Source organism: Rutidosis leptorrhynchoides, chromosome 11 (genome assembly GCF_046630445.1).
Source record: "Rutidosis leptorrhynchoides isolate AG116_Rl617_1_P2 chromosome 11, CSIRO_AGI_Rlap_v1, whole genome shotgun sequence".
Lineage (NCBI taxonomy): Eukaryota > Viridiplantae > Streptophyta > Magnoliopsida > Asterales > Asteraceae > Rutidosis > Rutidosis leptorrhynchoides.
The window spans coordinates 266,891,545-266,963,633 of NC_092343.1; the positions used below are offsets into that span (position 1 = coordinate 266,891,545).

Genomic DNA, 72,089 nt, shown 5'->3' on the forward strand with positions numbered 1-72,089 from the left:
CCGGATTACAGAAAAAAAAAAATAAGAGCTGCAACAGCTCAGTTTCACACTCCACACCCAAAAATACTGCGAACATAACCCCGAAAAACCACCCAAAAACACCCCAAAAATCCCAATTTTTAACCGTTAATCACCAAATTTTTTGCTAAAATCATGTTGAAAAGGATGCTATCTAAGAATTACTCAAGAAAAACGGTAAATTTCTACACCTAAACACCATTTAATCCGAAATTTGGTGTTCTTGAGCAAATTTTTCCCCAATTTGATTTTGATGCTTTTTAGTGTAATTAGGCTTAAATTGTTTATGTATTATGCTTGTATAACCTAGATTGATGCTGTTTAACATGATTAGAAGCCTTAAACTTCAAATTTTGAGTAATCTAGGGTTTGTGTTCTTGAGCAAATTTGGGGCTTTTTGATATAAACAGGTTATGGCCGATTTTTGCCATGAATTGTTGCTAAATTGAGTAGTGTAACATGTCTAGGTAGTTAAATGATCCAAACTTTGAGCCTAAACATGATTTTGAGAATTAAAGTGGACTTTTTCAAGTCTAAAATTCATGAACTTGATTTTTGAAAGATAATGCCATTTGAGACTTGTTTAATTGCTAGTAATGATTATTTTGACATGTTATTTGAGTTGAATGTTTATGAACTTGGCGAACATTTTCGTATATGCTTATTTGAAAAAGTGTAGATTTGATAAAAATGTGAAAATGAGCTTAAGTTTGATATAAATTGATAATGTCATTGTAATTATTTTGATTGATGATTTTGCTGACACTAATGCATATTTGGATGCACAAAAATTGTGTTTGATGTGTTTTGCAGAATGAAAGGGGTGAATCTTCATCCCAAGCCCGCAATGCTCCTGCTGAGAATTTGGAACAACAGGAGGTGGATAACTACTACAAGCAGGATATACCTCATCCAGTCATGACCTTTTCCGATATGCACTTGGAAGAGTTGCACCCGAACCTGAGATTTGACAGACTTTGGATAGATTATCCAAAATATCAAAGGGGTTTGCATACTCTTCATTCTAAGGTTGTTGAGGTACCGAGGGTCATAGAATGGGGACCCTTAGAAGCTGTAGAATTGGCCGGGCCAATTAGGGAATTACTTGTACAGAGGTATGGTAATTCTTCTTTTAATGACTGGATATGTTTATTCACCATACGTAGACCTGTATATAAAGTATGGTGTGAAGAATTGTTATGTAGTATAGAGTTGAATGATCGGGTAGCTAGTTTAACCGATCGTTCTTTTATTAGATTTTTGTTAGGCGGTTCGATGCGCCACATGTCTTTACTGGACATGGCTCAGGCTTTACGTATATATACGCCTGAGGAGTTAGCGTCTGCCGATTGTAGAGGATTGATACTAAACGGTAGAAAGATAGATGAAAATTTTGATACACACGGTGTGTGGAGTCAAATGACAAGCCATCACCGTTTCAAAGGGGGAAATTACTCTTATTTGGATATAGATAGAGCCGAATTAAGAGTGATACATAGGTTTTTAGCTAATTCGATTACACAAAGGGGTAAAAACAAAGAAAAGGTAAATGAACAAGATTTGTTTTACCATATGTGTATTCGAGACCCACAAAGCGCTGTAAGTATACCATATTGTGTGGGTTATTATTTATCAGCTATGGTTCGGGGGATGCGACCACATAGCATAATAGGAGGTGGTATTTTTATTACTTTGATTGGTGAATATCTCGGTGTGGATATAAGTCGGGGGGGGGATTATTACTAGAAGAGCCGGAACACCGCGATACTATAGGTTTAAATGTATACCATGGTGCGAAAGTTTTGAAGAGGCGAAATAACGCCGCAGTACGATACCATGGTAGACATCCACAGGTGGAGAGAAACCAACAGCAAGGTAATGTAGGAGGGGGGAATGAGATGCAAGAAATGCATAGGTTTATAGCTTCTCAGGAATACGAAAATGCTAGACAGAGAGCATTTGAAGATTGGCAAGTTCATCAGAACCAAATCATAGCTCATTGCCAACATATAGGTAGAAACTATATACCTACACCGAAACCCATCTTCCCTCCCTGGTCTATAGAGATGCAGCCACCATATCCTACGTATGACCCTGCCGAAGCATTCTATAGCACCTATGGTTATGCCTGGAACCCCTATTGGTACCAATATCATCCTTAGTTTACTTATTATTTTTTTTTATTTTTTATTTTGTAATTTGTAATTATTGATACGTTTAATACTTTTGTTAATATTGTAATCATTTTTATAATTATCTAACTTTTATTCTTAGATTTTAATAATTTTTGAACGTGGGGTAATATACCAAACTTCAAAAATATGTATATATGTTTGCAAGTTTATCTTATGTACACAACAGGGTAAAACAACGCATTTTCAAAGACTGGCATTAAGTTCAGCAAAAGCAACTAATTTTGACGACAAGATGCAAAATATATGTGAAATAACAACAAGACGGAATGAACAAATGATGTGCACCATTTATCATTCAGCAAACAAACGCCAATATATTTGGAAACTTTGGTAAAATTTAATCATTTTCACACTAATCACCCTCAATAATTTAAATTGTTACTGATTTCTTGCAAATGAGGGCATTGCAAGATCTTAAGTGTGGGAAGGGGTTAAATTCTTTCGGATTTTAAAATTTTTATCTTAAACACTTGGTTACCATTAAAAATACTAGTAAAGCAGTAGTTGTATTAGAATCTAGTGCTCTCTGATAAAAAAGAACAGCCCTAGTCTTATATACTGACTACCCAATTCTAGTAAAATTTTTCAAAATTTTCAATTAAATGAATTCAAAATCATGTTTATACATATTTATGAACGATAAAACTAGGTTTTAACACCGAAATTATTGTTACCTCGGAAAGGACATAAATTAAGAAACAAACTAAAATGTCAAAATTCATTTAAAATGGAATAGAGGACGATAAAAAGAAAAATAAAAAGCCAAGTGTGGGAAAATTTACCAAGTTATTTTAAACATATGTCACATATATCTGTAACAAATAACTGAAAATACTTTTGCTTTGGACTAAACTAAACTGTTTTACCCGATGAAAGAAAAGAAGAGATGGATCTACACGATGAATCAATTCCATCATTAAAAGGAAGTAAAGTCTTCCGAAAAAAAACACGCGCTTCTTGATTTAGGTCATGAAGTTGTCGTCCAGACCAGCTGTAGGTTGACGAAAAATCTAGAAAAGTCATCACTAAAATCAGCAGGAAATCCACGGACCTCAGCATTAAACAGGGTCGCCAAGTGGTCAGATTTATCCTAACCATGAGAAGGATTTATCTCGTACAATGGGGGGGGCACCATGCAAATTAGCTGGATAAGACTAATGAATCAGATCCCCAGAAAGGATAATCTCCTTAAAGATTAAAAATCAGCTTTTAAGACTGATATTACTCAATCCTAGAGATTGACCTTAAAGATTGAGAATTCAAACTCATGGAATTCAATGATATCTAAACTCGAGCTTGAACGAGAAAATATTTTGATCAAAATTATAAACCGATTTGTTTTCTGAAAACCCTATTTTCAATGCGTTCATTACCATTGAACGTAAAATCCTAGGAATTCACCTGGAATTCATTAGGTCACCTGAACTAAATCGGGTGTCAACCGTAAGAACGGTGGTTGCATAGTGGTCAAAGACAGGACCTTGTGCCAGACCGAAAAATTATAAGGGTGAGCTTTACTATTGCTCCTACCAAGGATAGTAATTGCGTCCGACACGTTATAGACCATAATCAAAAGCATGTCACGGGACATTGCCTTAACAGTTGCTTGTTCAACGCTTTCCTTTACAACCGGACGGTAGTTTGCCGAAAGGTAATATACGGAACAAGTAAACTGGACGTGTTGCTTTCCAAATACAAGGTTAGCAAGTGGGTGACACAAAACAGCAAGTTTTGAGCTAAAATTTTCAATTCTGAACCCCACCAAACCCACAAAAATATTTTGCAAACACCGGTAAAGGGTTATCCCGGAAAACTTATCTAGGGTAAAAACTAGATTTAATTTTCAAAAGATCAAATGTTTTCATAAAGATCCAATTTCCTTAATGGATCTAAATTTTTATAGTCATGTGGGACTGTAAACCATATCGTTACTACCATTGTTTATACCGCCGTATAGAAATCACTGATGTACAAAGTGTGAAGAATAAAGAAGTGATTCTTGTATTTCAAGACGATATTGCTTGAGGACAAGCAACGCTCAAGTGTGGGAATATTTGATAATGCTAAAAACGAATATATATTTCATAGCATTATTCCTCAAGAAAGACAAGCTTTTAGTTGCAATTGTTCTATTTACAAGTGATATTCGTTTAAATAATAAAAGGTGAAGACAAAAGACAGATTCGACGAATTGAAGACGCAAACGATCAAAAAGCTCAAAAGTACAAAAGACAATCAAAAAGGTTCCAATTATTGATAAGAAACGTCTCGAAATTACAAGAGTACAAGATTCAAAACGCAAAGTACAAGATATTAAATTGTACGCAAGGACGTTCGAAAATCCGGAACCGGGACCTGAGTCAACTCTTAACGCTCGACGCAACGGACTAAAAATTACAAGTTAACTAGGCATATAAATATAATATAATATATAATTAATTATATTAATTATATATATATTATATATATATTATAAAACCGTCGGCAGAGAAAGACTCCAAGGGTGTGAGCTGTAAATACATTCTCCGCGACTCGCGGAGTTTGAAGAGGATTTTGCCGCGAGTCGCGGAGCCCCAAATTTCGAAAATCCCTATAAAGCCAACCGAATTCTGATCAAAATTCATATTCTATTTCTCTCTTCTCTCATATATACGTAAAATATATATATATAATTTATATTTTAATTTTAATTTTAATTATAATTCTAATAATAAGGGTATGTTAGCGAATGTTGTAAGGGTGTAAGTCGAAATTCTGTCCGTGTAACGCTACGCTATTTTTAATCATTGTAAGTTATGTTCAACCTTTTTATATTAATGTCTCGTAGCTAAGTTATTATTATGCTTATTTAAAACGAAGTAATCATGATGTTGGGCTAATTACTAAAATTGGATAATTGGGCTTTGTACCATAATTGGGGTTTGGACAAAAGAACGACACTTGTGGAAATTAGACTATGGGCTATTAATGGGCTTTATATTTGTTTAACTAAATGATAGTTTGTTAATGTTAATATAAAGATTTACAATTGGGCGTCCCTATAAATTACCATATACACTCGATCGGACACGATGGGCGGGGTATTTATATGTACGAATAATCGTTCATTTAACCGGACACGGGAATGGATTAATAGCCACTAGAATAATTAAAACAGGGGTGAAATTACATTCAAGGGTAATTGGTGTAATTGCTAACAAAGTAGTAAAACCTTGGTTTACACGCAGTCAATAACCTGGTGTATTCATTAAACAAAGTATTAAAACCTTGTTACATTTCGAATCCCCAATTAGTTGGAATATTTAACTTCGGGTATAAGAATAATTTGATGAGGACACTCGCACTTTATATTTATGACTGATGGACTGTTATGGACAAAAACCAGACGGACATATTAAATAATCCAGGACAAAGGACAATTAACCCATGGGCATAAAACTAAAATCAACACGTCAAACATCATGATTACGGAAGTTTAAATAAGCATAATTCTTTTATTTCATATTTAATTTCCTTTATTTTATATTTAATTGCACTTCTAATTATCGCACTTTTATTTATTGTTATTTAATCGCACTTTTAATTATCGTACTTTTTAATTATTGCAATTTTATTTTATCGCACTTTTATTGCAATTTCATTATCGTTATTTACTTTACGCTTTAATTTAAAGTCTTTTATTTATTTTATATTTTACATTAGGTTTTAACTGCGACTAAAGTCTTAAAATCGACAAACCGGTCATTAAACGGTAAAACCCCCCTTTATAATAATAATATTACTTATATATATATTTGTATTTTTATAAAAGTAAACTAATATAGCGTTGAGCTTTGTTTAAAGATTTCCCTGTGGAACGAACCGGACTTACTAAAAACTACACTACTGTACGATTAGGTACACTGCCTATAAGTGTTGTAGCAAGGTTTAAGTATATCCATTCTATAAATAAATAAATATCTTGTGTAAAATTGTATCGTATTTAATAGTTTTTCCTAGTAAAATATAAACTATTTTATATACACCTCGCATGACATCAGTAGGTCTCTTAAAATATTGGGTTGTCTATCCATTTTGTGTTTTTATACTGTAAAATAGACAAGAGTTAGATTCATAAAAAAAATACTTATTAATACAAGCAATTTTTACATATATCATAAAGCATAAGCACACTATATTACATATATTACACCACACGAATACAACTATCTTATTCTGACTCGCTTGTTTCTTCTTCTTCGGTTTTGGTTCGTTTTGCCAAGTTTCTAGGGATATATGATGTTCCCCTAATACGAGCCGTAATTTTCCACATTGGTTTAGAAAAACCTGGTGGTTTAGAGGTTCCCGGGTCATTATTACAACTTAAGGACTTCGGGGGTTGACGATACATATAAAGTTCATCGGGGTTGGAATTAGATTTCTTTATTTTTATGCCCTTTTCCCTTATTATTTTCTTTTGCCTTTTTAAATTCAGTTGGGGTAATTTCTATAACATCATCGGAATTCTCGTCGGAATCCGATTCATCGGAGAATTGGTAATCCTCTCAATATTTTGCTTCCTTGGCGGAAACACCATTGACCATAATTAACCTTGGTCGGTTGGTTGAGGATTTTCTTTTACTTAACCGTTTTATTATTTCCCCCACCGGTTCTATTTCTTCATCTGATTCCGATTCTTCTTCCGGTTCCGATTCTTCTTCCGGTTCCGACTCTTCTTCCGATTCCTCTTCGGGAACTTGTGAATCAGTCCACGAATCATTCCAATTTACATTTGACTCTTCATTATTATTAGGTGAGTCAATGGGACTTGTTCTAGAGGTAGACATCTATCACATAATATCAAACGCGTTAAGAGATTAATATATCACATAATATTCACATGTTAAAAATATATAGTTTCCAACAAAATTTGTTAAGCAATCATTTTTCAAGTAAACACGGTCGAAGTCCAGACTCACTAATGCATCCTAACAAACTCGATAAGACACACTAATGCAAAATTCTGGTTCTCTAAGACCAACGCTCTGATACCAACTGAAATGTCCCGTTCTTATTGATTAAAAACGTTCCATATTAATTGATTTCGTTGCGAGGTTTTGACCTCTATATGAGACGTTTTTCAAAGACTGCATTCATTTTTAAAATAAACCATAACCTTTATTTCATAAATAAAGGTTTAAAAAGCTTTACGTAGATTATCAAATAATGATAATCTAAAATATCCTGTTTACACACGACCATTACATAATGGTTTACAATACAAATATGTTACATCGAAATCAGTTTCTTGAATGCAGTTTTTACACAATATCATACAAACATGGACTCCAAATCTTGTCCTTATTTTAGTATGCAACAGCGGAAGCTCTTAATATTCACCTGAGAATAAACATGCTTTAAACGTCAACAAAAATGTTGGTGAGTTATAGGTTTAACCTATATATATCAAATCGTAACAATAGACCACAAGATTTCATATTTCAATACACATCCCATACATAGAGATAAAAATCATTCATATGGTGAACACCTGGTAACCGACATTAACAAGATGCATATATAAGAATATCCCCATCATTCCGGGACACCCTTCGGATATGATATAAATTTCGAAGTACTAAAGCATCCGGTACTTTGGATGGGGTTTGTTAGGCCCAATAGATCTATCTTTAGGATTCGCGTCAATTAGGGTGTCTGTTCCCTAATTTTTAGATTACCAGACTTAATAAAAAGGGGCATATTCGATTTCGATAATTCAACCATAGAATGTAGTTTCACGTACTTGTGTCTATTTTGTAAATCATTTATAAAACCTGCATGTATTCTCATCCCAAAAATATTAGATTTTAAAAGTGGGACTATAACTCACTTTCACAGATTTTTACTTCGTCGGGAAGTAAGACTTGGCCACTGGTTGATTCACGAACCTATAACAATATATACATATATATCAAAGTATGTTCAAAATATATTTACAACACTTTTAATATATTTTGATGTTTTAAGTTTATTAAGTCAGATGTCCTCGTTAGTAACCTACAACTAGTTGTCCACAGTTAGATGTACAGAAATAAATCGATAAATATTATCTTGAATCAATCCACGACCCAGTGTATACGTATCTCAGTATTGATCACAACTCAAACTATATATATTTTGGAATCAACCTCAACCCTGTATAGCTAACTCCAACATTCACATATAGAGTGTCTATGGTTGTTCCGAAATATATATAGATGTGTCGACATGATAGGTCGAAACATTGTATACGTGTCTATGGTATCTCAAGCTTACATAATATACAATACAAGTTGATTAAGTTATGGTTGGAATAGATTTGTTACCAATTTTCACGTAGCTAAAATGAGAAAAATTATCCAATCTTGTTTTACCCATAACTTCTTCATTTTAAATCCGTTTTGAGTGAATCAAATTGCTATGGTTTCATATTGAACTCTATTTTATGAATCTAAACAGAAAAAGTATAGGTTTATAGTCGGAAAAATAAGTTACAAGTCGTTTTTGTAAAGGTAGTCATTTCAGTCGAAAGAACGACGTCTAGATGACCATTTTAGAAAACATACTTCCACTTTGAGTTTAACCATAATTTTTGGATATAGTTTCATGTTCATAATAAAAATCATTTTCTCAGAATAAAAACTTTTAAATCAAAGTTTATCATAGTTTTTAATTAACTAACCCAAAACAGCCCGCGGTGTTACTACGACGGCGTAAATCCGGTTTTACGGTGTTTTTCGTGTTTCCAGGTTTTAAATCATTAAGTTAGCATATCATATAGATATAGAACATGTGTTTAGTTGATTTTAAAAGTCAAGTTAGAAGGATCAACTTTTGTTTGCGAACAAGTTTAGAATTAACTAAACTATGTTCTAGTGATTACAAGTTTAAACCTTCGAATAAGATAGCTTTATATGTATGAATTGAATGATGTTATGAACATCATTACTACCTTAAGTTCCTTGGATAAACCTACTGGAAAAGAGAAAAATGGATCTAGCTTCAACGGATCCTTGGATGGCTCGAAGTTCTTGAAGCAGAATCATGACACAAAAACAAGTTCAAGTAAGATCATCACTTGAAATAAGATTGTTATAGTTATAGAAATTGAACCAAAGTTTGAATATGATTATTACCTTGTATTAGAATGATAACCTACTGTAAGAAACAAAGATTTCTTGAGGTTGGATGATCACCTTACAAGATTGGAAGTGAGCTAGCAAACTTGAAAGTATTCTTGATTTTATGAAACTAGAACTTTTGGAATTTATGAAGAACACTTAGAACTTGAAGATAGAACTTGAGAGAGATCAATTAGATGAAGAAAATTGAAGAATGAAAGTGTTTGTAGGTGTTTTTGGTCGTTGATGTATGGATTAGATATAAAGAATATGTAATTTTGTTTTCATGTAAATAAGTCATGAATGATTACTCATATTTTTGTAATTTTATGAGATATTTCATGCTAGTTGCCAAATGATGGTTCCCACATGTGTTAGGTGACTCACATGGGCTACTAAGAGCTGATTATTGGAGTGTATATACCAATAGTACATACATCTAAAAGCTGTGTATTGTACGAGTACGAATACGGGTGCATACGAGTAGAATTGTTGATGAAACTGAACGAGGATGTAATTGTAAGTATTTTTGTTAAGTAGAAGTATTTTGATAAGTGTATTTAAGTCTTTCAAAAGTGTATAAATACATATTAAAACACTACATGTATATACATTTTAACTGAGTCGTTAAGTCATCGTTAGTCGTTACATGTAAGTGTTGTTTTGAAACCTTTAGGTTAACGATCTTGTTAAATGTTGTTAACCCAATGTTTATAATATCAAATGAGATTTTAAATTATTATATTATCATGATATTATCATGTATGAATATCTCTTAATATGATATATATACATTAAATGTCTTTACAACGATAATCGTTACATATATATCTCGTTTAAAAATCATTAAGTTAGTAGTCTTGTTTTTACATATGTAGTTCATAGTTAATATACTTAATGATATGTTTACTTATCATAGTATCATGTTAACTATATATATATCCATATATATGTCATCATATAGTTTTTACAAGTTTTAACGTTCGTGAATCACCGGTCAACTTGGGTGGTCAATTGTCTATATGAAACATATTTCAATTAATCAAGTCTTAACAAGTTTGATTGCTTAACATGTTGGAAACACTTAATCATGTAAATAACAATTTCATTTAATATATATATAAACATGGAAAAGTTCGGGTCACTACAAAATTCACATTTGGAGAACTTAGCATACAACTTCTCCTTTCGTAACGTCTTCAATACTTCACGCAAATGACGTTCATGCTCGTTCATACTTTTCGAGTAGACTAGTATGCCGTCAATGAACACAATCACCGACTTGTCCAACATAGGTTGGCACACTCGGTTCATAAGATCCATGAATACCGCCAGTGCATTCGTAAGACCAAAAGGCATAACTACAAACCCAAAATGCCCATAACGCGTTCGAAAAGCCATTTTGTCAATATCTTCCTCACGGACCCGCATTTGGTGATAGCCGGACCGTAGGTCAGTCTTTGAGAAATATGTCGCACCTTGGAGTTGGTCAAACAAATCATCAATCCGAGGCAATGGATAACGATTTTTGATTGTCACCTTATTTAACTCCCGATAATCGATGCACATCCGCATACTACCATCCTTCTTTTTCACGAATAAAACCGGAGCGCCCCATGGCGAAGCACTCGGTCGAATAAAACCCTTCTCAAGCAACTCTTGGGTTTGATTTAATAACTCTTGCATTTCCGTTGGTGCTAAACGATAAGGAGTTTTAGCAATGGGAGTAGCTCCAGGAACCAACTCAATACAAAATTCAACTTGTCTTTCCGCCGGAACACCCGGTAACTCATCCGGAAAAATGTCTTCGAATTCACTAAGCACCGGAATTTCACGGATGGGTGGTGACTCATCGCGAGTATCAAAAACATGGGCAAGAAAAGCCATGCCACCACTAACAAGAAAACGGCGTGCCCGTGCAAAAGAACATATCGGCACAAGTCTCCTCCGTTTATCACCGTGAATAATTATCTCTCCCCCACTAGGGGTCTTCACACGAATAGATTTTTCATGGCACGCGATATCGGCTCTATTACGATCGAGCCAATCCATACCAACAACGATATCAAAATCGCCCAAAGTCATAGGGATGAGATCAATTTTAAAGTTTTCGGCACCAAAAACAACGTCACAATTCTTACACACATCAACCACTAGCACCGTCTTGCCGTCTGCTATTTCGACTTCTACCGGACGACTTAACTTAGCCAGCGGTCTATCATGTTTAGGCATAAATTTTGGAGACACAAACGATAAATTTGCATCGCTATCAAAAAGAATCCTTGCCGGATTGGAATTAACCAAGAAAGTACCTGAGACAACTTCGTTGGATTGCTTGGCTTCGTTGTTAGTCATAAAATAGTTTCACCCTCGAGCTGTACCCGCCACCTTATCTAGCCTTTTAACATTATCGTTGTTCAAATCGGGACACTCTGACTTTCGGTGTCCTTCTTTGTTGCAATTAAAACAAGTGAGCTTGTTTATTGAATTTGGCTTCGGACAATCTCGAGCTATATGTCCACGTACCCCACAATTGTAGCAAGTAGGGACAAAGTTCCCAAAACCACCGGTAGCGCCCTTCTTCACACTATTGACACTTTCGGAACCCTTTTTGTTCTTGTTCTTTTTATTTGAAAAATTCGAATGACTCGAACCTTCAAACTTTCTTTTTGAAAAAGTGAAATCGCTTTTTCTTGGAACCTCCGGCTCAAAACCCCGAGCCAACTCGAATAGCTCTTAAAAGTCTTAGCCATTCCCCGACTAATCTTACCCTTGAACTCGTCATTCAAGGTACGGTAGAAATCTTTCAATAGCTTGTGATCGTCACCAACATATTCCGAGCAAAAGCGAGTCTTTGCCAAAAAGGTAGACTTGAGAGTAACCAAGTCCATTGAACCTTGTTGCAAATGATGCAACTCGTCCCGGATTCTATCAAGGTCGGAAGAAGTTCGGTATTCTTGGAAGAATTCCTTCTTAAACTCCTCCCATGTCAAGCTCATGCATTGCTCTTCACCATATAAATTGATTTTATCGTCCCACCACAACTTGCCTTCTTCACGTAACATGCTAGACCCATACCTCGTCTTCTTCTCGGGAGGACACTCCGCGGTACGGAACGCCCCCTCGATATTGGAAATCCAACAAGTGCTTTTCAATGGATCCCTCACCCCATTAAACATCGGAGGTTGAGTATCCTTGAAGTTTTTGTAGTGGAAGTCTCGCCTTCCTTCACCTCCTTCACCACGAGGATAAATGTTTCTAGCTTCAAGAGCCTCATCGACAGTGGCCTTCATTCGTTCATTAATTAAATTGGTTATTTGCTTGTCAACTGATTCCTTGAAGACCTTTCTCACGCTAACAAGGAAGTCCTCCTTGTAGTTCTTCAAGATGGCCTCAACCTTGGCCGTGAATTCGGGGTCCTCGCTTGTACCACCGATATCATTATCGTGTCCGTTTCTCGTCTTCATTCTATAAAACGGAAAAGGTTAAACCTTGAACGAAAAGGCATAACACGTAAGTATATACATACGTACCACACTACCCCATCTTGCTCAACAATCCTCGTACATTACTCGTTTGACACGATTCGCACCTGTAACAACAGTAGCTAATCGTTGTTACGCGAGCACGTCGCATTAACTCGCTAGTACAACGTACGTCTTGCTTGATGATTGCTAAACCCAACACAAAACAATTAGCACAAGGTTAGATCACATAAACCAAAGCACTAACAATTCCCGATTAGACCCAAAGTCCTACAAGTCTCGCATAAAGCGCTCACACAATAAAGCCCAAGTCTAGGCACCTTTCTCAAGTCACCTAAATCCCTTAGACCATGCTCTGATACCACTTGAAACAACCCAACCCGTATTCCATATGATAAATTTTTTTTATATATAATACACATTTACGCACCAATTAAATATGTAAACCATTCCACAAGTTCCATTTAAACGTACATCAATTTAAATGATTACAAAAGGCACGAAGGCCATTAATTAAGTTTAATACAAGTTTGACCCACTACAATGATAGTTTATAATCCAAACGACACTCGAGCATGGTTTGGGGCTAAACTACCCAAAACGTTAGGCCAACTTCAAAAAGCTAACACCAAAAGCACCTCCCGACAACATAAGCGGGAGACCACTAGTCCAAACGTATGCCCTTACCCTTGTCCAAGCCGGAACCTATAAAATGGTAAACATCGAGAGGGTAAGCAAGGCTTAGTGAGTGCAACAATTATACATACATATATATAACCTACTTACTTGCAAACACTTACCAAATCCGCATACATACTAGTTACATAATTAGCATACCTTTCACATGTATAACTGTAACAACCCAACCCGTTAACCAACCAAATACGCGTTAAAAAAAAAATTGTATACTCAGTGTAGTGCGCGGCGCGCACCACCCTCTGTTCGCGGCGCGCACAGAGGCCTGGACAGTTCTGATCAACTTGTTCGTTTCACGCGAAAAGATCTTCGACTTCCCGACACAATTAGACCAAACGGTTTTCACAACACATTATAATAAGTAAAACTAACACGTTTTGATAATAAACAAGTTTTACGACACCGGGCCCACATCGGCCCGTTTTACGAGTTAAGTACGAAGTACAATTTTCGACCCCAGTTTCTAACTCAAAATAAAAGCCGAGCATGGCGATTGGGGATACGCTACCCAATCCTAATCCAAATCCAAAGCAAGTCCACTAATCCCCGCGCTCACCCGAGCCACCGTCTCCAAAGCAAATCTATAAAAAAGGTAAACAACGAGAGGGTAAGCTAACGCTTAGTGAATGCAATAATTATACATATACATATATAATATACCTACTTGCATACACTTACACAAATACCTCATACACGCTAGCAAGTTACATAGCATACCTTCGCAAGTATAACTCTAAATTCTTCAAGACCACAAGCTAGCACCACAACAACATATATATAACTCGAATAATATAAAATGTTACACTACAACACGTCACCATGGTTAACCGATTACACAAGGGAATGGTACTTCGAATTTCCCACCGGTATTCATAACAACCGTTAGTGTACAACGAAATATATCACTAATCCCTAGGCCATTCGGACAACGAAATATCCGTTCAAAGCAATCGTTAGTGTACAACGAAATATATCACTAACTCTTGGTCGGGTTGGACAACGAAATATCCGTTCAAAGCAATCGTTAGTGTACAACGAAATATATCACTAACTCTTGGTCGGATTGGACAACGAAATATCCATTCAAAGCAATCTTTAGTGTACAACGAAGTATATCACTAACTATTGGCGGTTTGGACAACGAAATGTCCATCGTTAGTGTACAACGAAATATATCACTAACTCTTGGGCAATTTGGACAACGAAATATCCATCGTTAGTGTACAACGAAATATATCACTAACTTTGATGGTATAGACAACGCATACCCGGCCCCTCCCCCGCCCTACAAATAGATACATTATATACGCACATGTATAATCATTCCACTCACCTTGTCGCCTTGATGAAATGCTACCGAATAATCCGCAACTCGCTGATGAAATGTACCTATTCCATCATCACAATTACAACAACACACTTAGAGTGGATTTACAAACCAACTCAATTTGACCCTTAGTGCAAATTCGACCAATTGCACTTACAAACCCAAAACGCGCCCAAACTAACCAATAATCACTAACACAAGTGAAAATGGTCTTATTATGCCAATTGAACCCAATCTTAAGTGTTAAACACTTATCATTCACAAAATCAACCAAAACCACAATTTTGACTCATTTCCAAAATTAGTCTTTCAAATACACAAAATAGGTTCTAACACTTCCATAATCACTAATCCTAGTGATTAAACCCAAATACAAGTCCTAATCATGGCCAATTTGTTCACCAACCCAAAATCCACCAACAACAACCAATAACCCGATTACTAGCATCAATAAACTCACTTCATGAGTTTAAATGGGTTTCCTAACAATTTTAAGTTCAAACTCTAACTCGAGTACCAAAATCAACCAATGAAATTCGGAGTTTGAACTTACCGAAACTACCACAACGTAGCCGTGAACGAGATGAATAACTTTAAAACCCGAGCTTTGGTGAGAATTCAACTCCTTCTTCCCCAAATGAAGCTTTCTCTCTCTAAACTCTTCTCTCACTAGGGTTTGGAGATAAGAGTGATGAATGGATGTGAAATTGATCCACAATTGGATCCAAACCAGTTGATATGGCCACAGATCCGACCCCAAGTGAAATGACCAAAATGCCCATCATTAAACTCAAAAAGCAGAAAAACAGAATCCTGTCGCTGGTAGTGTGCGCGGCGCGCCCAGTGGTCTGAGCAGTTTCCTGAGCTTTTTAATTTACGCCATGCACTATACATTTATGTACGCCATTTGCACTCTATGTACCATGAATATTTGGGTGTTACAACTCTCCCCCACTTAGAATCGATCACGTCCTCGTGATCCTCGTCACTTAACCGTCCGGATCTACACTCCACGGTCCTCAACATAAGTTCCAAATTCGATCTCCACCACATTACGCATTAATCCTAAGATTATTCCAATAACTAAAAACACACTTGTACGCGTTCCGAAATGTGCAATACATACAACATCCGAAATCCATAACGATCACTTGGAATACGCGAGACCGCCACGTACTCTTCCAACTTCTATAGGCAATCCTTCTCTAAGAGTCACCATTAATAACCAAATCGTCACCCACGATCTATTAAAATTCACAAATTCAAGCACAAGAATTTGTTAAATCCCTCCAATCGGGAAAACTCAACCGATCTCGTACCGAGATATCAATCCCTGGACGTACTCTCACTAAGTACAATGCTAAGAACAACCAAGTCTCAACCTAAGGTCAACGACCCAAACGATGAACACCAAGCAAAAACGAATCCTTACGGATAACACTTACCCCTAGCATCCCCCGTAGTGCGCAAACACGGCTAGTACGCAACTATCGTACATCGTAAGCAAGCCACCAAAACCGCTAACGTCCAAATCGACTAAGGCATCACATGTTCAAATCGTGTGAGTAAAACACGGCTATTACTCACAATCATACGCATAAACACGGCTATGTGTATAAATATGGAATGTGGACAATACATGAATGGTACTCCCATTCCGATATGGTTATACCACGATTAACCAATAATACAAGGGAATGGTACTTCGGATTTCCCATCGGTGTTCCTAACAACCGTTAGTGTACAACGAAATATAACACTAACCCCCGAGGTGTTCCAAAACGGATATGCAACACTATTACCAACGTGTGAGTAAAAATCGGCTATTATTCACCACCATGTGCACAAAATGGCTATGTGCACAATTCATACGGTCAATTAACATCATAAACCTAAAAGTAACGGTTCTTTTCGAAAACCGTTCACCATCAATCACAACCAAGAGTGGTTAACTAAGAGCTAATCCTTCCGGATATCACCCATCACCTATCGCTAGTCAAACGCGGTCAACCTAGAGATAACCCCAAATAAACACATACACGTAAGCACCTTGTAGTACACAATAATGGCTATCGTGTAACTACCACCCAAAGTATACGATAATGAGGTATCGTACCCTTTCTCAAAGTCCCATTATGCTATTTCCAAAGGTAACCAAACGGCTAACACAATCGAGCCAAGAACCACCCATATTGCACATAGGCACAACAATAATTCCCTAGAAGAGAATCCGGCACGCACATCCCTTAACCGAGGGATCTTACCTTGCTCGTCGAACGCGTAAATTATCTCCCAATGAGATTTACCACATCACCACCTCGGTGATAATTTAAATCCAAAAACCATAAGTATAATTTATTCCAAATCGTACTTTTACCACAATCGACCAATGTAGGTCTCAACACTAGCTTTGAATCCCTACGAAATATCACTACAATAGAACACCTTCGTGCGAGAGTACAAACTCCCCCACTTAGAACTCCGCTCCATAACCACATCACCGAACAATAGCATCCCGTGGAACGACCACTTATCAACATACACAACCAATATCCTCATTGGTCATAGTCCTCGAATTCTCATGGATTCGTTTTCAACAATAAATCCCGATGATAAACACATGCTCACTCTCACGGAAGGAGTGACCACTAATCCAACAACTAATGCGCCATTTGCATTATCATAACCCCTAAAAGAGAGACGAGGTACACCCGTCTTGCATAGTTCCTAATACGCACGTCATCAAACCTTGCTCCAACTTTGAGCATACGAAGGTTTTTAACCTATTCTTAAACACTTCAAACGAAGAGTTTACCACAAATTTCGCAACTTAAACCTTGCAATGCTCCGGTTGCTCTAGCTTGTCAAATTTCCACCTAGTCACTCATGTACTTAAGGGTTTCTCCCCGGTACCCTAAGTACAATGTAACCGCAACACCATCGGAGTCGATCACCACGCTAGTAGGTATGAAAGAGGCACCTAACGTTGCATCCCGTAAACTCCATTACTAACATTCATCTAGGCCAAACACTTGATCTCAATGGTTCCGTCCACCCGACGAACATCATGGTTCATCAACTTCAACACGAAAGCGAGCACGCTCTAACATTCGAACACCAAAGCCCATTTCCATGGCTTGGTAGAAATGCTTTCCGAAACATTAAGGAATGCGTGGTTGCACCAAGTCTTACGCCCTTCGCCCGATAACCAAACGTCACTATAGAGTACTTCCATTAGGAACTTCACCCATAACAATAAAACGCGCAACACAACGCACTCAACAAAACCGTACGCATCGGCACACAATAAATATTCAAAGGACATATTTATTAAAAACGAAAAGTGCCTTAACGTCCCCTTACGGCATTTGCCGCCGCCAACTCGAGACAATCCGGCTTGCGATGTCCCTCTTTATGACAATAGTAGCACATTCCGTCATCACTTCTCGGTATCGTGCACTCCCATAGCTTGTGGCCCCTAACACCACAATTGAAACATCTAGGCGCACGAGAACTCATAATTCCTTTCTCTACATTTCCTATGCTCACACTTTCACCCTTAGCCTTCTTACTTGGAGCACCATACGAATCAACCCTTCTCTTACTCGAAGGTTCACCAATTATCGATCGCGAATGCGATTCAAAGCCCCTAGCCACGGTGAATAACTCCGCGAACGAGTTCACTTGACCAATGCTAATTTTGTTCCGTAAGTCATCATTCAAAGCTCGACAGAAATCTTCCATCAACATACGATCATTCCCAATATACTCCGGGCAAACACGAGCCTTTGCCATAAAGGTCGTCTTGAGAGTATTCAAATCCATAGAACCTTGTTGCATATTTCGTAACTCATTACGCAAGTCCAACAAATTCGCTCGAGTCCGAAACTCCTCGAAGAATTCCTTCTTAAAATCGTCCCACGATAACCCCTTAAATGCTTCACCACCAACAATATCAATCTTATCATCCAACCACTCCCTTGCCCTACCCCGCAACAAGCTAGTAGCGAGTCTCGTCCTCTTCTTGGGAGGGCAATCAATAGAACGAAAACACCCTTCGGCATCCGAGATCCATGTTGTGCTTATCAAAGGATCCGGCTTCCCGTCATATATCGGAGGTTTAGTCTTCATGAAGCTCTTACGACAACGCTCCATTTCACCATTAGTTCGAAAATCAGAATACATCCTACCCATTTGCTCCACAACGGCGACGCAACTCTAGCATTAAACTCAACGTCGTTCGTCTCGATCCCATTTCCCGTCACCATTTTAAGAAATGCAAAGATTAGATCATGAACGTATAGAACCATACATGCAACGTCGCCCCATCTTGCTCAATAATCGTCTTACATAACTTGTTAGACACGATTTGCACCCGTATTAATGATAGCTAGTCACTAATATGCGAACACGTCGCATCCACTCGTTAGTACCACGACCATCTTGCTCGATGATTTTCTCAAACACAAACATAAACACAAAACAACGCATTAGTATATTAATAACATCCGCATATTAATATAAACGTTAGTCCACCTATAAACTAGGTCACTAACCAATTTCCCTTTCTGACCCGTAATCCTACAAGTCCCGCAACAATTTCGCACACATAAAAGTCTAAGTCTAGGCACCTATCTCAAGTCACCTAAATCCCTTAGACCATGCTCTGATACCACTTGTAACAGCCCAACACGTTAACCAACCAAATACGCGTTAAAAAAAATTGTATACTCAGTGTAATGCGCGGCGCGCACCACCCTCTGTGCGCGGCGCGCACAGAGGCCTGGACAGTTCTGATCAACTTGTTCGTTTCACGCGAAAAGATCTTCGACTTCCCGACACAATTAGACCAAACGGTTTTCACAACACATTATAATAAGTAAAACTAACACGTTTTGATAATAAACAAGTTTTACGACACCGGGCCCACATCGGCCCGTTTTACGAGTTAAGTACGAAGTACAATTTACGACCCCAGTTTCTAACACAAAATAAAAGCCGAGCATGGCGATTGGGGATACGCTACCCAATCCTAATCCAAATCCAAAGCAAGTCCACTAATCCCCGCGCTCACCCGAGCCACCGTCTCCAAAGCAAATCTATAAAAAAGGTAAACAACGAGAGGGTAAGCTAACGCTTAGTGAATGTAATAATTATACATATACATATATAATATACCTACTTGCATACACTTACACAAATACCTCATACACGCTAGCAAGTTACATAGCATACCTTCGCAAGTATAACTCTAAATTCTTCAAGACCACAAGCTAGCACCACAACAACATATATATAACTCGAATAATATAAAATGTTACACTACAACACGTCACCATGGTTAACCGATTACACAAGGGAATGGTACTTCGAATTTCCCACCGGTATTCATAACAACCGTTAGTGTACAACAAAATATATCACTAATCCCTAGGCCATTCGGACAACAAAATATCCGTTCAAAGCAATCGTTAGTGTACAACGAAATATATCACTAACTCTTGGTCGGGTTGGACAACGAAATATCCGTTCAAAGCAATCGTTAGTGTACAACGAAATATATCACTAACTCTTGGTCGGATTGGACAACGAAATATCCATTCAAAGCAATCGTTAGTGTACAACGAAGTATATCACTAACTCTTGGCGGTTTGGACAACGAAATGTCCATCGTTAGTGTACAACGAAATATATCACTAACTCTTGGGCAATTTGGACAACGAAATATCCATCGTTAGTGTACAACGAAATATATCACTAACTTTGATGGTATAGACAACGCATACCCGGCCCCTCCCCCGCCCTACAAATAGATACATTATATACGTACATGTATAATCATTCCACTCACCTTGTCGCCTTGATGAAATGCTACCGAATAATCCGCAACTCACTGATGAAATGTACCTATTCCATCATCACAATTACAACAACACACTTAGAGTGGATTTACAAACCAACTCAATTCGACCCTTAGTGCAAATTCGACCAATTGCACTTACAAACCCAAAACGCGCCCAAACTAACCAATAATCACTAACACAAGTGAAAATGGTCTTATTATGCCAATTGAACCCAATCTTAAGTGTTAAACACTTATCATTCTCAAAATCAACCAAAACCCCAATTTTGACTCATTTTCAAAATTAGTCTTTCAAATACACAAAATGGGTTCTAACACTTCCATAATCACTAATCCTAGTGATTAAACCCAAATACAAGTCCTAATCATGGCCAATTTGTTCACCAACCCAAAATCCACCAACAACAACCAATAACCCGATTACTAGCATCAATAAACTCACTTCATGAGTTTAAATGGGTTTCCTAACAATTTTAAGTTCAAACTCTAACTCGAGTACCAAAATCAACCAATGAAATTCGGAGTTTGAACTTACCGAAACTACCACAACGTAGCCGTGAACGAGATGAATAACTTTAAAACCCGAGCTTTGGTGAGAATCCAACTCCTTCTTCCCCAAATGAAGCTTTCTCTCTCTAAACTCTTCTCTCACTAGGGTTTGGAGATAAGAGTAATGAATGGATGTGAAATTGATCCACAATTGGATCCAAACCAGTTGATATGGCCACAGATCTGACCCCAAGTGAAATGACCAAAATGCCCATCATTAAACTCAAAAAGCAGAAAAACAGAATCCTGTCGCTGGCAGTGTGCGCGGCGCGCTCACTTAGTGGTGCGCGGCCCGCACAGTGGTCTGAGCAGTTTCCTGAGCTTTTTAATTTACGCCATGCACTATACATTTATGTACGCCATTTGCACTCTATGTACCATGAATATTTGGGTGTTACAATAACGCTAAGTACCACGATAACAAGGCTAGTATAACAATAGCATATAACACAACAATACAATATGCTAAAACACAAGTATAACGATGATGTTCACAACATCCATAGTACTCAAGATCTCAAGGCTAGCCCAACGAATGGTATCGTCAACATCGAACTTAAATCCCATTCGCCTATATTAATGTGGTATCGTCAACACCGAACTTTAAACCCACATATGAGGTATCGTCAACAACGAACTTTAAACCCTCATCAACGTCACTATAATAATCGTATGGCATCGTCAACATCGAACTTTAAGTCCATACGTATGAGGTATCATCAACAATGAACTTTAAACCCTCATCCACAACATAATATACTCTAGGGTATGGTATCGTCAACATCGAACTTTAACCCATACCCCACAAGCAAATAAATCATATACATGCATATATAATTATTCCACCCACCTTAACACTTCGGTGGTGATTTAAATGCTTCCGTATACCTAGAGCAAAGTACCTAATACATAGGTACACATTCAATACACAACTAATGGCATTTACCACATTACTTACACTTTGAGCATTTAATGACCCAATTCGCATTAAATGACTCAACCACACCCAAAACCGCCCTTAAATGGCCAAGACTCGACTTTAATCACTAAGGCTAGTGAATTAAAGTCTACTAACTTCAATTAACACAAACTTTGGGTAATCCATACCCATTTCATCTAATTAGGTCAACTAGTACAGTTTGACCCATTTTATATTACCTAGACTCACAATCAAGTCAAACTTACCCATTAACACTTCTTTCATTAATCTAAAAGTGCATTAGTGACTAACAACACCATTTGACACTTATAAACTCAAATCACAAGGTCAAAACCCTAGATTGTGGCTATTAGGGTTTCATTACAACATCATAACCCAAATTCACCCATTTTACCCTCAAATGGGTCATACAAATCTCTAATAACCAAAACCCTAGCCATTAACCAATTAAAACTTAAAACATAAAGTTAGAACTTACCAAGACTATCCTCTTGTAGCTAACAACAAGGGGAACAACTTTAATTCTTGCTCCTAGGTTTGATTCACAAATCTTCACCTTCAAATCCCAAGATTAATCTAAGTGGGTTTTATGTTTTGGGAGAGAAATTGGAAAGAAAAGAGAAAAGGAAATGAAATAAATGGATAAGTGGATGTGATTTAATGCTCCAATCTGATCTACACGCAAAAAGACCAAATTACCCCTAAAACCCTTTTAAATTGAGTAGAAATCGGAGTCAGAATAGCAAAGATGCCGCGGCGCGGCCCGTTTGTCGCGACGCGACGTATCGAAGGAAAAACGACCCCTTTTAACCCACTTTCTGATCTAGAATTGCTTTATATGCCGTGGCGCGGACCCCTTTGTCGCGGCCCGGCTTAAGGCTGCATCTGAACAGCTCGATCACCTTAAACAATTTTCGATGTTATTTAATTTGTACATTCCAAACTCGCTTTCTATATTCACCTAGCCTTCAACAATAGTCTCACAAGACTTAATGCTAACAAAACCCATGTATAACTTGTATAAGCACACATTATCAAGTATATATCTATATATAACTACACATATATCTATACATTTACGCAAAAGCTAACGAGTTACAAACGTACCAATGATTAAGTGTGTACCTTTAGACGTGTACGGGAAAACGGGATGTTACAAGTAGGATGTACTTCGTCTTCGGGCCCCTGTACCGGTGAGAAAGGTTTTTTTTTTCAAGACTTGGAGGATCGTGACATTATTGCTCCATCTTCGGCGGTTTTGGTTGGTGATGGATCCGCTAACGTATTGACTTACAAGATCACCAATCGGGTTAATAATATTTAGTTTTGTTTCTTTGGTCGTTACAATGTAGTTTGATTTGAGATATTGTTTTTTCGATTGAGTGTTTTTCATTGTTTAGATGTTATTTCTAAGGCTAGAAATGCCCGATTTTAGATAGTTTAATTTATGTCTCGCTTTATAGTTTCGAGCCTTTTGATCATCATGTTTGTACCTTTTGTTGAGTTCGTTTTCTTTTGGAAAACGTTCTCGTTTTTATATGAGTATGCGTTATTTTTGTCAAAAAAAAATAAATAAATAAAAATAAAAATTCATGATTTCATTTATATGTCTGCATAAGATTTTTTTTTTTTTTTTTTTTTTTTGGCAAAGAAATAAAAACTTTTATAACAAACTTGAACTCGAAAAGAGCCAAGCAAACAAAGGCACAAAACCAAAATCCACGACCGAGGCTCAACAACATTAAACATCAACTAAACAAGACAAAAAAGAAACTCTAACTAGACCCAAGCCTCTCCGAGAAGAAACAAAACGAAAAAACAAACAAAGATCTCCACAAACTAAAAGGGAACCAAGACACTACAACTTAAACATTATGGTTTTTGTTGTTCGCTTCATCATCAGCCCTAGCTTTAAACGCAAACGTTGATTCAATACCGACACCATCCGCATTCAAGCCACCATTCCTAAATTGATCAAAAAAACCCACACCATCTAACACCTTTCCCGAACCCGATCCGATGCGCTTCCACTTACAATTCTCAATGTTTTGAGAATCAAAAGTTTTCCCACGAGAAGCATCCCCATTAACATCGTCATCGCTAGAATCGTGCAAACATAACCCTCCACCCTTTGAACTTTTTTTATTAACCTTACCTTTCATCTTTAAATTACCCTTCGATTCAAGCTTCTTTCCCCCATTAACTCGAAACTTGCGAGAGTGAACGTGCCAACCCCTACAAAAACCTTTACATTGTTTATTCGCACAAATACAAAACTTACGGCCCTCAATATTCCCGGTAGCAACTTTAGCCAAATTATCTAGTAGTTCACAATTAGTTTTATCACCCGCAACCGGATTCAAAACCTCCGCAAGTCGTCTTTTTTTTGATAAAAGACCTGCACTTAAACCGCTAAGCTTTTGTTCAACAAACTCAAGAGAATACGAATTACTGTTAATCCCACCATCATCACAAGTCATGTTACCCTTAACAACACCCGATTCCTTACCCTTAACGCCTTCCGACTCCTTACCCTCCATCGCCTTCTCATCCCCAATAGCCATGTCGTTACCCTTATTCAAATGAGCCATCTCCTCCATACCATCGAAACAACCCGAAGCCAACATAACTGCATCTACAACCCTCGTGCCATCATCCACGATAGAGTCCTCATTTTGAGCATTACAAACAGGAGTTGCATCCAACACCGAGTCACTGTTCGGAGCAGCAAAGTTATCAACATTCGAACTCAACCCACCTGTGATACTAAGATTTACATTCACCAACACTTCACTTGAGAAACCGTCATTGATAATCGAACGAACATCAACCGACATCCCCAATTCGTTAACCCAAAGTTGAATCGAAGAATCCCCATCGTCATCCAACTTAGCCACGACTAACTCATGTATGTGTTTTATGTATTTAGACCTAACAAACGCAAAAAGAGACCCTATATTTCCGATGTGTTAGGACGAGTTAGCAACGTATAACACATCCCCAAACAAAGCCGCCACCTGCTGAATGTTGTGTTCCGATATACACTTAAATGGTACACCCCTGATTTCAACCCAAACAAATCGACTATATTCATATTCATGAGCAACAAAAGGCGAGATCAACACGAAACCAACCAAAGCTAAATCACTCCCCAAAATCCTATTAAAGCTGTTACCATCCTTGCATAACACCACACAACCAAAGACACCAATCTTGTGAATTGAAAATGTTAAAATACAATGCAAATTTAGAATAATATGGAATTAGTAAATGTATATGGGTAAAATATCTAGATATTAATATGTATAAGAAAATATCTAGATATTAGAATATGAGAGAAAAATCTAGAAATTGAAATGTAAAAGAAAAATCTAGATATTTGTAGGTTGTAGAAATATCTAGATATTTATATATCCATGGAAATATCTAGGTTCTAGAATGTTCCATGGAGTAGTATAAATATGGGAGGAGATTTCATTTGTGTTGTGTGAAGTTGTGAGAGTGAAATAAGAAGTGAGTTGTGAAGAAGAGAAGAAGAGTGTGAGTTAGCGAAAGTAGAGAAGATAAAGCTTGTAAGTAATATTGTAATTGTAATTTAATATAAGTGTTTTTGTTAAGTTTCCCGATCAAGCCTTAGTTTGTGTTTAAGTTCTTAGTGCACTTTTGTTGTTCTTATTATATGGTCGGCTCTGCCGCCTAAGTAATACATGGTCGGTTATACCGCCTAAAGATATATGGTCGACACTGTCGCCTAAGTACATTGTGCACTAAGGATTTATAAAATTAAAGGCTAACCAACGTCAAAGTGTTGGTGTAGTGAATCTAGTATAGTCTAGATCCTCTATAGTGGGTGTGTTGGGCTCGTCGAAGCTTCCAACAATTGGTATCAGAGCGGGTCGTTCGGGACCATTTCTAGTGGAGGAAATCGGTAAACGTTGGACGTTTACATCGGCTTGTTTTCACCAAGGCTCTAAGGAAGATTCTGTCGGAGCACAGTTAGGAACTGTGAAAGCTCATCGGTCAGGGACCAAGCTTATTAGACGTTGGATGTCATGATGGCAGATCTTGCAAGTACGAGCAGTGGAATCAAGAGTCTCAATAACCACAACTATGGTTATTGGCGGACTTGCATAGAATCCTACCTACAAGGACAGGATTTATGGGAAATAGTTGCTGGCAGTGACACAACGCCTCCACCGAAAGAAAATGCTGAAGCCTTGAGAAAATGGAACATCAAGGCCGGGAAGGCTTTATTTATACTGAAGACTACAATCGAGGAGGATCTATTGGAGCACATCCGTGACGAGAAAACACCGACGGCAGCTTGGGAAACTTTTGACAAGTTATTTTCAAAGAAGAATGAAGCACGCCTCCAGCTCTTGGAAAATGAGCTCACGGGTATCTCACAAGGAAGTCTGTCTATTTCTCAGTATTTTACCAAGGTGAAATCAATTTGCCGTGAGATATCTCAACTTGCTCCTGAAGAGAAAGTGAGTGATGCAAGGATGAAGAGAATTATCATCCATGGCTTAAGGTCCGAGTATAATGGATTTATAGCCGCTGTGAGAGGATGGCCTACTCAACCATCATTAATAGAGCTGGAGAATCTATTGGCTAATCAAGAGGCATTAGCCAAGCAGATGAATGAAGTAACCATAAAAGACGGAGAAGATGCACTTTTCACCAATAAGAAGAAAGCAACATCTCGAAGACAAGAGGCGATGAAAGAAAGTAAGACATATGGGTGGAAGGGTCACCCAAAATCAAAAGGCAACGCTTCAGGGGGAGCTCAACAAGGAAGAAGAGATCATCGCCAACAATACGGGGAAAATGATAAGAGAAAGAATGGTGAATGCTTCAATTGTGGCAAGAAGGGTCATTTTGCTCGAGAATGTAGATTCCCCAGAAGTCGAACTTTCGAAGGAAATGTGGCCGCCGCAAGAGTTGAGAAGAAAGAGGTCACATTCGAAGCAACCATTAATGAGGAAACATGGAATGCAGAAGCAGGACTCTCCGTTGAAGCTGACATGGATGATCAAGCTCTTGCAGCAACCTTAAAGTCAAAAATAAACTACAAAGATGATTGGATCATTGATTCTGGGTGCTCAAATCATATGACCAATGATGAGACGAAGCTGCAAGAAATGGAGGATTACAAAGGAAAGAGAGTCGTGTTGACAACCGACAATTCAAGGTTGTCTATTTCTCACATTGGAAAGACAATAATTCCAAATGAAGGCGACTCTCATAAGCTCCAACTCGAGAAGGTGTATCTTGTCCCTGGCCTAAAGAAGAATTTACTGTCAGCACCACAATTGACAGCAGAAGGGAACTATGTGCTCTTTGGACCAGAAGATGTGTCCGTATTCAAGAGAGTGAAGGTGGTTGGCAATCCAATTATGCAAGGAAGAAGAATAGAGTCGGTCTATGTACTATCTGCTGAAACAGCATATGTGGATAAGACTCGAAAGAATGAGACGGCTGATCTTTGGCATGAACGTCTTGGACATGTGGGCTACAACAAGTTAAAGGAGATGATAGTGAAACACATAGTAAATGGACTTCCTCAAATTGATATCCGAACAAATACAATATGTGCTGGATGTCAATTTGGAAAAGCTCACCAATTGCCATTCAAGGAGTCACAACATCAGTCCAAGACACCACTAGAGCTCATACACTCAGACGTCTTTGGCCCAGTGAAACAAACATCACTTGGAGGAATGAAGTATATGGTGACATTCATTGATGACTTCTCAAGGTATGTGTGGGTTTACTTCATGAAGGAAAAGTCGGAGACTTTTCAAAAGTTTAAAAAGTTCAAGAAGAAGATAGAAAGTGAGCTCAATAATAAGATTAGGTGCTTACGCACAGATAATGGAGGAGAATATTTATCGACTGAGTTCAATATGTATTTTGAGAAGCACAAGATCAGAAGGCAATTAACTTACCCTAATACTCCACAACAGAATGGAGTGGCAGAACGTAAGAATCGTCATCTTGCTGAAACTTGTCGAAGTATGCTTCATGGTAAGAATGTACCAGGAAGATTTTGGGCCGAATGTATGAGGACGGCTTCATACGTGATTAACAGACTCCCGCAAACAAAGTTGAGATATATTTCACCATATGAAAGATTATGGAAGATCAAGCCAACCGTCAATCATCTCAAGGTTTTTGGATGTGTATGCTACGTCTTAGTGCCAGATCATCTCCGAAGCAAATTTGATAAGAAGGCAATTCGATGCATTTTTGTAGGTTATGATGAATCAAGAAAAGGATGGAGATGTTGTGATCCAAATACTGGAAAGTGTTATACTTCAAGAAATGTGGTATTTGATGAAGCTTCTTCATGGTGGTCACCTCAAAAGATAGAGCTTCCAGAATCTCACGGATTAGAAGAAGTTCCAAAAGAGAAAGAAGAACATAAAGAGCACATATCGGATCCAATTAAAGAAGGAGATGGATCGTACTCTAAGGAAACGAGTCCATGGAAAACTGGGGTACATCAATCTACATCCGAAGAGGTTCGTCCAAGCCAAATGGATGCCGAGGAGCATGTGAAAGAATTACGGAGATCAACAAGGCCGAGGCAACCTAATCCGAGGTATGCCAATGCTGCTCATGTGGATGAATCAATACCTATTGAACCTTCCACTTATGAAGAAGCAGCACAAAGTCAAGAATGGCAGAAATCGATGGAAGAAGAAATTAATGCACTAAAAGAAAACCAGACATGGAGTTTAGTTCCAAAGCCAAAAGATGTAAAACCAATATCTTGTAAATGAGTTTACAAGGTGAAGACTCGATCAGATGGCTCCATTGAAAGGTATAAAGCTCGACTTGCTGCTAGAGGTTTATTTCAACAATATGGGCTGGATTATGGAGAAACGTTTAGTCCAGTGGCGAAGATAACAACAATTCGAGCTCTACTAGCTTTAGCCGCTAGCAAATCTTGGAAGCTGTGGCAGATGGATGTCAAGAACGCTTTCTTACATGGAGAACTTGACAAAGAAATTTATATGGAGCAACCAAGAGGCTTTGAGAACAAGTCTCATCCTGACCATGTCTGCAAATTAAAGAAAGCACTATACGGCTTGAAGCAGGCTCCAAGAGCTTGGTACGGGAAGATTGGCGAGTTCTTAGTACAAAGTGGTTTCACAGTTGCTCCTTCAGATTCTAGTTTATTTGTGAAACAAGATCAAGGAAAACTAGCCATAGTGCTAGTATATGTGGATGACTTAATCATCACGGGAGATCACTATGAGGAGATCCAAAGAACAAGAGAGAATCTGTCTATCAGATTTCATATGAAGGAGCTTGGAGAACTCAAACATTTTCTTGGACTCGAAATAGAGCAGAAAAGAGAAGGATTATTTCTGGGACAACAGAAATATGCGCGAGATCTTTTACAAAAGTACGGAATGCTTAATTGCAAACCTATCTCAACTCCGATGGATCCGAATACAAAACTACGAGCAGATGAAGGAAAAAGTCTTCAAGATGTTACCATGTATCGAAAGATGGTCGAAAGTCTTATTTATCTCACACTAAGCCGGCCAGACATATCTTATGCAGTTGGAGTGGTTAGTCGATACATGAGCAATCCGAAGAAGCCTCACCTTGATGTTGTACGACGCATCTTAAGGTATGTTAAAGGCACTATTAACTTTGGCATTTTGTACAAGAAAACAAAAGAATGTCACGTGATTGGATATTGTAACGCCGATTACGCTGGAGACTATGATACACGACGGTCAACAACTGGATACATGTTTAGTCTTGGATCGGGAGTAATATCATGGTGCAGCAAGAGACAACCAACAGTATCCTTGTCAAGCACTGAAGCAGAATATCGATCGGCAGCATCAGCAACACAAGAAATTATGTGGTTGAAGCAACTAATGGAAGATCTTCATCAATCAACAGATTATCAAGTAAAGCTTTTCTGCGATAACCTATCAGCTATACGACTAGCAGAAAATCCAGTCTTTCATGCAAGAACAAAACATATAGAAGTGCACTATCACTATGTTCGTGAGAAGGTCCTTGAAGGAAAAATCAAGATGGTGCCAACAAAGACAGATGAACAGGTTGCAGATATATTCACCAAGAGCCTAAGTAAATCAAAGTTTGAAAAATTCAGAGAAGCACTTGGAATGGTCTGCAAGACATCGTTGGAAGAAAATTTGCATTGAGGGGGAGTGTTAAAATACAATGCAAATTTAGAATAATATGAAATTAGTAAATGTATATGGGTAAAATATCTAGATATTAATATGTATAAGAAAATATCTAGATATTAGAATATGAGAGAAAAATCTAGAAATTGAAATGTAAAAGAAAAATCTAGATATTTGTAGGTTGTAGAAATATCTAGATATTTATATATCCATGAAAATATCTAGGTTCTAAAATGTTCCATGGAGTAGTATAAATATGGGAGGAGATTTCATTTGTGTTGTGTGAAGTTGTGAGAGTGAAATAAGAAGTGAGTTGTGAAGAAGAGAAGAAGAGTGTGAGTTAGCGAAAGTAGAGAAGATAAAGCTTGTAAGTAATATTGTAATTGTAATTTAATATAAGTGTTTTTTTTAAGTTTCCCGATCAAGCCTTAGTTTGTGTTTAAGTTCTTAGTGCACTTTTGTTGTTCTTATTATATGGTCGGCTCTGCCGCCTAAGTAATACATGGTCGGTTATACCGCCTAAAGATATATGGTCGACACTGTCGCCTAAGTACATTGTGCACTAAGGATTTATAAAATTAAAGGCTAACCAACGTCAAAGTGTTGGTGTAGTGAGTCTAGTATAGTCTAGATCCTCTATAGTGGGTGTGTTGGCTCGTCGAAGCTTCCAACAGAAAACCCCTCAGCCTTTGATTTAATCAAAAAATCTTGAACTTTTTTTTCATCCAACGGAACATGATCGACTAACAAAATGCTCAAACTCGTATTCATATATGAAGCTGATAATCTGATATTGATATTTACATCCATTCACACGTAAGCGATCGAGTGCACACCGTTCCACACAAGTATATAAATAGGGACTTAGTTAACCTACAAGGAGCACTAGAAGATTTCAAAGGCGTGTAGATTTTTTAATTATTATTTTATATTATTTTATATAATTTTTATATTATTTAATATACTTCTAATGTTTTTTATCTTATTTTTTCCAACCAACTTTCATTCATATTTTGACACATCACCCTAACACACCACCCAACACGTCATCCCATTATTTTCAAGTTTACCAACACGCCTGTCATGTCAGTGACAAACACCCCATCCCAACACGCCTAATTTGTCCATCACCACTAAAAAGGGTCTTATAATTTGTAGTCTCTGGTGCTGAAATAGGTGATTCTGTGACATGAAATTGATCACTTTTGAATCGAAATGAAAACAAAAAAACAAAAAACAAGTTGAGCAGTTTAAGAAAACATAACTAAGATGTTTCTTTAAAGATCGAACAAGTTGTCAACTTGATATTTATAGAATCTGTCAGTGCTAAAGTTCACATTCAGATCTCCAAAAGGAAAAGAAAAAAAAAACACGCCTATTAGTTAACCTATGCCACCAAATCACAGAAAGTGATATTTATATCCATTCACGTTCACGTAAGCAATCGAGTGCACCGTGCAACACAAGTATATAAATACGGACTTAGTTAACCTGCTCAACTTAACTGACCAACCAAACTTTAGCTAATAAGGCAAAAGTAGTTAAGCAAAATGAATCATTAATCAATTACAAATCTAGATTTACCAGTAAAAAAATAATCTTGTTCAACAGAAAACATAGAATTACTTGATATTAGACTTGGTCAAGTAATCTTGGTAGCTACTACAACCTTGTTTAAAATTGGTACATTGTGCCTTTAGCAGCTTATACGCATTCAATTCATTTGACCCGAAACTTTTCAGTGGTTTGTTGAATCTTAATTGTACCGGGCAATTCGAGTCAAAAATCTCATTTACAACATCCTTTTCACCAACTTTGAATAGCATCTTAGTATGATTAGAATCATCATCAATCACTGAATCGTTCTTAATCTTATATGAAGCAAACGGTTGTTTTGAACCATCAAACACGTCTTCTTTATCATCCATAGGATCACCCTCACAACTTTGAGAAGTAACTTGATTCGCTACCCTCATTACTCGACTACACTCGACATTTATTTCAGAGTCTGCAGCAGCAGGTACATTATCCTCTTCTTTTTGCATGTGGTCTTCATGAAACGTTATCAAAAGCGGAAGGGGAATAACGGGACCCACTAGAGAATCAGTCGGCTTTTGTTTATCCGACCACTTACTACTACGAGATGACGGATCCCGAAACAAAAAAGGAGGTAAGTGAGGCTGCATGCATGGAACTTCCAAGAACTCAAACGGCACGTTTTTAAGTTCTCGAGCGAGATCTGAATAATTAGCGAACGCAAATCTTAACAAGTTCTTCGGTAGATTTGCCCAGATTCTCCTTAAAGCGACTTCATGAATACTAGTTGGCGAGCTAACGTCATTATAAACATCATGAACGCTTAAAGCCCTGCTCGATCCAAACATGTTCACTTTTTGACATATCTTTTCATGAAACTCTCTCGTGTAAATAACTTTCTCTTGGATTTCATGCTCACTATTTTTAACTAATTCGTTGCTCACAATTTGGGCGAGATCGGATTTCAAATAACCCCAAAGAAAATCAAGTTTCAAGTATTGAAAAGTCTTTTTGAACTTATAGTTATATCCCTCCTCACCTTTTTCACACAAATTGGAATCTATTAAACATAAAGGTTGCTGATAGTGACCTTTTCTTAAGGTTTTTGAATAATCCCATGAGGCACAATATCTATGTATTTCAAGATATCCGGATGACGTTAACGTAATAAGTGTGAACCCACCGTACATATCAGGATCATACAATTGAGAAGAGATATTACTATCAAGAATACCAAAACCCAAAATGGATTCTTTCTTTTGTTGCCAATTAACCCAATTTGGGAGTCGGTCCTTAACGAACTCTTCTTTTAAAAGACAAGTACCACAAGTACATTCATCGGTAAGTAACGACAGATCAGAAGGGAGTCCCCATGCATAAAAAGATGAGGAAACCGACTCTCTAACATGTGGGCCATAGCAAAAAAGACTAAACTCGCCATTCAAAAATGAACCCAATAAAATACCAAAACCTGCTTCAGAAGCCGAATTATAAGTAACATCCTCGGAGTGTGATCTTAACGTGGACAGACTAGAAACAAGAATACAGCTCGGTTGAGCAACATTATGCTTCCAACGTAAAACAGGAGTCATCGGTTTTCTTATATCACAAAGGAAAACATTGTGATTTGTAGCCACAGTGAAAAAGAAATGATCAGGAGCAGCAGCAATCGAGAATGCGAGAAAGGTATCTTTACCTTCGGGTTTTAACAACGGGGTAATAACATGCTTTAACAATGGAGAATTCACAGGTGATGAGTCAACAAGAAAAACCATCATTGAATGAACAACAATCAGGATTTGTGGATGATAACTGAAATCACAACTCAACCAACCTCCTTTATTAGAAATAACGGAATCATCCCATACAACTTTTAATTTCTTACGGCTTAAAGTTGGAGATGATATTGACGGTTCAAAGCTAAAACCCAAATCGAACAAATATAAATCACCGCTTTCCAGCAAGACCAAACTATGCTCGGGCACGTGTGGGCTCCAAGAAGCATGGATTACTGCAGAACTTTTGAAATTCATCTTACCAACTAATTCCAACTGCGGTGTAATTTTATCAGTGTACTCCATCGTGATCTTGTAGTAATGAACAGAATAAGTAGTGCAGACCAACAAGTACCCCAATGTAGAAACACCTGAAACAAGTGGTCAACATTAAAAAGTTAAACCAATCAGTTGATGCACAAAAATTTGTCTGGAAACATAAACATAATCGTGAAGTTGTGTAATCCAAAACACTTTAATTCATATTATAATTATAATGTTAACCAACTATGACTTTGACCAAGTTTGACCGAGTAAATCTGTCTTTGACCGACTAAATCCGACTTTTAACCGATTTTGACCCGTTGACCAACGTTTACAGGCATTGACCGACCTTGGAATAGTAGAGTTGGACCACTGCCCAAACCCGACTAGACGAGGGTTAATTGGCTTAGTCGGCTGAAATTTACAAAAATAAAAAAGCTTTTGTTAGGAAGAAAAACATATATATATATATATATATATATATATCCACTGTAAAGAATTATAATGTGATGATATATACGTATACCACAGCAGATACACACAGTAATCAGCTATTGGATACCTAATAAAGTTTGGACAAAATGTTTCAACTCAACCCGCCCAACCCATATTGATATAGTGCCAATAAAGATAATTTACTAATTTTATCATAATGTTGCAATGGATAAAGTGTTTACAAAGTGTGAAGATGATAAATCAACAACAGTTATGTCTATTCAAATTAACAAACTGATTACCTGAGATAAATTCATAATCATCAATTGGGCACACTAACATCTTTACAATCCGATGACTCGCCACATTATTCACTGTAAAAACTTCATTTTCGCCAGAATCACCTCTCACATTCAACCGTGAGTTCTCAACGTACAGTATCAGAAACCCAATTTCATCAGAGTTTGAACCGGTAGGAAAGAACACGAGAGTCGAATTCAAACCAGGGCATCGAAGCAACTGAAGGGAGTTGTGTGTTACAAGTCTATCGGGTATTGACAAGTTCGATGTGAGTTGTGAGGCAATAGAAGTTGCGGTTGAAGGGAGTATAGCAGATGATGTACTTAGAAAATTAGAGAGAGAAGCGTTCGAAAAAGAAGGAGGGATTTGAGGAGAAATGGAAGGTAATGTGAAGAGAAGATGGTGGGCCCGTGGTTTTAAAGATGGATTGAAAATCAACGGTCCGATTTCATTGGTGGTGGTAGGGGAGAGGAGCAATGGAGGAGAGTGAACGGCTGAGATTGTCCACAACGATTTATATTCATCTGAGGTGTCCATCTTCTTGTATGATATAGAAGAAGAAAAAATTAATTCACCAACGAGCTGCAAGATACAAAGACAAAATATATCATCAATACTTTTCTGTTATAAATATATGGATGCATGAATTTTCTACACCCCTTGTAGTTAACAAAACGTCAAAAAGTTGCAAGCAGAAAGTGTCATTGTATAATTAAGCTAGCTATGAAAGTGTCATTGTATAATTAAGTTAGCTATTATTGATATATCAGTCTAGTTACCATATCTACTCTAAACAAAATCATAATTTGTACCAAGAAGTTTACAAGTTAGTTTCCACGAAAAATCTATCGGCACCTATTGGTGGCTAAAGTTTTATTTTTCAATCATTAAAGCTCTGAACCGGTCACGAGTCATCACAGTGAAATAATCAAAAGCCCAACAATAAAACACACACACACATCAATAAATTGGAACGATTTGCTGTTAAAGCCGTTCTAATATAATTTTAGCTGTTAAAAAAAAAAAAAAAAAAAAACTTAAAAGAAAATGCTCAAAAACTAAAAAGTACGTAAAGTAGTGCAGGGACCAAATGGGCGAAGGATAGCGGCCAAAAGATGAACAGTGCCTCTAAAGTGGTGTTGAAAACGTAGCTAATGGAGACTGAAGGTGTGAAGTCTTGAAGTCTTGAAGTGCTGTTTAGTAACCATGAAAGCTAATTAGTAATATTTTAGAATCACAAACAGATTAAACATGAAAGCTAATTAGTAATCGGTGCTAAAATGGTTTATACATATGCATCGATATAATTAGAATTTAGCAACAAAAGATTGCCAATTTTTTAAAACAGTGTCCTATATTGGACAGTCTTACTCAAGGCATGACATCAGTATATCTAACATAAAAAACAAAATGTGGACGACCACGGAACAATGAGATAACACATATAGTAAGTTCCACAAAACATAACATGATCATACAACGATGCATATACAGAGTTTGGTGCTATGTATTATGAAAAAGTGGGTCCAATCTCAACAGAATATTCAAAAAATCACATTTGATGTAATAGGCTAACATAGGTTCAACAAAAAAAAATGAGCCTTTTCCAAAAAAAAAAAAAAAAAGTTCAACAAAAAAGACTTGGGCAGCTGTTATATTTCTAACAAATTCTTGCAGGTTAACAAACTAAAGGTGCACAAATATAGTAACCTCTGTTATCTAAAGTGATGGTAACATGATTTACGAAGCATGTATAACATTACTCCAATATTAATTAGCAGATTATTGAAGCATATATAACATTATGCTATCACATGCTTGCGTAAAATAAATAATCGCAGTTACCTTCACGACAAATTTAAATAAAGAAAACAACTTATTGATTGAACTTCTGAAATAAAATTGATCAAGGTATACGCTTCGCCCTGATCAGTAAAAAAATTGAGTGACATAAACCACTTGATTAATGGTGCTTGGAAGTAAAAAGTTTCAGACATTTCACCCAACACATTTCGTGCACTTTAGAATACGATTATACAAAAGTAACGACACATCGGAATTCATCCACATTGATTAAATTTAAAATGAAAAATACACTAACAGCAGAAATAGTAGGATAATAAAATAAAATGAGGAATATAAAGTGAAAGCGAGTACCTGATGAAGCAAAAGAAATGAAAGAAATTTCACAAGGAAGATGAACATAAGTTAAATCCAAATAACAGAAACAAATATATAGAGTGAGAAAGGTGTCCATAATATATAAATAATAAATCAAGGAGCTTGAAAAGGAAATGATATTTTAATAATGATGGTAATAAATTAGCGGCAATTTGGTTACTTATACATGGTAAGTTAACAATACCGGAATATCAAAGGTAGCTAATATAGTAATATACCACGTACAAACAAGACTATATATGGAATAGAATGAATGTAAACGTATTGTCAACTAAAAATGTACACGTACGTATCAATTGTAAGTTGACAACAGTAATTAGGCGGATTAAAACAGCATATATATACTTCACATTAGTTTAACTAAAGATGTAAACGTATCAATTGAGGAACACAATGAGTGATTGAAACTATTTCAATCTCTATACATATCAGCCCCAAGAAAAAGTGACTTTTTATTTGATTTTAGATACTCCCTCCGTCCCATATTAATAGTCCGCACACAAAAAACACACAGTTTAAGAAAATATCTGTACTTTGTACTTTCTGTTTACTTTCCAGTTTTACCCTTACATTTTCTTTTTCCTTTAATCCTATCCACATATATTAAGGGCATAATAGAACTTAAGCTTCTTATTCTTTTCTATTTATGAAAATGGACTATTAATTTGGGACATCCCAAAATGGAATACTGGACTATTAATATGGGACGGAGAGAGTATCATTTAATATTGTTATTAAAAGTATTATTAGTTGATATATTTACTGTCAAATTTTCAATAATAATAAAAAGGTCATAATTGAAATTTGAATTAAATTTTATTATTATTTATAGTAAGGGATAATAATTTTGAAATAAATAAAAATAGTAAGGTGGACTGAGGGACTATATATCTATCTATCTATATCTATATTCCATATTAAAAGAAAATGTGTTTATCTGCAACGTATAGTACTTCACTATATATGCTTTTGTTATACATTCAACAGTTGCCCCCACACTAAGCGAAAGACGATCTGGGTAGATACTTTGGGTCAGATGTCTCAAATTAATTGTTTACTTCCATAAATATAAAAGAATGAGAAGATCAAGTTATATTATGCCCTTAATGTATATGTATAGGATTAAAAGAGAAAAAAGTAAACAAAAAAATACTATACTTTTATAACATTTTCTTAAACTGTGTGTTTTTTGTATGGTGACAATAAATATATGACGGAGGGAGTATGCTGTAATATGCATATGATCAATGAGTTTCCACTTACACGATGAAACGGAAAAATTTGAAGCCCATATCCTTTGTTATCGGGCGTTAATTTATATCATGACGGGTAAATTATTATTTGAAGCTCAATCAAATTGTGGCATCTCATTTTCACTTTATTTGTTTCACATAATTTTCAAACATATTTTACAAATCACTTAAACCTTTCAACTCAAATTCGAGACCCAAATTTGACATCCACCATAATACAACTATAAAATTTGGCACTCCCAAATCACAGTCAAAATCTTCTCTCTCCGTCACAAAAACATCAAGTTTGACTTCACGTCATGGTCACTCTAACCCATGGTCATACGAGTATTGGTTAAACATGTAACTTTTGCATTTATTTACACATATGGAGCAATGAGTTACTGACCAGAGAACGGGATAATTCCCACTACCGTCGATCTCATCCTCGTCAAGAAGCACGTGGTAAGTGTCTTTCTTGGTTGGACCTACCGGCGAAATTAGTCTATGTCCAAATATCACATGTGAGCAGATGTGGTCACAATCTCAAATAGACCAAGATCATATTTCGGGTCATTTCTTATACTCCGTACAAAGTTAGTTACAAACATGATAAGATCGTAATGAATATATCCATAACATTCTAATATATATATATATATATATATATATATATATATATATATATATATATATATATATATATATATATATATATATATATATATATATATATATATATTAGAATGTTATGGATATATTCATTACGATATATATATATATATATATATATATATATATATATATATATATATATATATATATATATATATATATATATATATATATATATATATATATATATATATATATATATATATATATATTAGAATGTTATGGATATATATATTAGAATGTTATGGATATATATATACACACACACATACATACATACATATATATATGTGTGTGTGTTTGTTTTTTAATGGTTAATATGTATCTTTAGACAAAATTAGGCGGGTGGTAATTTCACCAAATTACTCATATGTTTCCTATATTGTTTACTCGAATGGTCCTTGCTGTGTTCACTTGTAACGCCGATAATTCCCGTTGATAAGTACCGTTAAAATTATCCATAAATTTCTTCACCTACCAAGCACGTGAGGGTATTTTTATCAATTGATTATTTCTCTTCTATAAATTAATCATGCGCATATATGTGCGTTCGAGATTCACGCATATGATTTCGCTTACACACGATGCATAAGGTAATGTGGCGCACAAAATGTCACTTATTTTGCAACGGTTAGCCAAATTAACATGCACGCATAACGTTCGTGCGGTTGTGGGCACGCGTACATCCCTTAATAGTCGATTAAGCAATCATATAAAAATGTGGACATGATACTTTTCATAATTAATAATTAAAGCCGATCATATAAGGAGTTAGTTATAGAAGGGGTATAGTGGTTTGGTTGGTTCTAGAATCTGAGTTTGACTATAAATATGAATCCAAGGCATACGTAAACCACACAACATATAAAGTCGTTTTTATTCTGTCAGGTAAAACACATAGCACCGAATTTACACTCAACCGAATTCAAACTTGAATTTCGGAACGGTTTGAGTTTTGGTTTAAATCTGAACTAGGTTTCAGGTTCGGTTTTGCTTTTAAAAATATTTCAAAGTCAAACAAATGAAAAATAACCTGAATAAGAAAACAAAAATAAAAACGCTTTGACACCCTTAATTGCAATATTTTCGAATATACAAATCTAGCGAAACCAATAAACAAGTAAAGGTAATAATAAAAATAAACTAAAATATGGCCTCATAGTTTTAAATAAATAAATACCATCCACATTCGAATCCAATCAATTACACTATTTAACAATCCTACAAGACTTCTAACTTGGTGTAAAGCATATACACGTATGAACTCAAAACCAGTGACTTCACCTTTGTTAAATCTACAAACAAATTTTTGACATAAGCCAACAACATAACAACCTCTACTCTTGACTAAACGATATAAAATAAAATAAAATAAAATAACGAACATTTGCTTGTTCAAAAAATTAACACAATCACCTTCATTAGTAGTTCAATAATGAGTATTTTACGCGTAGAACGATCCTCCCTTTATCCACCCCAAGTTTAGCCCCAGTGACTAACCAATGTCCAGGAACATCTTGTGGGCCCGTCGACATTTCGGTCATGTCCACAATTTTTGCTAATTTCCCAGATTGGCTCGAACTATCTCCTTTATCATCTCGTGGTGGTTTTTGAAGATTAGTCGGACTATGATCCCATACAGATCGACGTATTGTACACCCTGGTACTTTGGAGAAGAGAAGTTTAAGGTGTAACACACTTCGTGCTCCAAAATCCCAGACGCCAAACTGGGCCCCAGTGACAATGTGGACCCCAGAAAGGTCTCCTATGTATGTCTCAGTGTGTTCTATCGGTGCTGTACTTACATGAGAGAAGTTTTTCCATTTAATGGGTTCGAACCAACGGCTATCTTGTTCTTCAGGACCTTGCCATTTGGGTGCACCGATGGCCATGTGTGTATCCCAATGCGGTTGGAGAATTTTGGGAAGTGAAACCAAGTGTTGTAAATGGATCGCTAGTCGGTTTTGCTTGCTACCTTCCAAGTTCAGTTTAAGTCCCGTGACGGGCTTACGTCCAACTGTCACCTGTAAGTTTCAAGGGATTCTATGAATAATGAACATAAATAATCAAAATATGTAAAATGAATTTACCACATAAACTGTATTTTTAAAGGGTGAATGGTTTGGTCTATTTAAGATTTAGGGAACCCAAATTAATAATCAAAGGGTATGTGGTACAAGTCAAGTTTGTTTACACAACAAGTGTCATCTTTCCTCACAAAAAAAGTTCTACTATCAACAATATTCATTCAGTGTCCATTATATAATAAGTGTGATCAAAACATGGTTGCAAATAGGGATGGCAATGGATGTCTGAACCATCGGATATCCACCCGATCCGATTCATTAAAATGGATATGGATGATCAAAAATGGATGAATAGAGGATATGGATATGGATGATGTGAAAAATTAATAGATCGGATATGAATGACAAGTTATCATCCATAATAATATCCACTTCACCCAAAATACACAAGGGTAAAAGGGGTAAAGGTATAAGGTTTTCCCTATTCGGGTTACCCTGGAGGGCGAGTAACACGACCACAATACTCTGATGTACGCAGCCCAACAGGATTACTCCCTGGCTGTTTCCAACCCATCCCTGGCCACCACAAAATATTCATCCTCGAGGGGAATCGAACTTGAGACCTCTTGCAAGGAACTCAGCCCCAACCACTGGACTATCTTGTGATGGTTAACCAAAATACATAAATACATGGATATTATTATAAATATGTATATGTATATACATTTACATATCTTTATACATACACTATAAATTACTGTATTAAATTGTTATCGATAATATAGATTGTGAGGATGCAAGTATGTGTGATACTAACGAATAATCTTAGAAATTACACATAACGTTAGTTAAAACGTATATTTACATGCAATTGTGTTTTTTGTATGTATTTTATTATATAACGTTATATTTATATTTGTTAAAAATACTTTGATAATTTCAGTTTAATTTATGAATATCCAACGAAACCCATTAACCCACTTAATCTGACATATGGGTATGCATGGATGCATTATATTTGAATGCATATGGGTATGGATATGGATATGAATATGAATATAGATTTGAAAATATAAATATATAAGGATATGGATATGGGCTCTCGATCCATATCCGATCCATTTGCATCTTTAGTTGCAAACGGCGTCCGATGCAGTGCATCCTCATTGGCTCAAAAAGGTCTAATCAGTCGGTAAATGTTAAAAATTCAGGTCAAAGTCCGTCAAAAGTCAACTTTTGTGTGGCCTTGTTCTAGTGTAAACAAAAATCCAAGCCTTTTAAAATTTAGCTAGAAAATAGCGACTTACATAGTATCCTTAAAAATAAATTAATAAATACACTATAAAGACAACTTAATGAGAAGAATATCCCTCAACGACGCAAAATGGGCAGGTCATGGTGGTTGTTTATCAGGTTAAAAATGATAATAATCTAAGGGATGGCTAGACCCGCAAACAGATATTCATATTCTTGGACTACCATAAAAACTTGATTGCTACAATGATAACATGTACCACGAAATAGTTTAAATTTTTTACCTAGTTAAGCAAACTTCAGTTCCTAGGTTTACTCATTTGACTAAAGGGTAAGGTACAAACCAAATTGACCCGCTTATCCATGATGTGTCGAAACTGTCACCTTTATAGATGGGGGGAGTACTTGCAAAATATAGTAAACATGAAAAAGTACCTGCTCGAGACTGATGTAAAGCTTGGGGCCCATCAAACTAAACTGAAGTGATGGACAAACCGGTTCCTTTCTTTGAATGGTACTTTGTTCTGGTGCCCAAACTCGAGAAATTTGGAATTCCAAAAAATATTGTAAATCCTCAATCGGTGGCTTGTCTGCAAAATAGAGAGAGGAAGAAATTATTAACCATACATGCCCACCCTATATATAAGCTAGAGTATATATTTTTTCATGTTATTTTGGTTTTATTTATAATAATTATTATTTTTTTAAACCACATTTGCTGATTTAAAGAGTGAAAATAAAAAATATTTATAAAAAAAGGTCTTACATTCCAAGTATAAGTCAATGGCTTTAGTCAAGTGCTTTAAACCAGGTACACCATCATCAAGCAATGAAACAATGGGAGTAAACGTCATATTGATCACATCCGGTGCCGTTTCTACCGTCTCTGCCCATTTTGCATGACTTTGCTCAAGATCATCCCCTCCTCTTCTTCTAAATATAACCGTTACATCCTACACACAAAACAAATCAACAATTTAAGCTCATCGTACTATGAGTGAATTTTTTTTTTTTTGTTTTTTTAAAGATAATATTAATAATGTATAATGTAAAATAAGGAACTAAACTAACCTTGTCCTTGTACTTTAAGGGGCCCGAACTTGATTGATTTTTGAGATCAGCAAATCTGTGTTCACCAATGTCTTTTACGTAATTATCGATGTCAGCTACAGACAAAGGAGACGAGTGATGTTGCTTTATATAAACAACGTCCCTCCCTCCAACTGTTGCAGACGTCACAATATGGGTCCCATAATTTTCAATAAAGCTGCATAACAAACAGATGATTCCAAGTTAAAAAAAAAAATGTATATCTAATGGACTAATGCAAAAATCAATCTGTTATCATAATGACATCACCTGTTTATGACTAATGACATCAGCTATTTATGGCCTGCTACGCAACTATAGATTAATAAAGTTATCACGAAATGAAAATATGGTGTAAAAATACTACCTTGCTAAAGAAGCAGGATCCCATGAGTACGGAACAGCACGTTTGACTTGTTGAAGCAAAACCAAATCTGAAATATCTAACCGAACTTCAAATAACGGAACAACGTGTCCAATCATTGCAAGGGATTTTGTTGATGCTGCATCTATTTGTCTTGATCCAGTAAAATTAAACATTGAATTAAAGCTTCCAAGAGGAACATCCCAACTCAGATTCGATTTCTTATTGAAGTATATTGCCATCTGATATTAAATAATTAAAACACTAATTATTACTCGTATCATTTAATACGAATTGACGAATTTTTCTTATTAAAGGACTTGTAATAATTAATAATAATACTAATAATAATATGATATCACATGGATATTGAATCAGGATATTTAAACACTTCAGAGTTCAGAAAGATACTACAAGCAGTTATAAGTTTTTTCGGTAATATTAATCGGTCAACGCCTGTCTACGAGTCAAAGCCGGTTGTTGGTACTATTTTTCATATAGCGGGTGTAAGGTACCATTACAGAACAATAACAGCCTAGCGTTGAGCGATTGGATGCCGATTGATGTTTTCCTAGGGGATACACGCATAAAGGCATCGTTTTTATACAGTAGAATGGATCAAAAAGCATGAAAGATGGCAATCTTTGGTATTTGCCGTCCAACGCTCAACAGGCCGCCCAGCGTCATGCGTGAACCCTGCCGGCAGCTTCTATGCTTAAGCCCTTTTACTAGGCGCGTGGGCGGCAAACAGCCATGTCAGCCACGCCAAAGTCGGTTCCGGATATTTCGCATAACATAATTAATCAGCGTTTGACACGTGTTTCCCGACAATTCGGACATTCTATGCCTATAAATAGACCCCCTGGATCACCACATTTCACATCTAATCTAAACTTCAGTCAGAGAGAAGTACACTTTATCTCTCACACAGTTCTTTCTCACTCTAAAACATTAACCACTTAGCAACATAACGCTAGACAGATCAATTACAGATTGATCCAAAGAAGAGTCCGATTTACTTGGTCCAAGTCAAAGTTGGTCAGCATTTCAGATTGAACATTTATGATTATGTTTCTAGACAATTATGTTCAACGTTGCAAAAAATACCAATCATGGAGTAATCAGTCAGGAACCTTAGACAAATCAGGGGGTTAATCGGATGTTGACTAAGTTTGGCTTTGACCAATTATGCAAGACCCGTGTATTTTATTGTAAATGTGTGTAAATAATCGTACGTGTTGCGGGGTTTTGTTCTAGGTAATTAAATTACAAAAATAGCTAGAAATGGAAGGTGGCGCGCCGCGCAGCCTGGGGGCGCGCCGCGCAAAAACGGGCAGTCAGCTCCCTTTGTTTTATTTAATTAAAAACGAGGGCATTTTGGTAAAAACACTTGGAGGCCGAATTTAATGACTAGATCAGTTGTTGGGGAGCTCATTTACTCCCTTTACACCAACCTTATCACTCCCAATTTATTTTAGAGAGAGAGTTTGAATCTAGAGTGAGAAAGCTCAATTTAAAGGAGAAGGAGCTTGATTTGGAGCTAGGTGCAAGCACTAAAGTTGTTCATCTCATCATTTGCTACGTTTTGATAGTTGTGGTATGTCCTAACTTTAATTTCTTACTTTGATTTTGTGTATGGGTTAGGGTTTGTGTAGAAGATGAACCCTAAGACACATTTGTTGGTAAATTGGGTGTTCTTGAGTAAATTGGGTCATGTAGACTCAATGTTTGGTTAGCTAGGGTTTTAAAAGTGATAATTGTTGTTAATGAACCCTAATTGGCTAATAAATTGCTAGAACACTTTAATGATGTGTAAATGGGTGTTATTTGGGTGTGGATGACCCAAATGGGTGTATTGACTTTTAAGTGTCCAAATGGGTCAAGATGACCTAGTAATGGTGAGTATTGTGAGTTTGGGCCAAGTGATTGATTTATTGTATGCTTGTGGAATAGGTACGTTACCTTGAAGTTCAAGCTTGGTCTATTAATCACCGAAGGCGTAAGGTGAGTGGAATAATTATGCGTTCATGTATATGGCGTGTTTATTTGCAAATGTTATGGTATGAACCACGTGCCGGTAGTGCCATAACATGTATGTGATGTGTATTATGAGTGTGAACCACGTGCCGGTAGCACTATAAAATGAGGCGTGAACCACGTGCCGGTAGCGTCAAAGTGTGAACCATGTGCCGGTAGCACTATAAAAGAGTGAGACTCAAATGCGTATGGTGTGAACCACGTGCCGGTAGCACCATAGCGTTATGGTTAACCATATTGTGTTGTGATTGTTTAGCATATTATATATATTGTGATAAGTTTATGCTAATGCGGTTTTGGGATGATGTACGACTTGTTAGTAATTACGAGTATGATGATATACTAATTGTGTTACAAGTTCGCATGAGGTATTTGGTGTTGGTGTTTGCAAATAGATGTGTTATATATATGTATGCATAATAATTGCATTCACTAAGCTTTGCTTACCCTCTCGTTGTTTACCCTTTTTATAGGTTCGATGGTGGATAAGGGTAAGGGCATTACCTTGGACTAGAGATCCCGCTTTATTGTAGGGGAAGCTTTTGGATGTGTTGACTTTTGGGAGTTTGACCGAGACGTGGGTAGTTTAATCCCAAACGCCATGCTCCTAGTGTAGTTTGGTACTTAAACTTTTGGTGGTCGAAACTCAGAAATTGTATTAAACTTGTATTTTGGGTCGTGTGGGCCCCGCTTGTAAAACATCACTTTTATGTTTGAATCGTGTTAGTTTTACATATTTGAATGTGTGGTTAAAAGCGTTTCGTCTAAAAATGTCGGGAACTAGTCGATCTTTTTGGCATTTAAAGACTTTTGGGACAGACCACTTCGGCGCGCCGCGCGGCCTTCCTGGCGCGCCGCGCCAGTTGCTGGACAGTTAAAAAAAAATTTATTTTGTATTTTCACGTGGTTTGTTCGCGGGTTGGTTTGGGATGTTACAAGTGGTATCAGAGCATGGTCTAAGGGATTTAGGTGACTTGAGATAGGTGCCTAGACTTAGACTTTATTGTGTGTGCGCTTTATGCGGGACTTGTAGGACTTTGGGTCTAATCGGGATGTGTTAGTGCTTGGGTTTATGTGAACTAACCTCGTGCTAATGGTTTTGTATTGTGTTTAGCAATCATCAAGCAAGACGGACGTTGTACTAGCGAGTTAATGCGACGTGCTCGCGTAACAATGATTAGCTACCGTTGTTACGGGTGCAAATCGTGTCGAACGAGTAATGTACGACGATTGTCAAGTAGGATGGAGTAGTGTGGTGTACATGTATATACTTACGTGTTATGTCTTTTCGTTACATGGTTTAACCTATTCCGTTTTATAGAATGAAGACGAGAAACGGTCCCGAACATGATAACGGAAGTACGAGCGAGGACGCCGGGTTTTCGGCTAAGGTTGAGGCCGTTTTCAAAAGGTTAAAAGCGGATTTTCTTACGGACGTCCGAAAGGTCTTCCAAGATTCGGTCGATGGGCAAGTGACCGATTTGATAAATGAACGAATGAAGGCCACTATCGAAGAGGCCCTTGATGCTAGAAACATTCATCCTCGCGGTGAAGGAGGTGAAGGAAGGCGGGACTTCCACTACAAAAACTTCAAGGATACTCAACCTCCGATGTTTAATGGGGTGATGGATCCATTGAAAAGCACTTGTTGGATTTCCGATATCGAGGGAGCTTTCCGTACCGCGGAATGTCCTCCCGAGAAGAAGACGAGGTATGGGTCTAGCATGTTACGTGAAGAAGGCAAGTTGTGGTGGGACGATAAAATCAATTTATATGGTGAGGAACAATGCATGAGCTTGACATGAGAGGAGTTTAAGAAGGAATTCTTCCAAGAATACCGAACTTCTTCCGACCTTGATAGAATTCGGGACGAGTTGCATCATTTGCAACAAGGTTCAATGGACTTGGTTACTCTCAAGTCTACCTTTTTGGCAAAGACTCGTTATTGCCCGGAATATGTTGGTGACGATCACAAGCTAATGAAAGATTTTTACCGTACCTTGAACGACGAGTTAAAGGGTAAGATTAGCCGGGGAATGGCTAAGACTTTTGAAGAGCTATTCGAGTTGGCTCGGGGTTTTGAACCGGAGGTTCCGAGGAAGAGTGATTTCACTTTTTCGAAGAGAAAGTTTGAAGGTTCGAGCTATTCGAACTTTTCAAATAAAAAGAACAAGAAAGGCTCCGAAAGCGTTAATAGTGTGAAGAAGGGTGCTCCCGGGGGTTTCGGGCCCACGTGTTTTAATTGTAAACAAAGGGGACACATGGCCCGTGATTGTACCAATGGCCCGAACAAATTTACTTGCTATAATTGTGGTAAGGAAGGGCACAAGAAGACGGAGTGTCCCGATTTGAATAATGATAATGTTAAGCGGTTAGAGAAAGCGGCGGGTACGGCTAGGGGTCGCAACTACTTGATGACGAATGATGAAGCTAAGCAATCCAACGAAGTTGTCTCAGGTACTTTTATGGTTAACTCTAATCCGGCAAGAATTCTTTTTGATAGCGGTGCAAATTTGTCGGTTGTGTCTCCTAGATTTGTGCCTAAACTTGATAGACCGTTAGCTAAGTTAAGTCGTCCGGTAGAAGTCGAAATAGCGGACGGCAAGACGGTGCTAGTGGTTGATGTGTGTGAAAATTGTGATGTTGTTTTCGGTGCCGAAACCTTTAAAATTAATCTCATCCCAATGACCTTGGGCGATTTTGATATTGTCGTTGGAATGGATTGGCTCGATCGTTATAGAGCCGATATCGCATGCCATGATAAGTTTATTCGTGTGAAGACCCCAAGTGGGGGAGAGCTGATTATTCATGGTGATAAGCGAAGGAGACCGGTGCCGATATGCACTTTTGCACGGGCACGTCGTCTCGTTGTTACCGATGGCATGGCTTTCCTTGCTCATGTTGTTGATACTCGTAATGAGCCACCACCCATTCATGAAATTCCGGTGGTTAGTGAATTTAAAGACGTTTTTCCGGATGAATTACCGGGTGTTCCGGCGGAAAGACAAGTTGAATTTCGCATTGAGTTGGTTCCGGGGGCTACCCCATTGCTAAAACTCCTTACCGTTTAGCGCCGACGGAAATGCAAGAGTTGTTAAATCAAACCCAAGAGTTGCTTGAGAAGGGTTTTATCCGACCGAGTGCTTCGCCATGGGGTGCTCCGGTGTTATTTGTGAAGAAGAAAGATGGTAGTATGCGTATGTGCATTGATTACCGTGAGTTGAATAAAGTGACGATCAAGAATCGTTATCCGTTACCTAGAATTGACGATATCAACTTCAAGGTGCAACGTATTTCTCTAAAATCGACCTACGGTCCGGCTATCACCAAATGCGGGTCCGTGAAGAAGACATTGAGAAAACGGCTTTCCGAACGCGTTATGGGCATTTTGAGTTTGTGGTGATGCCTTTTGGTCTTACGAATGCACCGGCAGCATTCATGGATCTTATGAACCGAGTGTGCCAACCTATGTTGGACAAGTCGGTAATTGTGTTCATTGACGACATACTAGTCTACTCGAAAAGTATGAACGAACATGAACGTCATTTGCGTGAAGTGTTGAAGACGTTACGAAAGGAGAAATTGTATGCAAAGTTCTCCAAATGTGAATTTTGGCTAAGGGAGGTCCAATTCCTTGGTCATATTGTGAACAAAAACGGTATTCAAGTAGATCCGGGGAAGATCGAGACGGTAAAGAGTTGGGGACGACCGACTACACCTACGGAAATCCGGAGTTTTCTCGGATTGGCCGGTTATTATCGTCGGTTCATCCAAGATTTTTCTAAGATTGCTTCTCCATTGACGAAATTGACGAGAAAGAATGCTTAAGTTTAATTGGGAGAATGAGCAAGAAATTGCTTTTCAATTGTTGAAAGAGAAATTGTGTCAAGCTCCGGTGTTAGTGTTGCCGGAAGGTGTTGAAGATATGGTGGTTTATTGTGATGCTTCCCTAAATGGGCTCGGGTGTGTTCTTATGCAAAGGGGTAAAGTCATCGCTTATGCTTCTCGACAATTAAAGGAACACGAAACGAGATATCCGACTCATGATCTTGAGTTGGCGGCGGTGGTGCATGCGTTGAAAATTTGGCGCCACTACTTGTACGGTGTCAAATGTACGATTTATTCGGATCACAAGAATTTGAAACATCTTTTCACTCAAAGAGATTTGAATTATCGTCAACGTAGATGGATGGATGGATGTGGTGAAAGACTACGATTGTGAAATACTTTATCATCCGGGTAAGGCGAATGTTGTCGCGGATGCGTTGAGTCGAAAGAGTCAACATCCGGCGATACGAGTAGGATCGTTACGTTTGATTATTACTAATGATTTTCTTGTGAAGCTTGGTGAGATTCAAATAGAGGCTTACGTTCACAACAAGCATACGGAGCGAATCGTGGGCCAATCGGAGTTTATTACTATGGGTTCGCGTGGGTTGTTGTCTTTTCAAGGAAGGGTGTGGGTGCTTAAGATGGGTGATTACCGACAGGTGCTACTTGATGAAGCACATAGGTCAAAATATTCCATTCACCCGGGCGCGACGAAAATGTATCTTGACTTGAAGAAAGATTATTGGTGGCCGGGCATGAAGCGTGATGTTGTAAAATATGTTGAACAATGTGTTACTTGTTTGCAAGTGAAGGCCGAGCACCAAAAGCCGTATGGTAAATTGCAACCGTTAGAAATTCCGAAATGGAAATGGGAGCACATTACCATGGATTTCATAACAAAGTTACCTAAGACGCCGAGAACCCAATTTGATACGATTTGGGTGATAGTTGACCGGTTGACGAAAAGTGCTTTGTTCCTTCCCATTAAAGAAGCAATATCGTCGGAGGCCTTGGCTAAGTTGTTTATCAAGGAAGTGGTCTCGCGACATGGGGTTCCTATATCTATTATTTCGGATCGAGATACCCGTTTCACATCTCGATTTTGGGAAAAGTTTCATGAAGATATGGGTACGCAATTAAAGTTGAGCACGGCGTATCATCCTCAAACGGACGGTCAAACCGAACGTACGAATCAAACTTTGGAAGATATGTTACGAGCGTGCATTATTGACTTCGGTGGTAGTTGGGATGAGCATTTGCCTTTGGTGGAATTCTCGTACAATAATAGTTATCATACTAGTATCGGGGTGCCACCTTATGAGATGCTTTATGGGCGAAGGTGTCGAACTCCCATTTGTTGGGGAGAAGTGGGTCAAAGAGAAATCGGGAGTACCGATTTGATTTTGGAGACGAATAACAAGATTGATATTATTCGGGAACATTTGAAAAAGGCTCAAGATAGACAAAAGTCGTATGCCGATAAACGTAGACGAACGATCGAATTTCAAGAAGGCGACATGGTAATGCTTAAGGTTTCGCCATGGAAGGGTATTATTCAATTTCGAAAACGGGGAAAGTTAGCTCCTCGATTTATTGGGCCGTTCAAAGTTTCAGCTCGTGTTGGTGAAGTTGCATATCGATTGGAATTACCCGAAGAGCTTGCGGGGATCCATAACACGTTTCATGTTTCCCATCTCCGTAAGTGTCTTGCGGATGATTCTTCATGGATGCCATTAGAGGAAATCGAGCTAAACAATAAGTTGGAATATGTTGAAGAGCCGATTGCTATACTTGATGAGAAAGTGAAATTGTTGAGAAACAAAGAAGTGAGAATTTTTAAGGTTCAATGGCGTCGGAGTAAAGGTTCCGAGTTTACTTGGGAGCCCGAAGAATTTGTGTTGGTTTATCTTCCCTCTTGTCATGCGGCTTGAATTGCGAGGACGCAATCCGAATAAGTGGGGGAGAGTTGTAAGACCCGTGTATTTTATTGTAAATGTGTGTAAATAATCGTACGTGTTGCGGGGTTTTGTTCTAGGTAATTAAATTACAAAAATAGCTGGAAATGGAAGGTGGCGCGCCGCGCGGCCTGGGGGCGCGCCGCGCAAAAACGGGCAGTCAGCTCCCTTTGTTTTATTTAATTAAAAACGAGGGCATTTTGGTAAAAACACTTGGAGGCCGAATTTAATGCCTAGATCAGTTGTTGGGGAGCTCATTTACTCCCTTTACACCAACCTTATCACTCCCAATTTATTTTAGAGAGAGAGTTTGAATCTAGAGTGAGAAAGCTCAATTTAAAGGAGAAGGAGCTTGATTTGGAGCTAGGTGCAAGCACTAAAGTTGTTCATATCATCATTTGCTACGTTTTGATAGTTGTGGTATGTCCTAACTTTAATTTCTTACTTTGATTTTGTGTATGGGTTAGGGTTTGTGTAGAAGATGAACCCTAAGACCCATTTGTTGGTAAATTGGGTGTTCTTAAGTAAATTGGGTCATGTAGACTCAATGTTTGGTTAGCTAGGGTTTTAAAAGTGATAATTGTTGTTAATGAACCCTAATTGGCTAATAAATTGCTAGAACACTTTAATGATGTGTAAATGGGTGTTATTTGGGTGTGGATGACCCAAATGGGTGTATTGACTTTTAAGTGTCCAAATGAGTCAAGATGACCTAGTAATGGTGAGTATTGTGAGTTTGGGCCAAGTGATTGATTTATTGTATGCTTGTGGAATAGGTACGTTACCTTGAAGTTCAAGCTTGGTCTATTAATCACCGAAGGCGTAAGGTGAGTGGAATAATTATGCGTTCATGTATATAGCGTGTTTATTTGTAAATGTTATGGTATGAACCACGTGCCGGTAGTGCCATAACATGTATGTGATGTGTATTATGAGTGTGAACCACGTGCCGGTAGCACTATAAAATGAGGCGTGAACCACGTGCCGGTAGCGTCAAAGTGTGAACCATGTGCCGGTAGCACTATAAAAGAGTGAGACTCAAATGCGTATGGTGTGAACCACGTGCCGGTAGCACCATAGCGTTATGGTTAACCATATTGTGTTGTGATTGTTTAGCATATTATATATATTGTGATAAGTTTATGCTAATGCGGTTTTGGGATGATGTACGACTTGTTAGTAATTACGAGTATGATGATATACTAATTGTGTTACAAGTTCGCATGAGGTATTTGGTGTTGGTGTTTGCAAATAGATGTGTTATATATATGTATGCATAATAATTGCATTCACTAAGCTTTGCTTACTCTCTCGTTGTTTACCCTTTTTATAGGTTCGATGGTGGATAAGGGTAAGGGCATTACCTTGGACTAGAGATCCCGCTTTATTGTAGGGGAAGCTTTTGGATGTGTTGACTTTTGGGAGTTTGACCGAGACGTGGGTAGTTTAATCCCAAACGCCATGCTCCTAGTGTAGTTTGGTACTTAAACTTTTGGTGGTCGAAACTCAGAAATTGTATTAAACTTGTATTTTGGGTCGTGTGGGCCCCGCTTGTAAAACATCACTTTTATGTTTGAATCGTGTTAGTTTTACATATTTGAATGTGTGGTTAAAAGCGTTTCGTCTAAAAATGTCGGGAACTAGTCGATCTTTTTCGCATTTAAAGACTTTTGGGACAGACCACTTAGGCGAGCCGCGCGGCCTTCCTGGCGCGCCGCGCCAGTTGCTGGACAGTTAAATTTTTTTTTATTTTGTATTTTCACGTGGTTTGTTCGCGGGTTGGTTTGGGATGTTACAAATTAATACCTACTTTAACCGATTAATGTTGACCGAGTTATTGTATATTGACCGATTGATCCCGATTAGTCTCCATTAACCGAGGATTGACCGGCGTTGGCCAATTTTTATTAATCGTCTCGGACCTCTCTAAAAACCGAGTAAATCTCGAGTTTTACAATACCGATTGATTAAAAGTTTATATTTGTGAAGTTGTGATGTGGTTCAGCGGTTGGTGGCCTGCTTCCTTTAGGGGCTTCCTTTAGGGGAGGTCAGGAGTTCGACCCCCGTTGGCTACATATTAACCCACAATTTCACATCCCTGCCATGAAGTTCCACCCATGGCACCTTTCCCACATCGCGTTTGTTGGTTGGGGGGGGGGGGGGGGGGGGGTGGGGTAAAGGGGAGGGGGGTTTTACCGTCCATGCCCCGTATGGGATTGGTGAGGGTTTCCTCCTGGGCACGCAGTTAGGGGGCGGGGTATAACTGTGTAGGAGATGAACGCGTGGGTGGTTAAGTCCTCCCTAGGTGATCCTAACAGCTGTCCAAAAAAAAAAAAATTATATTTGTTTTTGATCATGGTTTTCTTATATACTTAAACATACAACATATAATTAATATAATTTTGAATTATAGTATATTAAAATGTATAAAAAGCCCAATCCGATCAATCTCGTCCGATTAATTCCAACAAGCTCCCGCCAATTAATCCCCGATCAGATTTTTACAATCGTAACAACCAAATGAATCTGATTGGGCGGTAATATTAAGAATACATATATCATAACTACCCGAGATCGTAACTGGTTGACACTATTTCTTAGTGTTTCAATAGAAATTAACTAGATGTGGAGCCCTCGCTTCGCGCCGGGGACTCCGTTTTGAATGCGAGTTAAAAAAAAAGTCTTGATCTATTTTGTAAAAAAGAATTTTTTTCGACATCTAACATTGAAGGGTTGTTCCTTTTGTGAAAGTTGTCTCTTTTAGCGTTCGGGTTTTATTTAAAAAAAAGTTAGTAAAGTGGGGGTTCGATTTGTATTTTAATAAAAGTTAGGGGGTTAAGTTTGTGAAATTAAAAAAAAATATACGTATAAAGTGGGAGTTCGATTTCTATTTTAATAAAAGTTAGGGGGTTAAGTTTGTGAAAATTGAGTATTAGTAAAAAAAAAGGTAGTAAAGTGGGGGTTCGATTTGTATTTTAATAAAAGTTAGGGGGTTAAGTTTGTGAAATTTGGGAAAAAATATACGTATAAAGTGGGGGTGCGATTTGTATTTTAATAAGAGTGTAAAGTGAGGTGCGATTTGTATTTTAATAAAAGTTGGAGGGTTAAGTTTGCGAAAAGTGGAAAAATGAATAGTACTATTCATTTGGCCTTTGCCTTTTAGATATAGGTATATAATACCATACTAAGCTTTCCATAAGCATAATTCTTATATTTTATTATGATATTTCCATATGTGTAATTTGATTTATTTATATTCAATGAGACTATTGACCTTCGGGTTCTTGACAATTGTGAATACAAAAAAGGTGTATGACGTGAAATATCCGGTCCTATAATAGAACTACCCAAACCATGGGAGAACACTTATGATTCGGATTACATAAAAAGGTGTATGACGTGATATATTATTACGAAACTTCATTTATGAATTACACCGCTATACTTAATTACTACTCTGTATTTAATATGCTTCCTTTAATTACTATACAAAATACAAATTGACTAGAAACGATCAAGCTCTTTATACCCCTTAGTCCTTACTACTCGTGCTTTCTCAAGAATACACCAATAAAGGAGCTAAGATTTATATATCTAAGAATTTTCGTTGTATACTAATTATTATTTTATAAAATCACAATTTTATATGTAAGTAGCTAAGATTGTGCAACACAATTGAAGAAGAGGTTGACAAACAAGACCAGATTCAGGAAGACGAAACTTAGCAATGCTAGAAGTAGACACATAAGCGTGCAAGAGATTTAAGTTAAAACTCACATAAATTACACTAATCAGCCAAAAACGACAGTCAAATAGAGTAAAGTTCCTTGACGAAAAAAAGAACTCCATATCCATATAGGATGTACAATTACGAAGGAAACTTAAACTTACATCACGATGAAAATGAAGAACAAGAGTTATCTTGCAAGTTGCAACACAACATGAAGCAAATGTATGTATTTTATTACCCTTTGAAAACGCGTTGTTTAGGAATTTATAATAGTGATGCAAAATTGATGCTTGTGTAGTGACAAAAAGAATCCTATAAATAGGTTAATGGCATTAATCTTTTATACGAAACGATCACGTACTCGATCACGTACTCAATACACACATAAAAACAACTTGTCTGCAACAGCACTCAATCTAATAATAACAGTAACTCCAATGGTAAAAAAAAAGGGTATCATATCTAAATTTCTCCATTGTTGCAAATTCCTAGTAAAAGGTCAACTAGGGTTGGTGTTACAAGTATATGATGAAAAGTTTTCACCTTTTTAGCCCTAAATCACATAATTGGTGACTTAAGAGTAACTAAATTCCAATCATACACAAAAAGAATCCTAAATTTCAAGAACCTGTAACATACCCAGATACTAAATTCAATCAAAAATTCAAAAAGCAGAAAGAAAAAAGGAAAATTGACCTCATTGAAGGTGGAAACAGGGGTAGCTTCAGTGATCCTTTGACCTTTAGAAAAGTCAACATCAACAGAAACATCAGGAATTGTGACTTGTGAATTTGAGAGTGTAAAAACAAGATCTTTGGTATGTTGATGATCCAATTGAATCAAATGAGACCCAGGTGCACCTTTACAATACAAAAGCCTGATGTCAGATGTAACATCAAATCCTCTACCAAGTGCTTGAATTGAATTCTTTAATGTTGTCATTAAAGCATTGTTTTTAGATGGGTCTTCCATGGATGATGAAAATTGATTTCAATTTCAATTAAATAAAAAAAGGGGTGTTGTTTGAATTGAATTGAAGAAATTGAAGTATCAGAATCAAAATAAAAAATGAACAAAAACAGAATAAAGGAAATGAAAGCAGTGTTTGTTTGAATAATTGTGTATGTGAGTTGGATTTTGACTGTATTATGATTTTTGTTGAATTGAATTTGGTGACGATGGTTTCGGTGGGTATATAGCCTTTGACTTTTGACTTTTAAAATAAATATAATAAAATAATAAATATGTTATTCAAACGCGTTTTCTATTCATGTCATCAAGCGACCTACCAAAAATGTGCTCAAAACGAAATCAAGCTATTCAAACAACAATCCTAACAAACGCCCTACATCACAAAGTGTTTGACGATCCATGAATGTTTATAATTACAAAAATTCTCTTGATCACGCGTGATGGTCATTGCGTGGTGTGTGTGTCTGAACATTTATCCCAATCATTTGAATTTACTCGTACAACGCACTAAAATTTAAGCAACACGTAGAGCCCATGTTGATCCAATTAAATGGTGCTCAGGAGTCATGTATCTTTTTGAACGCACAACGCAACAAAAATACACAAACACGCACCAAATGTGTGTTCCAACGATTCTTCATTTTTTATGCTTGTTATTTACTCGATTAGTAAGAACTTCGATCTAGAAGCCCATTTACATACTATACTACGCACGAACACACAGACGAACCCACGAACGCTCCAAAGTTGGCACTACTCAAAGTTGGATCTCACACCATACCACTCAAGCTGTGATGACCCGAAAATTTCTGACCAAATTTAAACTTAGTCTTTGTATGATTAACATTTCCGACACGATAAGCAAAGTCTGTAAAACTGAATCTCGAAATTTTTGAACTACTTTTATATATTTAAATACCCTTCGGTTGTTTTCGACGATTCGCGAACAATTATATGTAAATAGATACATATATACTATAACTTGAAAAGGTAACAATGTATTAATTATTTGATACCGTACATTAAACTTATTGGTTTAAATATTTATTTGAATATATATGATAAGTTGAAATATTTATTATTAAAATTTATTTATAAATAACTTCCAATGTGTATTTAAAAACTGATTTATGTATATTAAAAAGATATATACATTATACATATATATAATTTCAAGTTATTTAGTAAACGATAGTAACATTTTCAAATTGCTACAGTACTCAAAATGCTACAGTGTTTATGAAAATCACTATTTGCTACAGTGAATTGCTACAGTAACTTTGCTACAGTGGTATAGTTTATGGATGATTTAAGACTATATTTTGGCAAAGGTACGAGTCACGAAATGTAAAATGCAAGTTTTCTAAGCGTACAAAAATGCGTTCGAGAAACTGAAACCGGGACATAAGTCGAGTGACGACGTACGACATATCGGAACAAAAATTACAAGTCAACTATGCACGTGAATTTAATATAATATATAATTAATTATATAAATTATATATATTATATATTAATATTTATATTATGTCGACAAAGATAAAAACAAAAGAACCAGGCTGGTGACAGTTGGCCATGCGATCGCATGGCCATATGCCCATGAAACCATGCGATCGCATGGAAGGAGAAATCAGGCCACACTATAAAAGCTCGACCATTTCTACTTCTGATTTAATTTAATTTTACTCCGTATTATTTAAATTATTATTATTATTATTATTATTATTATTATTATTATTATTATTATTAAGATTATTATTAATCTTATTATTTTTATTATTAGTGTTATTATTTTTGCGATACAAAAATAATAATGTACATAAAATATTACGACGGAGTGCTGTCCAAGTAATTTTCAAAACGAATTTCCGAGCGAGCCAGAGCTAAGGAAAATATGGGTTATTACCAAGGAAATTATGTGTAATGTTCGGGGGTATTTTTGTGAATCAAACCTCGTGTCTATCATCTCCGATGCGTCTACGTGCTTTCCTGCAATATTGTATATCAATATTAAACAGTGAGTTTCATATGATCCCTTTTACTCAATATATTTTTGGGCTGAGAATACATGCGACTGTTTATAAATACTGAAAATACTAGATTTATATGCGTGAGTTTCATATGATCCCTTTTACTCAATATATTTTTGGGCTGAGAATACATGCGACTGTTTATAAATACTGAAAATACTAGATTTATATGCGTGAGTTTCATTGATCCCTTTTTAATTGCTTTTGCAATATATATTTTTGGGCTGAGAATACATGCACTTTATTTTAAACGCAATGGATACAAGTACATACTAAATTCTACACTGAGTTTGAACCGAAAATCCCTTAGCTTTGGTAACTGTTAACTGCCAGTTATAAGAACTGGTGGGCGCGAGTAGTAGTATATGGATCCATAGGGCTTGATATCCCCGTCCGAGCTAGAGCACTAGCCTTTTAACGGACGTATGCTATTTGAGAAGCGTACACGTTGGTTTGCGTGTATTATTAAGATGATTATACAAATGGTACAAATTATATATACGTTAAGTTTAGTTACCAGGGTGCTCAATTTCGTAGAATATTTTGATAAACGTTTCGGATGAAACAACTGAAATCTTGTGATCCACCTTTTATGTAAAACCTATTGATAAACGTTTTGAATAAAACAACTGAGATCTTGTGATCAACCATTACATACAGATGATTTGAAATGTTAAAACATATTGATAAACGTTTTGAATGAAACAACTGAACTTTTGTAATCCACATTGATATACGGATTATGTGTAATATTAAAACTATGAACTCACCAACCTTTGTGTTGACACTTGAAGCATGTTTATTCTTAGGTTTCTAGAAGTCTTCCGCTGTTTACTTATACGTGATACAAGATATGTGCTTGGAGTCATACATGCTATATACAAGAAACTTGCATTCACCAAACCATTACCATGTACCTTATTTTGACTGTATTGTCAACAGATGTATTATTGTAAACCATTTAAATGGTGATTGTCTATACGTAGGAATCATCAGATGTTAAAAACCTGGAATTTATATATGCATTTATGAAATACCTTCTCAAACGAATGCAATGTTACAAAACGTATCACATAGAGGTCAAAACCTCGCAATGGGACCAGATGTTGATGTATTCGTCCAGGTGGATTAGGACGGGTTATCACACAAGCCAAGGCTTCGGTGGTGATTTTTAAATCGATTGTGTGCATATATGTAATATATATCAATTGTGGTTGTTCCTTAAATGTTGTTGATGTTGTCTAGACTAAGTTTAGTTGTTATGTGTTGGAAAAAAACGAGAGACTAATTTTTGGGTCGTAGTATTACTCGGCAACAAGAACACTGGAACCCAATAGTTGCTAGTTTGAATTTTAAAGAATCAAGAGCATAAAGAGAGTAACGGGCGTGTAAAGTTTTGTGGTTTTGAAAATGAAACCACAAAACATAATGTGACAATGGCCATTTTTTTTAATACACAGCGGAAGGAATAAAACTTTTTAATAAACAAACACCTCCATTTAAGTTATTACATTAATACATAACTTCGAGTGTCACGTAAAACTGTTCACAATTTACATGATAATATTAACAAATCCACATCAGAGTTGACTTCATGACAAACATAACACCAGCACGCCCGTCAACTCCCCAATATATACCTCCAAATAAGCTAACAACATGCATGGAGAAGATTGAGGGGTTAGCACGAAGCTAAGTGAATGGCAATAACAATTAACAATAGTATACAATACCATCATACATCATGTCGTACAACTAAAGCACACAAACCACTAGTGGCCAAGCCATTAACCACGGTTGATCAGACTGGATTTACCAAAAGTTCCTTCCCATAACGAATCGTATAAGTCCTCCATAGGCAACGAATGCGTCTTAAACTTACACAGACCCCTCTACCATAAGGAATCCAACCACTGAACCTGATTGATCTCTACCTGTCGCTAACTTGATAGGGACGTACTAAGGTTATAACACAGAAAGCCAACACGTATCAACATATACGCTATCATCCAATAACCAACAATATGAGTAGAATGGAAATCCTAACTAGCATGGCACAAGGATAACTAGCTACTCTATATTATACATTAACAGTCGTCCCACTCACCAAATACCAGCAACAGAAGGTTCTCAGAGGTCTAATCTTTCTAAGCCTTCTCTCTGTCTTTGATAGTGCTCCAAATGAACATATATTTAGGCACAATATCCTTCCAATATGTAAAGCTTTTAGTTGCAATTGTTCTATTTTTATGTAATAATCGTTTAAATAAATAAGTGCGAAGACAAAATAAGAAAACGAAGATTTGAAGACGCAAACGTCCAAAATGCTCAAACGTACAAGTTAAACTCCAAGTGGTTCAATTTATTGATGATCAACATCTAAATATTGACAAGAGTACAAGTTGTGGAACACAAAGTACAAGATATTAAATAGTACGCAAGGACGTTCGAAAATTCGAAATCGAGACATGAACCAACTATCAACGCGCGACGCAACGGACCTAAAATTACGAGTCAACTATGCACAAGAATATTGTAACGACCCGCACTTTTTCGATCATTCTATACTTATAAGATTAATATTTACATAAATTAAACCTTACCAACATGATAAGCAATCCAAATTGTCGAGACTTATGTTTTTCGAAAAGAGATTTACACAACGTTTGACCGTCTAGTTTGACCGATGATATCACGAACTATACAATATATGATAATTATACGTTTGTATATATATATGTATATATACATGTTTAACATAATTTAAGGATGTTTTAATACCTCATTTTGTATTAATAACAATAAGTTATAAGTATATTTTGAAACTACTAACTTAAGTTTTCAAAACGATAACCATACGTAACGTTATTTGACTTAAATACTTATGACATATAATGTTTATACATATATCGTATAAGTAATGTATTTAATCATTTTTAAGGACTTAAATACATAAAACCATATAAGTATATTCACAAAAGATAGCTATATTTGAATCCTCGTTCCGTTTTCACAAGATTTCTATACGTATACTTAGGGTATATGTACCCGTATAAATACGCAGTTTCTAGAAGTTTTACTATTGAAAAATACCAATTATTAGACTTCAATTATATGATCTTAGCAGCCTTTGATTAGTCAATACATGTGGGATCATATATGAGGACTTTTGAGCTAAAAATCAAAAAAATAAAGTCTATATATACATATACATATATACGCCTATATACACATATGCACACTTTCATAACAATTTTCTTTCAAGTTAAATGATCTTCTAAACTCTCTTATCTTCAACCTTCAAGTGTTCTTCAAGGTCCTCATAAGTTTTTAGCTTCAAAACATCACTTAATCATCATAAGAAAACCCTTACAAAAATACTTCAAGAAAACCTTCCAAGAACACCAACTTACTTCCAATCTTTCATCCACTTCCATCACCCTTTTGGTTCTAGGTTCTTACTCCTCTTTTACAGCAACCTTGTCCAAGTAATTTGAGGTAGAATCTATGTTCATAACCTTATTCGATTCATATATATATAGCTATCTTATTTTGTGGTATAAAATTTTAACAACAAGAACATAGTTTGAATGTTTTCAAACTTGTTTGCAAACTAAATAGATCCTTCTAACTTAACTTTTAAAATACTCCAAGACCTGTAATATAACTTAAATATATGCTAATTTAACAAGGTATAACTTGGTTTTTCAAATATTATCTTAAAAACTGTTTTTACGACGTCGGAGTGCCACCGGGGACTGTTTTGGGTTGGATAATTAAAAACTATCTTAAACTTTGAATTGGAGGTTTATGTTCTGGAAAAATGATTTTTACTATGGATATGATAACACATAAAAATTCCATGATTTAATTCAAAGTATAAGTATTTTTAGAAAAATAATCATTTAAGGTTGTTTACATAAAGGAAAATGTTTAACTTCATAAGTTTCACTAAAGTTTCACCTATGCCGTGTGATTTTGAATACAAACCAAGGTATTTTCAGTTCATAGTCTTAAAGAGGGACTCGATCCAAGGAGATGGCAAGTTGAATCAACGAAAACGGATTTATAACGAAGAAACTATGACCGAAACAAAATTGGTTATCCAAGACTTGTTTAACTTCGGGATTAATTGGGAAAAATTAAATAAAATCACATCTTTCTAAGATAACATGATATTTTATATAATTCAATTTTATATGGTTCAGGATCACCCGTAAACAACACGAGAAGATTAATCATAAGATCCCATGATTGTACGCAACACGTCATTTGACAACACCGGTACTTTATGTACGCAACACGTCATTTGACAACACCGGTACCGTGGGTCAAGATTAATCTCGACCAATACATATACGATGGGGTTTTATTTATTTCGTTGGGGGTTTTATTTATTTCATTGCGGGTATATTAAACATCTAAAAATGAACCATTAAAATTGAATTACTAACAACGAACTGCTAACTACGGACTAAGGAATTATTCAAAGTATTAAAAGTATAACAAGTATATATATGTGACGTTTGTTTAAAAAGAAAAGGTATTGATATATTATATATGGATAGGTTCGTGATATCAACCGGAGACCAAGTCAAATTATATATATATATCTTCAAGACGAAAGTGAGTATATAGTCCCACTTTTAAACTCTAAATATTTCGGGATGAGAATACATGTATTTTATGTTTTACAATATGGACACAAGTAACTGAAAAATATATTCTACGTTGAGTTGTACCACTGGCATACTTCCCTGTAGCTTGGTAACTAATATTTACAGCGGTATTGTAAACGCGAATCCTGTTGATAGATCTATCGAGCCTGACAACCCCAACCGGACTGGACGACCAGTATTCAACGGTTGCACAGTACTTCGTTTCGTGACTACACTTGGTACAGTGTAGTAAGATTTCATATTAAAGGGAATATGCGACGTGATTAATTGTTAAGTATGGTTACCAAGTGCTCAACCACTTAGAATATTTTTATTTAACTGTTTATATACGAAATCTTGTGGTCTATATATATATTGCTGCCGGCACTAAACCTATATCTCACCAACTTTATGTTGACCTTTTAAAACATGTCTATTCTCAGGTGATATCTAAAAGCTTCCGCTGCATTATGTTGAATTTGAGCAGAATCTTGCGTACGCATATTTGTGTCAAAAATAAGACTGCATATCCAAGAACTTGTGTTGTAAAATATGCTAGAAATCGTGTTGTTATCATCATTTGTAAAGTTTGTAAGTCGAAGATTATCGCTAAACGATAATCATCTTTATTTCGTCCAAAGCTTGTATCAAAAATAAGAATCATGGTTTGTAATGTATAATATATGCAGTTTTTCTTTTAAAAATGTCGCATATAGAGGTCAATACCTCGCAATGAAATCATACGTTATCTAACACGTTCTTACGGTTAAGGACGGGTTATGACATGTGGTATCAGAGCGGTGGTCTTAGCGAACCAGGTTTGCATTAGTGTGTCTAACCGAGAAGTCGTTAGGATACATTAGTAAGTCTGGACTTTGACCGGGTCTGATTTAAAAACCATTGCTTATCATTGTTGGTTAAAATTTATATGTAAATATTATGTAGTACTAATGGGTTAGTTGTTGTGTGATAGATGTCGGGCTCAAAACTTGTCATCACGTTCAGCGACTCCGAACCAGAATCTTCAGATGGTGTTCCAGTCATTAACCTATCCGATGACGAAAATAATATCTTTGGGGAAGACTCACAAATTCCGGATGAACCGACTATAGAGAACCCGGAAAGTGAACCCGAGGAGGAAAGTGAACCCGAGGAGGAAAGTGAACCCGAGGAAGAAATACAGGAAATTACAAAAGACGAGTTCGAACTAGGAAAGAAACGAAAGGCTAATGAATTAGAAAATTCAAATCCCGAGTTTAGTAAGGATGATGTGGCACCAACTCCACTAGACACTACCACCCCTATTCCCGCTATTCCTATTCGTTCTATCCCGGCATCCAGTTCTTCAGCCCCACAGCCAAAATATAGGCAGACAGCCAGGATAAGCGTTAAGCGATTCTTTGAACCTAAACGTCCTAGAAAATAGACCAAACGATGCGCTGCCGTATTAAACCATGGGATCATATAATGTTTTGTATAATATTATTAGTGTGGTTTGCTTAATGTTCGATGTAAGATAAGAATATGTAAAATAGTGAAGTGTGAAATGCAATAATTTTCCATGGTTAAGTATTATTTAGATGGTAGTAATTGATTCTGTACTAAGCTATTAAGTATGGACATTAACGGGTAGGTACTACCCTAGATATAATTATAAAACGCTAATAAGAAGAAAAGGCTTTTATAATAATACCTGGTTCATATTATTAATAAGCTATAATGTACTGTAAATATACACTACATCTATAATATTCCATGTGAATAATTATTTTCTTTTCATTCTTATAGAAGAATATGGCGCGATTGAACCGAATGACGGAACAAGAAATCCAGGAACTCATCAATCAGCGAGTGAACGACAGAATGTTATGGGTCGAGGCTGCAAGAGGTGCTGCAGTTAACCCAAATCCTCGTGTGGGGTGCACTTACAAAACTTTTCAAGCTTGCAAGCCCTCATCATTCAGTGGAACAGAAGGACCGATCGGTTTAACCCGGTGGATAGAAAAGATGGAGACTGTGTTTAAAATCAGTGGTTGTGTTGAAAAGGACATGACCAAGTATGCATCGTGCACTTTACAAGATAGTGCACTCACGTGGTGGAAAAATTATGTGAAGGCTGTAGGAGGAGATGTAGCTTATGATACTCCATGGGAAGAATTCAAAATAATGTTAATCAACGAGTATTGTCCAAGGAACGAGGTTAGAAAGTTGGAAGATGAATTACGAAGCCTGAAGGTTGTTGGTACTGAAATCACCAACTACAATCAGCGATTCATGGAATTAGTTTTGCTATGTCCTGAATTGGTTCCAACCGAAGAACGGAAGATTGAAATGTACAAAGATGGTTTGCCCAAAAAGGTCAAGGCAAATGTTACAGCATCGAAACCTAAGACAATTCATGAAGCTATAACCATGGCAAACGAGCTAATGGATCAGGTCATCATGGATAAGAAAGCATCCAATACTGATGTGAAGGTATCAGGTAACAAAAGAAAGTGGAATGGAAATTATGATCGAGGTAACCAACAACAATCTTTTAAGAAACAAGAAACCACGCAAGGTGCAGGTAGTGGTTCAAGCTTTGGTTACAAAGGACAAAATCCTTTATGCAACCGTTGTCACAAACATCACTTTGGTTACTGTAGTGTGTTATGCACCAAGTGTAATCGACAGGGTCATCTTGCTGAAGATTGTAGGGCTCTCGTTACAAATACAAATGGTACCAAGACTCCTGCCACCAATGCAAATAGAACTGCTTTGGCTACCGTTACTTGTTTTGGGTGTGGAAAACAAGGTCACTATAAGAGTCAGTGCCCGAATTCAGAGAAGAATGTCAGACCTGCACGTGGGAGAGCATTTGTTATTAATGCTAGAGAGGCACGCGAAGATCCGGAGCTTGTTACAGGTACGTTTACCATTAATAACTTATCCGCATCTATTATATTTGATACTGGTGCTGATAGAAGTTACGTGTGTAGAGACTTTCACGCTAAATTGAATTGTTCATCATTACCTCTAGATGCTAAGTACATGATTGAGTTAGCTAATGGTAAACTAATTAAAGCCGATAAAATTTGCCGTGATTGTAAAATAAATTTAGCCGGAGAAACATTTAAGATTGATTTGATACCCGTAGAATTAGGAAGTTTTGATGTAATAATCGGCATGGACTGGATGTCCAAAATAGGAGCTGAAGTTGTGTGCGCCAAGAAGGCAATTCGCATTCCTCGTAAGGATAAAACGCCAGTAATGATTTATGGAGAGAAGGGTAACTCAAAGCTAAAACTCATTAGTTATTTGAAAGCTCAAAAGTACTTGAAGAAAGGGTGCTATGCTATCTTAGCACATGTTAATAAAGTCGAAAAGAAAGAAAAAGATAAGTGCATCAATGACGTGCCTGTGGCAAGAGATTTTCCTGAAGTATTTTCGGAAGAGTTGCCGGGATTACCTCCATTTAGATCTGTAGAATTTCAAATAGATCTTGTACCAGGAGCTGCACCGGTTGCCCGTGCTCCATATAGACTTGCACCGTCCGAGTTAAAAAAACTTCAGAGTCAGTTAAAAGAATTACTGGATCGTGGATTCATACGACCAAGTACTTCACCGTGGGGAGCTCCAATTTTATTCGTCAAGAAGAAAGACGGATCTTTCCGAATGTGTATAGATTATCGTGAATTAAATAAGTTAACTATCAAGAATCGGTATCTACTACCGAGAATTGACGACTTATTTGATCAACTCCAAGGATCATGTGTTTATTCGAAAATCGACCTAAGATCGGGTTATCATCAATTACGTGTCAAAGAAGAAGATATACCGAAAACTGCTTTTCGGACACGTTACGGTCATTACGAATTTTTGGTCATGCCGTTTGGATTGACGAATGCGCCAGCTGTATTCATGGACCTCATGAATCGAGTTTGTAGTCCATATTTAGATAAGTTTGTTATTGTTTTCATTGATGACATTCTTATCTATTCCAAGAGTGAGCAAGAGCATGAGCAGCATTTAAGTTTAATATTAGAGTTGTTAAGAAAAGAACAGCTATATGCTAAATTTTCTAAATGTGCTTTCTGGTTGAAAGAAGTGCAATTTCTTGGCCACGTTGTTAGTAGCAAAGGAATTCAGGTTGATCCAGCAAAAATTGAAGCCATTGAAAAATGGGAGACTCCTAAGACAGCAATGCAGATACGCCAATTTTTGGGTTTAGCCGGTTATTATAGAAGGTTTATTCAAGATTTTTCCCGAATAGCTAAGCCGTTGACAGCGTTAACACAAAAAGGGAAGAAATATGAATGGACTTCTGAGCAGGAGAGTGCATTTCAATTACTAAAGAAGAAGTTAACTACGGCGCCTATTTTATCGTTACCAGAAGGGAACGATGATTTTGAAATATATTGTGACGCTTCGCGACAAGGTTTTGGTTGCGTTCTTATGCAACGGAAGAAAGTTATTGCATACGCATCCCGACAATTAAAGATTCACGAGCGGAATTATACGACGCATGATCTAGAACTGGGAGCAGTCGTGTTTGCATTGAAGATATGGAGACACTACTTGTATGGGGTTAAATGCACTGTGTTTACTGATCATAAAAGCCTTCAACATATTTTTGATCAGAAACAGTTGAACATGAGGCAACGTAGGTGGGTCGAGTTAATAAATGACTATGATTGTGAAATTCGTTATCATCCCGGGAAAGCGAACGTAGTGGCCGATGCTCTAAGCAGAAAGGAACGAGAACCAATCCGAGTTCGAGCAATGAACATAAAAATTCGCATGAATCTCAACTCACAAATCAAAGAAGTTCAACAAGAAGCACTCAATAAAGAAAACATAAGAAATGAAATAATGAAGAAGTATGAGAAGCAACTCATTATACGGGAAGACGGAATTCGATATTTTGCAAATCGTATTTGGGTACCGAAGTTGGGTGGATTAAGGAAGTTGATATTGAATGAGGCACATAAGACAAGATACTCGATACATCCTGGAGTTGGAAAGATGTATCAAGATCTTAAGACACGTTATTGGTGGCCTAATTTAAAGACAGACGTAGCAACATATGTTGGGGAGTGTTTAACTTGTTCCAAGGTCAAAGCAGAACACCAAAAGCCGTCAGGGTTACTTCAACAACCAGAAATCCCAGAATGGAAATGGGATGGTATTACCATGGATTTCATCACGAAGTTACCAAAGACTGCCTGGGGTTACGACACCATTTGGGTGATTGTTGATCGTCTCACCAAGTCTGCACATTTCTTGCCTATAAAGGAAACGGATAGAATGGAGAAACTATTACGATTGTATATAAAGGAAGTTGTTTCAAGGCATGGAATACCTATTTCCATTATATCTGATCGTGATAGTAGATTTACCTCAAAGTTCTGGCAAGCACTACAGGAGGCACTAGGAACTCGTTTAGATATGAGTACCGCATATCATCCGCAAACGGACGGGCAGAGTGAAAGAACAATTCAGACTCTTGAAGATATGCTCAGGGCATGTGTGATCGATTTTGGAAACGGATGGGATAAGTATTTACCGTTAGCAGAATTCTCGTATAATAATAGTTATCATGCGAGCATTGGAGCTGCGCCATTCGAAGCATTGTATGGAAGGAAGTGTAGATCTCCTATCTGTTGGAATGAAGTAGGAGATCGACAATTAACTGGTCCTGAGATCATACACGAAACGACTGAGAAGATAGTACAAATCAAGGAGAGATTGAAAACAGCCCGTAGTCGCCAAAAGAGCTACGTCGATGTCCGAAGGAAACCATTAGAGTTTCAGGTCGGGGACATGGTTATGTTAAAGGTGTCACCTTGGAAAGGTGTAATACGTTTCGGCAAAAGGGGTAAGCTGAACCCAAGATATGTAGGCCCGTTCAAGATTATTGAACGCATTGGACCGGTAGCTTATCGACTTGAGTTACCGCAATAACTCGCCGGGGTACATAATACCTTTCACGTCTCAAACCTTAAGAAGTTTCTTGCAAAGGAAGACCTCACTATTCCTCTTGAAGAAATCCATATCGACGAGAAACTACAATTCGTCGAAGAACCAATCGAAATCATGGACCGTGAAGTTAAACAGCTCAAACAGAGCAACATACCGATTGTTAAGGTTCGTTGGAATGCTAGAAGAGGTCCCGAGTTTACTTGGGAACGAGAGGATCAGATGAAACAAAAGTATCCACACTTGTTTCTCGATGACGCAAAATAGGTACAATTTTAAAATTTCGGGACGAAATTTATTTAACGGGGAGGTAATGTAACGACCCGCACTTTTTCGATCATTCTATACTTATAAGATTAATATTTACATAAATTAAACCTTACCAACATGATAAGCAATCCAAATTGTCGAGACTTATATTTTTCGAAAAGAGATTTACACAACGTTTGACCGTCTAGTTTGACCGATGATATCACGAACTATACAATATATGATAATTATACGTTTGTATATATATATGTATATATACATGTTTAACATGATTTAAGGATGTTTTAATACCTCATTTTGTATTAATAACAATAAGTTATAAGTATATTTTGAAACTACTAACTTAAGTTTTCAAAACGATAACCATACGTAACGTTATTTGACTTAAATACTTATGACATATAATGTTTATACATATATCGTATAAGTAATGTATTTAATCATTTTTAAGGACTTAAATACATAAAACCATATAAGTATATTCACAAAAGATAGCTATATTTGAATCCTCGTTCCGTTTTCATAAGATTTCTATACGTATACTTAGGGTATATGTACCCGTATAAATACACAGTTTCTAGAAGTTTTACTATTGAAAAATACCAATTATTAGACTTCAATTATATGATCTTAGCAGCCTTTGATTAGTCAATACATGTGGGATCATATATGAGGACTTTTGAGCTAAAAATCAAAAAAATAAAGTCTATATATACATATACATATATACGCCTATATACACATATGCACACTTTCATAACAATTTTCTTTCAAGTTAAATGATCTTCTAAACTCTCTTATCTTCAACCTTCAAGTGTTCTTCAAGGTCCTCATAAGTTTTTAGCTTCAAAACATCACTTAATCATCATAAGAAAACCCTTACAAAAATACTTCAAGAAAACCTTCCAAGAACACCAACTTACTTCCAATCTTTCATCCACTTCCATCACCCTTTTGGTTCTAGGTTCTTACTCCTCTTTTACAGCAACCTTGTCCAAGGAATTTGAGGTAGAATCTATGTTCATAACCTTATTCGATTCATATATATATAGCTATCTTATTTTGTGGTATAAAATTTTAACAACAAGAACATAGTTTGAATGTTTTCAAACTTGTTTGCAAGCTAAATAGATCCTTCTAACTTAACTTTTAAAATACTCCAAGACCTGTAATATAACTTAAATATATGCTAATTTAACAAGGTATAACTTGGTTTTTCAAAGATTATCTTAAAAACTGTTTTTACGACGTCGGAGTGCCACCGGGGACTGTTTTGGGTTGGATAATTAAAAACTATCTTAAACTTTGAATTGGAGGTTTATGTTCTGGAAAAATGATTTTTACTATGGATATGATAACACATAAAAATTCCATGATTTAATTCAAAGTATAAGTATTTTTAGAAAAATAATCATTTAAGGTTGTTTACATAAAGGAAAATGTTTAACTTCATAAGTTTCACTAAAGTTTCACCTATGCCGTGTGATTTTGAATACAAACCAAGGTATTTTCAGTTCATAGTCTTAAAGAGGGACTCGATCCAAGGAGATGGCAAGTTGAATCAACGAAAACGGATTTGTAACGAAGAAACTATGACCGAAACAAAATTGGTTATCCAAGACTTGTTTAACTTCGGGATTAATTGGGAAAAATTAAATAAAATCACATCTTTCTAAGATAACATGATATTTTATATAATTCAATTTTATATGGTTCAGGATCACCCGTAAACAACACGAGAAGATTAATCATAAGATCCCATGATTGTACGCAACACGTCATTTGACAACACCGGTACTTTATGTACGCAACACGTCATTTGACAACACCGGTACCGTGGGTCAAGATTAATCTCGACCAATACATATACGATGGGGTTTTATTTATTTCGTTGGGGGTTTTATTTATTTCATTGCGGGTATATTAAACATCTAAAAATAAACCATTAAAATTGAATTACTAACAACGAACTGCTAACTACGGACTAAGGAATTATTCAAAGTATTAAAAGTATAACAAGTATATATATGTGACGTTTGTTTAAAAAGAAAAGGTATTGATATATTATATATGGATAGGTTCGTGATATCAACCGGAGACCAAGTCAAATTATATATATATATCTTCAAGACGAAAGTGAGTATATAGTCCCACTTTTAAACTCTAAATATTTCGGGATGAGAATACATGTATTTTATGTTTTACAATATGGACACAAGTAACTGAAAAATATATTCTACGTTGAGTTGTACCACTGGCATACTTCCCTGTAGCTTGGTAACTAATATTTACAGCGGTATTGTAAACACGAATCCTGTTGATAGATCTATCGGGCCTGACAACCCCAACCGGACTGGACGACCAGTATTCAACGGTTGCATAGTACTTCGTTTCGTGACTACACTTGGTACTGTGTAGTAAGATTTCATATTAAAGGGAATATGCGACGTGATTAATTGTTAAGTATGGTTACCAAGTGCTCAACCACTTAGAATATTTTTATTTAACTGTTTATATACGAAATCTTGTGGTCTATATATATATTGCTGCCGGCACTAAACCTATATCTCACCAACTTTATGTTGACCTTTTAAAACATGTCTATTCTCAGGTGATTTCTAAAAGCTTCCGCTGCATTATGTTGAATTTGAGCAGGATCTTGCGTACGCATATTTGTGTCAAAAATAAGACTGCATATCCAAGAACTTGTGTTGTAAAATATGCTAGAAATCGTGTTGTTATCATCATTTGTAAAGTTTGTAAGTCGAAGATTATCGCTAAACGATAATCATCTTTATTTCGTCCAAAGCTTGTATCAAAAATAAGAATCATGGTTTGTAATGTATAATATATGCAGTTTTTCTTTTAAAAATGTCGCATATAGAGGTCAATACCTCGCAATGAAATCATACGTTATCTAACACGTTCTTACGGTTAAGGACGGGTTATGACAAATATAATATAATATATATATATATAATTATATAAAATTATATATATTATATTATATATTATTAAATAAAACGTCGACAAATAAGAAAACAAAAGTATGTGAGCTGTCCCAGGCGGCCATGCGATCGCATGGCCAGAAGGCACAAAACTCATGCACTCGCATGAGTTA

The 72,089-nt window shown here is 36.6% G+C and overlaps 2 protein-coding genes across 2 annotated transcripts; both read right to left on the reverse strand.

Annotated features, from left to right (window-relative positions):
* Positions 1–32,017: 32,017 nt before the first annotated feature.
* On the reverse strand, positions 32,018–34,012 carry LOC139875515 (uncharacterized). The gene has a single exon (XM_071862851.1). It carries the CDS (start codon positions 34,010–34,012, stop codon positions 32,018–32,020), a length of 1,995 nt encoding a protein of 664 aa, XP_071718952.1.
* Positions 34,013–39,962: 5,950 nt separating this feature from the next.
* LOC139876751 (MACPF domain-containing protein CAD1) lies at positions 39,963–56,215 on the reverse strand. Its single transcript, XM_071864128.1, has 6 exons — positions 55,777–56,215; positions 43,531–43,769; positions 43,146–43,341; positions 42,841–43,027; positions 42,510–42,664; positions 39,963–40,817 (listed from the first exon to the last, which is right to left on the reverse strand). Exons 1-6 carry the CDS (start codon positions 56,050–56,052, stop codon positions 40,215–40,217), a joined length of 1,656 nt encoding a protein of 551 aa, XP_071720229.1. The 5' UTR covers positions 56,053–56,215; the 3' UTR covers positions 39,963–40,214.
* Between the last annotated feature and the right edge of the window lie 15,874 nt (positions 56,216–72,089).

Coding starts and splice junctions, on each gene's coding strand:
- LOC139875515 (XM_071862851.1), bottom strand. CDS start 34,012: ATGGAGTACACTGATAAAATTACACCGCAGTTGGAATTAGTTGGTAAG.
- LOC139876751 (XM_071864128.1), bottom strand. CDS start 56,052: ATGGAAGACCCATCTAAAAACAATGCTTTAATGACAACATTAAAGAAT. Junction 43,770..55,776: donor CTGTTTCCACCTTCAATGAG/GTCAATTTTCCT, acceptor ATTTAATATCAG/ATGGCAATATACTTCAATAA. Junction 42,665..42,840: donor CATTGACTTATACTTGGAAT/GTAAGACCTTTT, acceptor TCTATTTTGCAG/ACAAGCCACCGATTGAGGAT.